At 38.5% G+C, this 54,955-nt stretch overlaps 1 protein-coding gene across 2 annotated transcripts; it reads right to left on the bottom strand.

Annotated features, from left to right (window-relative positions):
* Positions 1-10,326: 10,326 nt before the first annotated feature.
* Positions 10,327-53,194, bottom strand: DSTYK (dual serine/threonine and tyrosine protein kinase). Of its 2 annotated transcripts, XM_087929422.1 has the most exons (14): positions 52,743-52,874; positions 52,056-52,189; positions 38,943-39,328; positions 33,117-33,780; positions 28,452-28,687; positions 26,896-26,979; positions 26,421-26,597; positions 25,284-25,413; positions 24,059-24,215; positions 19,409-19,541; positions 18,475-18,588; positions 16,808-16,922; positions 15,524-15,658; positions 10,327-14,086 (listed from the first exon to the last, which is right to left on the bottom strand). In XM_087929422.1, exons 2-14 carry the CDS (start codon positions 52,090-52,092, stop codon positions 13,899-13,901), a joined length of 2,556 nt encoding a protein of 851 aa, XP_087785548.1. In that variant the 5' UTR covers positions 52,093-52,189; positions 52,743-52,874; the 3' UTR covers positions 10,327-13,898. The 2 variants fall into 2 exon arrangements, with proteins under 2 accessions (XP_087785548.1, XP_026571451.1); XM_026715666.2 differs by lacking the exon at positions 52,056-52,189 and having other exon boundaries at positions 52,743-53,194.
* Positions 53,195-54,955: the final 1,761 nt, after the last annotated feature.

Here is a 54,955-nt window from a genome sequence, read left to right as displayed (position 1 = left end):
ACAGACCGGCGTCCACAAAATCCAATAATATAAACCGGGCTGAAACAAAGTGAGGAGAGAGGAGTTCCGATTATACAGATTCGCAGGAGGCGGAGGGAATGTTCGTTTGCAAGTAAATTTCTGTACACTATTAGAAATCTTAGTTTGTGCAGAACAGTGTTGAGTATGCTTTGGTTAAACGTGGGGTTGTGCCACTTTTGTGGTTTACTGCCCAAACGGGCCAAAAATGTAGACTTAGCAGGGAATGCTACATATGACACTGCTACAGACAATGCTGAAAACCTAGTCTATTGTTTAATATTTTAATTAATGAAAAGAGCTATAAGGAAGCTTCACTGAACAAGGTCTTAATGAGCAGTGGTAGCCAGTATTTATGGACCTACTTTCCTTAAAATACTAGAAGCATAAGTAACACATGAATAATAAATTAAATCATAGCTACTGCCTACCATAGGTACCTCAAAATTTACAAAACGGGAAGGACTACAACAGATCTAAATGACAGTTGCCCGATTTTGTAGAATGAAGTTAAATATATGCAGGGAAAGAAGATGTAGGCTTTAATTCTGTAAGATGGAGCAGTGTATAAATTTGATAAATACAAATAAATAATTGTGAAAGAACAACACTGAATAGGTGTTGTTATGGAAGCTTATGATTGCTGATAATTGTGTATTATGCTGTTGTAAAAGTAAGTCGAATTTGGTGTGAATGGAATATATAAGTTGTGTGGTAGACCAGGGTGATATTGGCTCAAGAATGAATGTGTGGGGAATAAAAATGCAGTAGTCTGAGTTGGGTCAAGATATGAGTCGTTGTAGCCATGTCCTCTTAGCTAGATCTAGGTAATGCCATAATTGTGAATCAGTGGTGGGATTCAATTTTTTTTACTATCGATTCTGTGGGCGTGGCTTGGTGGGTGGGGTGTGGCTTGGTGGGCATGGCTTAGTGGGCGTGGCAGGGCAAGGATAAAGTAAAATCTCCATTCCCTCCCCACTCCTGGGGGAAGGTGACTGTAAAACCCCATTCTTTCCCCATCCCACTAACCCGCTTTCCAGCTCCCTCCTGTGCTGGGCCACAAAAGAAGACCCAACCGATTAGTTGGGACTCGGGAAGCAGAGAATAGATGGGACCAGGGCCAGTCAGAGGTGGTATTTGCCAGTTCTCCAAACTCCTCAAAATTTCTGCTACTGGTTCTCCAGAACTGGTCAGAACCTGCTGAATACCACCTCTGTTGTGTACTAGCCAAAGCTGGTCAAAGGCCCTTTTCTTTATGATTTCCACCTATGACCAAACAGGAACTATGTCCAAGAGGACTTGCTGCCTAGAAACTCAGGCAATTGTGTTTGGTGTAGAACTGATAAAACCTAATCCCTAAATTTGAGAAATTAATCTTGTAAAATGTTTTTTCTGTCCTTATCAACAGCACAAATCACAAATAATTCAGTCAAAGCAAAAAAGCATTTAAACAGAATCTTTATTTATATTTCACATTTTGGAATAACCATATTTTGAAATAATACGTGCATTTGGTATATGTGATGTGGCAGAAAGCAACAAATCAAACAATAGAAGACACTGAATATGAGTTAGACAATAGAAACCATTGATCTTAGATAATATTCACAAGTGGAAACTTTATGGGTTACGGTATATATGGGAAAGGTTACCCTTTCCCAACCAAGTTTGTATTTTTCTTAATACTTGCAAATGTATTCAAGAACTTCCATAATATGCTCACTGTTGTTTAGTTTATAGGCTAGTTTTTGCATGTAAAAAATGACTTTGGCTAAAAAGCAAACATAGTTTTCTGAACTTCAAAAGGAGGCATGGGTGCCATGTTAAATATATCTTTATTAAAAAGCTAGTGATGAAGCTTGAAATTCCAAATAACAGTCCCACAAATTGTACATCTGTTCTGTCTGGAGCCAACAAAGCAAACAGAACAACTTGTTTTAGGATTTAAGTCTATTCTCTTTTAATGATACACTCACTGCTTCCAAACCCTGGGAAAACTCAACAATCCCACTTGAGTACAGAGAGTCCTCAGATGAGTACAGATAGTCCTCATTTAGTAACCACAATACCAGCAACTTAGTTGTTAAGTGAAGTGGTTACTAAGCAAAACCATGATTTTGCTTATGATCATACTTCAGCTTTCCTTTGCATTACAGATCTTTGAATGCTGAAAACACGAAATACTTCATCATCATTGTAACTATGAACATGAGACAGTTGCTAAATAAGGACTACCTGTATGAGTATGGTAGAAGCATGGTACAGTGAGGTAAAACTTGCAGTTCAAAAATCTAAACTGACTATTTGTGCTATAGGACCTCAAATCAGTACTGCTGAAAGCTCATTGAAAATGTACCAACCTATTTTGTTTTGGTTGTTCGAAGACTTTCTGAACAAATGACTGTTTTGATGAGGATTTTGAGGCAGGCAGGAATAGAAGCAATTGTCAGCAAGTCACAGATATAGAGCTTTTATTCAGAAAAACAGCAAGATTCTGAACCACTGTATTAGTTGTATCCATGGCAGACCATTTGGTAAGCAATGGATAAGATATTGCTAAGCTGACCTCTAAATAAGATAAGAGTTGTTAGCCTCCTTGATGTCTAGAGGAACAAAATCAAATATTGCTAAATTTAGTGGGAAAGATATTTGTTATTGCTTAAGCTTTCATGGGTAACAATTCAAGTATTTGTAATGAGATCTTTTATACAGAATTCATTAACTTTTTTCCCAACAGTATTCCTTAAGTGCTGTAATTTTCAGGGTCAAGTAGATGTACTGGAAGCAGGAGAATGATATTGGGGTGAGGGGATGCCATTTTAAAAAAAAAAACTCATGTTGCTTAGTCCATTGGGAGACTTCAACAGATTAGAGATGGAGAGAGATAGAAAAAATCTATAAGGTCACTAGGAGTCAAAAACAATTTGGTAACAGAAATAAATAAAAACATACAATACTCCCTTTTATAAAGTTGTGTAATTCCTTTATTTTAGATTTACACTGATCTCCTCAGTGTTAAAAATAGGTATCTTTTCCAGTTCTGTGTAGTTTAAGAATCAGGACTAGTAACTTTTGTATGAAAATCTGTATATTGTAAGCAAATGCTCCCAGCTCAAATTCCATGTTACACTTCTTTGGAAACAGTTCAATTAGCTCTTCAATTTAATATGCTTAATCTGGCTCTCAAAAAAGTTATCCTTTCCAAAAATTGGATTATATGCTTAAGGTAGTCTAAGGGAAGTGTTTTATGGGACTTTAGGCTTGTGCCATTTTCCCTCAATTCCTCAGGAGAGTCCGGGAACATAGAATCCCAAGGCTGGAAGAGACCTGAGAGGTCTTCAAGTCAAACACCCTGCTAAAGGAAGGAGATATTATACCATCCTAGTCAAATGGTTATCCAATCTATTAACAAAAGTCCACCTCACCCCCCACCCCCATATTTCCTCCACTATGTTCTTGATGTTTAACCTTTGTCATTAATTTTAATGCTTTTATATTTGTTTTTATGCCTTTGTAAGCTGCCCAGAATCTCTCTGGATAGTGAGATATAGTGAAGCCTCCTCCTCTTCCTCTAACCTATAGTACTTCTTGCCACCTTGCTGGTGGGGGGGGGGGACACGATGGCAACCAAAAATACACCACTGCATAACCATTTTCCATTCCATTATGTCCCCAAGGGCCCCTGCCTCCAGGGAGGAAGAGAGCTCATGTGTTATTGCCACCCTCTGGTCAGCCATCCACGTTGCTCCTTTGTCTTTCTTCATTCCATATGATTCCATATGTTCCTCATTCCATATATAGGCTTGTACTCTTTCCCTTCCCCTCATAATTCTCCAGAGCAGCATCAGTGAAGCCACCTCATCCTCTTCTGCTTAGTCTTCCAGGGAACTGCTTGCCGCTTTACTGGGGGGAGGGGAAACAAATGGAGGAAAAGCTGCACACCCACTTCCCATTCCCATGTGTCCACAAGGAAGAGGGCTCACCTGTCAACCACCAGCCTCCCACCTGCCCTGGTTATCTCTAGTTTGCCAGCAGGCATCCAAGTCATTTAGTCATTCTTCTCTCACTTAACTGCCATCGCTGTTAAGAAATTTCAATTTTGTATCTTGGTTGCAAAGCAATTAATGGCCACTCATCTGTTGGGCCTTGCTGCCATCCAACTGTGCACAGGGAACTGACAGAAGGAAGCAGAAATGAGGATGGACAGATTTTGGATACATTCTGTAAATTATGGGGTATGTTGATGCAAAAATTGTTTCTCTAATGCACCATTTCACCCATTTGAAGGTTACAAAGTATCAAACAGACATAACAGTTTTAGTAGCACCTTGAATTCCATTCAGATAGTGCCTCCCAAGCCTAGCCCCTTAAAGGCTGATCAGGAGGATACCAAGGTTACCACAGTCAATGATATTGAAAACCTCTGAGAGATCCAGGGAGATAGGTAAGATGGTTGTACCATCTCCACCCCAAGCCTTCCAGAAGTTACTGGCAAAGCACAGCCAATACTGGATCTGGCTTGAATGAGATGGGGCGTTGTTTCTTACCTGATACGCTTCTTTTCGTAGAGCTGTGGAGAGTGTCCAGGTTGGGAGGAGCTCCAGTCTCGGCTCTCACAGGCTGAGCTTGAAATTGAGGAACGCCTCCCACCATCACGTGGTCCTCTGGGTGCTCCCCAGTTTTGCGAAGACGAGAAGGAAGGCCCTATTCTCATCTTACTAAGAAAAATATTAGTTTGCTCGGTCGAACAGCAAGGTTCCCCACCAGACGGCCTATGGGTGGGGCTGGACACTCTCCACAGCTCTATGAAAAGAAGCGTATCAGGTAAGAACCAACGCCCCTTTTCCATAGAGCTGTTTCGAGTGTCCAGGTTGGGACATACCAAAGCTTGGCTAGTCCTGCGGGCGGGCTCCCGTCTGGGATGGAACCTCTCCTGGAACCCCGAGGACCCGCTGGAGGACCCGCCTGTCAGAAGAACCCCTCGGCGGGTGCAAAGCCTCAACTGAGAAGGCCAAATGAAGGACATAGGGCTGTCCAGATGGTAACCCTGCAGGTGACGCCGATAGAGGCTTACTGGAGCCCTGGGACAAGGAGGCCGCACTTCTAGCGGTGTAGACTATGGTACCCATGGAGAGGGCCTGGGCCTGGTAGACTTTGGCAGAGGCGGCCCCAATCCAGTAGCCCACGGATGTGGGCACCACAATGAGACCGAGAGATGCAGATCAGAGGGCACAATGAGCCCCTGCCCACGGAGGAGGCTAGGGAGCTTAGGATGAGAAATGCAAGAGCCTTTCTAAGGAAAGACTGCCACTCTGAGTTCGAGCGGATGAGATGGCCACGAGGAAGACCCGGTCGGAGGGAGAGGCCCTGTAAAGGAACCGCCCTAGCGAGTCCCGGGGGAGGCTAGGTAAGAGCGGCCAGAGCCCTGTTAAGGACCCGGGTCGAAAGGTGCCTGGGCGGGGGTGAGGGTGGGAAGCTCCCCTGAGGGAGACCCAGACGGGGTTGAGGGGATGAACCCTCAATGACCGGAGAACCACCGTTGCGAGGATAGTGATCTGACGCCTTAGGGATTTGCGAGACAGACCCTTGTTAAGGACCCCCCTGAGAGAACTCCAGAATAAGAGCGATGGAAGGGGAGACATGGAGGAGCTCTAGGATCCAAGGGTCGGGGGTCATGGGATTCCCCGCTCCTTGGGGGGGGTTTGGGGGAGAACCCAGGGATGGGCGCTGAGAAGGGTGCGCAGGGATACGCCGTGGGGAACCCGACAATGGGCCACCTCCTGGCATGGGAGGGGAGGAAGGGGCCCCTCTGCTAGGATCAGGATGGGCCTAGTGAGCCAAATTGCATAGGTGCACGGTGTTCCCGAACTGTGGCCTGTCCTGGTGGAGGCCAGGTTCAGTTCCGCCCAACAGCAAGGCGATCGGGCTCGTACGAGAGCCTTGCTGGCAGGGGGCCGCCTTGGCTGGGGTATGAGTTGTAAGGAGGACCAGAGTGAGAGGTCCGCGTACCTGGATTATGAAGCTGTGAAGGCCGGGAACGCAGCGAGAATCCCCAGCTAGCATGGGATGGGGATAGATGGGTTGCCGACCAGTTGCCCTGGGGCAAGATGAGGAGGGTGAAAGTGCCCCAGCCGAGAAACCTGTAGCCGTGGTGCCGTATGGCCTACCAGAAACCTTGAGATAGAGAGGTAATGCAGATATGAGGACTAGGCTTCCCCAACAGTTTGGGCAAGGCTGAAGAGGAGAATGGCTTTGCAGGGGTTGAGTATAAGAGTAGTGACTGACTAGGCGAAAACCTAAAGAGGATTTGGCTTTCTCCTTCCTTTTTTTTTTTTTTTGGGCAGCCACCTGGGGGCGACTGCATTATCGGGAACGATGGAACGGACCGCTCCCGGATCCCCGGGAGAGCTTCCTGGAAGAGGTACCTCTGGACCTGTCTGGCTCCGACCGGTCGGGAGGCCTGTAGGGAGAGGATTGGTAGTACCTGGGGGGGAAGGAGGAGGAACGGGAAGAGCCTTGGCGAAAAGAGGGAGAGGAACCTCTGAAGTCAGACCTCCGAGAAAGAGAGGGGAGATACTTGCGTTTGTTCCGGGTCTCGGCCAGGAATGGATCGAGAACCGGTCCAAATAGTTTCCCCCCAGAGATGGCGGCTGAAGCTAGCTTGGCCTTGTTTTTTACGTCCGCTTGCCAGTGGCGGAGCCAAAGCAGGCGACGGGCGGTAACCTGGGACGAGATGGCCCTGGTAGAGAATTTTGCAGCCTGAAAGGTGGCGTCCGCCGAAAACTCGGCCACGGCCGTGATCTTAGCAATGTCCTGCTGCGCTCTGAGGTTAGTTGCAGGAACATGCTGTTTGAGCTGCTGGAGCCACTTGATGGAAGATCTAATGAAAAAGGACGCGGCAGTGGAAGCCCTGACTGCCCAGGCGTCAGAGAGGTGAGCGCGGCGCAGGGCCAGCTCGGCTCGTTTGTCCTTGGGCTGGAGTGCCTCGAGTGACTCGCTGGGAGTTGAGCGGGAAGCTAGACCTACTACGGGCTCGTCCACAGGAGGGGGATCGAGCAAGGTAGAGAACTGCAGTTCAAGGTTGAAAAACCTCTTGTCTTGGGCGTTGGGGGGGGAGGGGGCCCCGAGGAGGCTAGCTGCCTTGAGACCATGTCAGAGAAGATGGGTGGAACAGGAATCACCTCGGATTCCACCACGGGCTGGGAAAAGATAGAGTCGGGAGGTTCCCCCGATGCCGCTGGCTTGGGTGGAGTGGGAGGGGTCAGGCCAGAGGTATTCCTGGCCTTGAACAGGAGAGACCTAAACAGGTGAGGTTTAAACAGCCCCAAAAACGCGGGCTGGTCTGGAGTGAGGCCCTCGTCCTCCGACATGTCCCCCTCCAGGGGGCCTGCTCCCGAGAGGAGCTCACTGTCTATGATAGACCCCATTTCGAGGTCTTCCTCGTCCCCAAAGAGGGTAGGGCCTCCGGGTTCCTGGGTCTCCATCTCCTCCATCCCCAAGGGCAAGGTCAAATCCCCGTGGAATGCTACCTGACCATGCGAGGGCGCTGCTCCTTGAGCCTCAGGGGCCGCAGGCCGAGGGGCCAGACCGGCCAGCTGCTGAATCTCTTGCGCTATCCCTTGCCCGGATGGCCAGCTCCATCCATTGTTTCAGGTGTTCAGGGATCTCCACCGTGGGGGGTGGGTGAGGCTCCTCTGGGCGCAGTCCTGCAGCAGTGGGGGTAAAGGTGGCCTCAGGGGCCTGTCCAGGCTGTGAGGAAGAGGAAGAAGCAGGGGAGGAGGGGAGAGGAGGATGGGTGGAGGTTGAGGGAGTGGGATTGGAAGGATCCAGGGGCACAGAGCTTGACTCTTTGGAGCGCCTGTCAATCTCCTTCTCAAGGGCCCTGTGTCGCCTAAGGGCATCCCTTTGGGAGGCTTTGGATACCTCCTGTGCCTGTTTGCGCAGGTGATGAGATTTAGACTTGGCCTTCAAGGAAGTGACACGAGATGTATTGTCATCTGCCATCTGGAGAAGAAAAATAGGAAAATTTTTGATTAATGCGAGACGGATGGCACCTCTGGATACGGCCTACGCAGAGGCCGGGGGTCCCAGCGCTCGTTTCGCACCCCCCTGATCAAGGAAAAATTTTTTAGAAAGTTGTTGAGAAGTAGGGCCTAGCCCAGAAGCCAATCAGCCGGAAATGAGCGCCAAGCAGCTGCCCCTGCCGGGCGGACCGGGGGAGGGGAATGGCAGAGCTGCTACCTCGCGTTGCTGGGGAGAGGCTGCGGAGCCAACGGACCCTTATGTCTAGAGGAGTACCAAAGCAGGGTTTTCAAGGTGCAAGCAAGGATTTGGACAGTCCAAGGATCTGCCCAGTAAATCAAAAACAGCGCAGCCTGCAGGTAGGCCTCTAACAATGGCGAACGGCCATGCGGCCACAAGCAAGATGGATTTGGAAGTAATGCAAGACGGTTGGCACGTCTGGATGCGGCCTACATAGAGGCCGGGGATGCCAGAGCACGTTTCGCACCCCCCTTTTGATCAATTTTTTTTTGTTTAAAATAGAAGTTTGGTACGAGCAGGGCCTAGCCCAGAAGCCAATCAGCCAGGAGGTGAACGCCAGGCAGCTACACCTGCCGGGCGGACCGGGGAAGGGGGATGGCAGAGCTGCTACCTCGCCTGCTGGGGGAAGGACTGCGGAGCCAACGGACCCTTATTTCTGTAGGATAGCCTGACAGGAAGAATGAAGAGCAGGCTGAGATATAGGCAGTCCCAAGCTGCCTAGTTATCAAATTACAGGCGCAGCCTGTAAAAGGGCCTCTGGCAATGGCGGACGGCCATGCGGCCACTCGCAAGATGACGGCTGCTCCTGGGCACACCCAAGATGGCGGACGCCACAGGGAGCCCAAAATGGAGGCCGCGAGTAACGGAGGCAACCCCAGCGGCGGCAAACTCCCAGTCTAGGAAAAAACACTTTGGGAGGAACAGGAAAGCGTTTCCCTGGACTAAAGGGCGTTCGCGGGGGGGAAAACGGCGGCTAAAGCGAAAGGCAGGAAGGAACGAAAGCGGCTTCGCACGGAGCGATTAGGCGGCAAACAAAGGGGGGGGGGCAGCGCTCGAAGCGCTCGGTTTTCCCCTTAATAAAACGGTCTAAACGGTTCCTCCTTATAATAGAAGCACTCCCTAGGGAGTTCCAACCTCAGTTGCTGCGCTGACTGCTGGAAGGGTCCACTTTGAAGCGACAAAGAAAACTCTAGGGTGCTGAACGACCGGAGCAAGAGAAAAACAGCCTGACTGCCACGAGGCTGAGCTAAAAACTGGGGAGCGCCCAGACGACCACGTGATGGTGGGAGGCGTTCCTCAATTTCAAGCTCAGCCTGTGAGAGCCGAGACTGGAGCTCCTCCCAACCTGGACACTCGAAACAGCTCTATGGAAAATGAAAAGGATCCAGATAATCTGCTTCATCCAGAACTCTCTGCAGCTGAGCACCAATGTCATCTCCACTTTCCCCAAAAAGAAAGGATGAAGACAGGATGAAAATTGTCTGAAACAGTTCACCCAATGGCATCTTAAGAAGGGATCACATCACCTTGTCCTTCCGAGTGAGTGGAATCATTTCCTCCTGCAAATAGGCAGTAACCACTTCTTGAACCCATCCAAACCCCCTCCCAGGAAGCCTCAATTCTTAAGTGGGGGTCCAGAAAACAGTTGGCCAAACTACAGCCACAAGGATCTTGTCCATTTCCATGCAACCAGCTAATTCAAAGTCCTCACAGATAACAGGACTTAAACATGTCTCGGTCATTTCCAAAGAATTTGCCCAGCTGGAATCCAACTCTGAGAAAAGTTGAGCTACTTTGTCTAGTAGAAGCTGAAAATATTCCTCACAGCTTCCTGTAAGTATCTCAGGAGGGATCTTGGTCTCCTATCTGCAGGTGCAATAAGGGTGGAGAAATAAGTGCACTTTACCCCTCTACTGCCACAAGGTAAGTCCTAATGAAGGCTCTTATCTTTGCTAAGTTGACTTCACTCTGTCTTCCTGGAAGACATCATGGAAAGAAGCTTACCATAAAAAGGTGGAAAGAATATAAAGTAGGATGGATTGATTGATTTAGGGTAGCTACTTTGTTAGTTACAGTCATAGAAACAAGATATGTCAATACCAGCAGTCAAATAGAAAAATGCTATTAATGAAAGCAACAAAGCTTAAGCAAATAAAATGTCAAATTAGTCATCAGTGTTACTGCAGTTTGTCTCTCTCACCACCAGTTGATGTCACAGATAAAACTATAACAATTATTGAAAGAATAAACCATACCAGTCAGATAAAATGTTAATGAAATCTTTATTATATAACAGCACTTCAGTGCATTCTATCACCTATTAAAACACAGCTCCATTATGGCATTAAATGAAGACTTAACCAATTCTCACATTGTTTTAAAATACATGTTATGAAGAGGGGCAGCAGTGGAAAAGTAATTAGTATTACACAATACAAGGAAAATACTCGTCCTTAAAATTTGAATTTCCATATTATTGCACTTTTCCTATATAATTGGTAAGTTTGTTATCTTGCCTTTAACACTATAATACATCAGTTTTTAAAATTTAAAAATAAAAATAGTACAAAATCTGCGGGCATTACACTTGAACTATACAACTCTGTCATATTTCATCTGCTCCCGATCAAATGTAACAGTTGACCATCAATTTAACAGACCAAAATGAAATGCAGTGCTATTTAAGCCCCTGAGGGAGTTTCATATGCAAATATGCTCTTATTCTCTCCCTGGAGAAAAATAAACCAATGATATATTTAAAAGGATAACTTCTAAGAGATAGTGGATATAGACAAAGCATTATAAACATCTCTAAAAATGAAAGGAGCTTAGCATAAAAACATTAAATAAAGAAGCAGTGCTGATGTTCGTCTCGTTAAGTCTATGACTCTGGAAATAAAAAGAAGAAAATGATGATTCAAGTATCTCTCCTGACTTTCCAAATCCTGACAACAGGAGGGGAAGGAACAGAAAAAAGAACTAACAAAAAGGAAGTGCTTATAAAAACTGTTAAGTGGTAGAGCTTGTTTTTTTTATTAGAAAAGCTAGAACAATGTGCATTGTACAATCAAGCCATAAGCAATATATGATTGAGGTGATAAAAGAAATGTCAGTCGCCACAATCCATTTAAATAGAATGTGACTGGTAGGAGTAATGCACCAGCAAGCTAAGGCTAGGTGTCTTCAGCACTACAACAATGCAGTCTTACTCTGAATTCAAGCCTTGCTTTATAAAACTACAATGCAGCTCATGTAACTCCTATGTAGTGTTTGTCCAGAACTTATATGGCCAGTTCCCAAAGAAGCAATGAAACAACTTCAGATAGTTTCACCTATGACGCATCAATTACTAGCACCAATGTGAATAATTTGATCCTGCCAGCTGTAATTTTTGCAGATATATATGTTTTGTAAACTAGCTGGATTTCATTTGATCTGCATACATAGCAACCTAATCTTCTGGAGCACCTGCTTTAGCCATTCAGTTGCTAGTAACATGTAAACCTTGCGTAGTACCGTTCAATAAATAAAGCCTCATTCTGAGTATGGAATAATTGGGATAAAATTAATCAAGTTTTAATGGAAGCAGGGAGAGTAGTTATAGGCAATCATAATTGGAAGATTTTAGAGAGATCTGATGGGATACTTTTGTCAAATCTGACTCTTGGTTTGACAGCTGGTATCATCCATCCATCGCAATATTATGAATAATACCACATTCTGTTCCTATAACTTCACCTTTGAAAAGATTTAGTGTTTACAATATATGCTGCATTTCTCATGCTACAGTAGTAGTAGTAGTAACACTAGGAAAACTCACAAACTTTCTAATAAGAAATGGAATGTATCGTTTAAATCCAAACCTAATGTATTTTACTAGTAGCATCTTTAGGAACAAAAACATTCATCTGTTTTTTGCAGATATGGCATCTGTTTGTGAGGACTGATAACAGTACAAATAAAAATATATTCCCAGCAGAAAAGTGCATGCATGTTTTATATGGAGAAGTGATACAGCCAATTTTATGTCAATGGGGGAAGACAGCCCCAAAAGAGCGTGGTTTGACTATTATTATTTTTTAAAGGCACAAGATAAACAGTGAAAAAGTAGCGGATTGGTAAAAGCTATACACAATGTGTTCAAAAACAGCTTCATTTTATATTACATAAACGATTTCTATACTTCCAAAAATACTGACCGAGATGCTCCTAATTCTAAACAAGGTCACTAGCCACCATAACACAAACAAAAGATATAAAATAATACTGTCAAGTGACTGGAATGGTCATCCAAAAATACATCTGTGGCAATATTAGAACTTCTTATGTGAGAAAAGGTGCTTTTGTGTAAAGTTCACAGCTATGGCTGCCTATTTTGATAAATTTGCCAAATACTACAATTTTTAGACAGAAGTGCCGAAACAACTTTAGACTGCAACAGAACAACAAATGCAATTAAGTAAGAAGCAGTCATTTTAAAAGCATGGTATCTGATTTTATTGCACACACACAAACTTTATTTTGCTACTGAGAACACTGTGGGGCTACTTTTGTTTTTAGTGATTTACATATGTAGGGAAGAGGCCCCATTTCTGCTTTGTACAAGACAAGGTGCCTCCCAGAAAAAATGATGATTAGGTCTGCACAGCATACAGGTTATCCTATGTCAATGGGATCAGCATGCGTCTCTTGGTATACAGATGAAGGAAAATGGTATATTTCATTCTCCAAACAGCTGAAGTAACAGTGGTCCCATTCTACATCTGTGCCAGTTACACTGCATTTCAGCCTACATGTTAAAATATTGTGCTATGAAACTAAATTGTGTATAAACAAATGAAAAGGAATCTTTGTATTGGGGTATGTAAATTACATGGGAAATATTAAATGATAAAACCCAAAGAAAATGATGGTCAGACACATCCATAGAAAAATGACAGGTTTCTCTTAAATAGTTTTCAAAGGAATGACTTAAAAATACAAAGCTGACAAAATGTTTTAAAATAGCCAGTTGACATTAAGAGTTTAAAACAGTCGTTGCTTTTCTTTAGATTCAAAGGGAAAAAAGAAAAGCAAAATCTGCCATGATTAAAAACATTTGGTTGTCCATTGGGTACAGACAGTAGTTGTTACTTGTCTTTTTATTTCAATATATCAACAACTTTTGGGTGAAGAATTGTCTTAAAGTTTGTAAAGTAATGGTGATAATAAAATAAGGCCATTGTCACCTATTTGTCAATTTCCCCAAAAGCAATTTGGTTCATAAATGACAGTGAGCTTATACTTTGGGATATTCTTGCAGTGAGACTTTCCCATTATGAACTTTGATCCCATTGTGCAAACAATATCAGATATTATCAGAAGTCCAAATTAGTTCACAGCTCTCTGCACTGCAAAAATTAGAGGATTACCCTCCCTTTGGAAGGGACACTATCTTATTTCTTTCAATCATCCACATTCATATGTGTAACATTCAGAAAGGTTGATGTACATGCATCTAGTTATGCAGGAACTATAGCTTAAGATGCAGCTGTGTTGACTGCCAGAGTTCCAAACTTAACAGTGCTTTCTGCCTTGACCTGAATGGAGAGGTAAAACCCCTTGTAGACTGGGGTCTAAGTCTCCTAATTTATTTTTAAGAAAGAAGGAAGCGCTGTCAAGCTACATTAGTAGTGTGTATTGAAAACAGAAGTCTCTGGCTATTATATAAAGGTGGAATTTCAATCATCTCACCTGAACCCTCAATTTTTGGCTGGCTTGTTCCAGACAACCACTGAGTTGTCAGTGGCAAAGTGGGAACCCGGGTTCTCACATAACTGAACAAATTCACAATGCCTTCAAGTGGAATCATCAAGTCCTTTGTTTAACTGCTCAGAGTACAATTTGCAAAGTCTATCCATTATTCCCTGCAACATAGGTTGAACTATGCCCAAGAGAGGGCGCTGAGAAGAGTCCCCATCCCAACAGGCTTCCATCAACTGCCAACATTCCTCATCAAAAATGGGAAGACGTTCAGGGCGAACACCTAAAAGAGAATAAAGAATCTGGTAATTTAATGAAGGTTCAAAGTTCATCTTTTGATCTATATCAAGTTTCATTATAACGGTAAAAAATTACAGCCATTTTGTTCTGTTATTTCTGAAAATAAATTTCATCCAAAGTTTTATAACGAATAAAACGTTTTGAGATAACACATTATTTAGGATCCGTGGAAATCTGGATGGGGAATAAAAGACTGAGGTTCAAAGCTAACTGTTAGGAATATAAGTCACCTAACAGGTATTTGGGTTAGAAATATATAAACCAGGACAGACATTTTAATACTGTCTCTTTAAGAGCATGCTAAAAACTGCAATTGGGTGTGGTTACTCAAACGGCCATAAGATGGAGCCAGAAACTTGGGTTGTTTTAGTCTTAGTCTGAGTCTCAGAAGAGAGTGTGAATGTATCTCTGTTTCCTTCTGTTGGAAAGTATTGCAGTTGCTCCATTTCTTCTAATTGACTGATATTACTGGATTTAACATAAGTCTGTTACTGAACTGTTTTTTGACACTGGACTTTGATATTTGGATTATCCCTGGATTGAAAACTGACTGATTTTACCTGTGAATGACTTTGGATTGCTTACTTTGCTTAAACTGTCTGGAAGTAAAAAACCTACATTTACTGTACAGTGTATCTGTGTACTGTGTGTGTATTATTCAAACACTTCTCTCAAATACATCTCTCTGTATGCGCTCATTCTCCTAATGGGGAATTACCTCAACACTAACAAAACTGAGTGGTTGTGGATTTGGGAGCTACTGTGTTCACGAGAGCTTCCATTATTAATCCTGGACTGGACTGGGTTGCACTTCCCAGACAACTCGTGCAGAATGTCAAAGTCCTACTATTGTACTCCTGCTCTGAGAGCAAGTGGCAGCCATGGTTAGTAGGGCCTTTGCACAAATTCATTTTATGTACTAACTGTGCCAATTTCCAGATTGGGAGGCTGATTTCCAGTCAGTCACTAATGTCTCAATCACCTCTCACCTGGCCTATGACAATGTGGTCTACATGGGTTTGGCGTTGAAGACCTCTAGGAAGCTTCAACTAGCCAAAAATACAGCAATACAAGTTGTTAAATATACTATAAACACATCAAGACACTAAATGACATATACACTATTATATATTGAAAATTGCCACCATATAAAAATGAGTGCTATGGAGCCTTCTATTCCATTCTTTGTTTGTTAAAATAAGCTTCCATTAAGATAACTTCAGCAAAAGTTGATGTAGGAAAAGAGATCCAATACATAAAATACTTACCCACTAATCATTTTCTGGTTTGCACTTCATTCACATTCTAAAACACTTAAAAGGACAGAATCTAGCCAGCAGACCTCTACTTTAGGAAATTCTGTGTATTCACCATCATTTCACAATTTAATATAATCTATTTGTGTTGCAGCTATGCCTACCTCTTCTTACATTGTTCCAAAGATGATCCTTGCTTGCACATCTCTCAAAAGCCTCTGGTAATTTCACATGCCCTGAACAGATGTACCAGAATAGGATGCCAAATGCATACACATCCACAGAGTTATCATATTTCCCTGTGAAACATGAACAAGGAATATTGGTTGAAATCTACTTATATGTATTCATCCTCCATTAGATACTCTAGTAGGACGAGAGCAGCACTGACTTCACTGATCATGTGATTTCATGGATTTGTATACCAAGAATCTACATACCATATTCAAAGATATAAGGCTTATAATATTCTGGCTATAAAGTAGGAAACATTTCCCTCAAAAAACGTTCAGTTGAACCAGAAACCAGGAAATGTTACACTGAAATGCAAATTGGCTTATTTATAGTGCTGGAAGCAAAGACAATCCTAAAGAGATATGGAGCTACAGACCATATTTATAGACTTTTTCAAATTAGAATTTATATGGGTTTGGATTTGGCAACCAGTTATTTCACTGAATATAACCAATTATGTGCTCAGTAAAGTCAGGAAGGCTGTTAGGGTGTAACTATGAGGTATGGGAGAAGACTACAAAGATGGAGGTCAGCAATAGCCTGAAAGAACAAACAGACATATTTTGTGAAAGTTTATTTCTAAGGAGTTACTTTGCTTTCCTAGCATTCTGTATTCCTTAGCCTTCTAAATGGTGTCTGACTAAGCAGTGTAGTTTTCCTAAGAAGGTGTTTTTATAATGAGATAGTTGCCTAATTTGACGCCGGTTAACTGAGTGAGTGTTTTCCCTGGGAGAACTGCATTTGGGTTAAGAGCCCCCCCCCCCAATCTCCTTATAGCCAGAGTATTTACAAGCAGCTACTCAGAATATAATGGTGAAAATTAGATCAACAATACTATTCAGGGATTATATTTTCATATTCTGAAACACTGCTAACATTAAACTAAATTGTTTCATATTTGTACCAAGGATTACCCCAAGTTCTTTCAATTATTTCATTTGCTTGGTAGTTTTAGAGAACAAAGGAGAATCTCTCTAGTGGCCCCAAATTATGAAAATTTATTGAAATTAATTTCTTTTTTTAAATTTTGCAAGACTGAGATCAATGTAACACAGAGTTCAACATGTTTTACTAACTCCTTATTATAAACACATGAAATTTCCCAAAATAATCAGTACGCTTTCAGTTTTCTTGGAACACAGACTATTTTACTGAGATTTTACTTCAGAATTCTTCATCACTAACAATCAGTAAGATTTTCAAGGTAAGTTCACCTGTGAAGAGTTCAGGAGCCATATGTATAGGTGTCCCAACAATACTTCCAGACATCATTGCTTCAGGTTTACAAAATCCCAGGTCAGTGATTTTAGCTCTGTTGTTTTTATCAAGCTATAAGAATATAAAATGTAATATACAATGATTGTACAACATACAATACAATGATTATCAAAAACATCCTGCTATCAAATCTCTTTAGTAAGCAGTACCTTCTGCAAACAATCAAGTTTTCAAAAGTGTCTTTGCTGAACAGCAAATGAAGTTTGCTTAATGAAGTTTCATACTTTGTCCAGTGGCATCACATACATGGTCCTAGAAATAATTAGCTAAGATATAATTAGCTAGGATATTTTTAAAAAGTAGCCGTAATTGTTGTTCCTATTATAACTCCAGATCAGATCAGATCGGATACTGGAGCTTTTGCTTTTATTAATTACATAGATTCTTATATTTCATTAAGTTCTTCAAAAAAAAATCAACACAAGGTGATAATACAGTTGTAATCTTAACCATTGACTAGACAGAATTTTCTTATGAAGCAAAACAAATATTTCAAATCCATTCTATTTTACTACTAGTACAACCCAAAAGATAAAGTGCTTTAGATATTGGAGATCCATGAATACCATTTAAATCTACACTAGGCCATAGAAATTTATTCAGTGACATTAGCCTAGTCATTGTATACTCAATCTACCAGAGTGCTACTGTTGGGAGGAAAAATGAAGGCAGGAGCCCTGGAGATCTTCCGTGGGACAAAAGGGAGAATATAAATAACAAAGTAATAAATAAAAGCAGCAGGTAAATTTGGTATAATTGTTTTTATTTTGCATGAAAGGGATTATGGGCTGTTACTCTTCCTGAGGAAACTGGATATAGTGATAGTTTATTCATCACTTAATTATATCACATATTGGTTATTGCAACATGCTGTACATAGCTTACTCTTAATGATTATATTACAAATTATAATTGCAGCTAGCCACTGCAAAATACAGATTATCACAAATCTGAAAAAGTTACCAGTTGCTTATTGGTCACAAAATGTATTAACCTTTAAAAAAAATTAGGATCTCTCTCTCTATCTACAGAATCTGTCTGTCTGTCTGTCTGTCTGTCTGTCTGTCATCTATGTATCTAAAAATCTTGTATCTCCAGTTATGACCTTGTCTAGGAATTAAGATCTGTAGGAAAAGTCCACCATCATTCTCAGGAAGTTCTCTTATCTGGATAGAGTAGAGGGCGTTTCTGTTATGGAATGCATTTCCTTAGAAACTATATTTAGCTCTCAGTCTCTCAGCTTTTACAAAATCTGTAAAAGCTCATCTCTTCCACCAGATTTTAACGTTAATCATTTTCATATCACATTCAATTAATAAATATTGCATGGTTTTAATCACTTGAAAACTAGAGGTTTTCTGTTTAGTATGTGGGTCAACAGTGTTAGGAAATTATGCCTCGTTTAATTTTCTATATATAGAAAACTTATGTTTTTTGCTTCAGCAGAACAAGATGACTTTCTTCCATTTTACAGTCACAATCATTTCTATTTGTGTGTTTGTAAAAGCAGAGGCACCTTTTTAGATAATGACTTAAATAAAACCCTTATGTTTAATTTCACTTGAGCAAAGAATATAAAATTACAGCCACAGTTATCCCTTACCAGTACATTTTTAAGTTTGATGTCTCTATGAACGAGCCCCTGGCTATGAAGAAAACGAATCCCTTCAACTACATCCAGTGCAATCTGTAATCTTGTCTCCAGTGTCAAACCAGCCTAAATGAAAAGAAAACTCTTTTATCAATCTTTTAATGGGATTAGTAGTTCCAACTATTAAGAAGTGATTCTTATATATGTCGAGAGGTTACCTTAGGAGAAATGGTTCCCCTCAGAAGATTATTTGAAAAGGTCATGGCATAGTTCTGCTTGTTCAATTCTATTTCATTCTGCTAGGCTGAATATGAGAATGCTAACTGGAATACACACACACACATAAACACATACAGGAAAGCCTATATTTGCAATAAAAGGAGGAAGGAAAAGATTTCAAAGGCAGCCCAATGAGAACTCAGCATTCTCAACACCATCTGAAGCAAATGAATATTGGGTGTGGCAACTGAATAAGTTAGTTAATTGGGTTTGGGGGGGTTTTTTGAATCCCTGAAGCAACAGTGTGGGAAAAATTATGGTCTCCTCCTTGCACTTAGTAGAAGATTCCAGAGATAAGAAAGAATGGCATTTTTTTTCTCTGTACCATTTCCCAATATAATAATAATATCTATTTATTTAGCAAAATGGGATGGGGAAATACAGGAAATAGCAAATAAAAATGCTGCTTTTTACTCCTCACATGAGACTGAAATAGCCTTATTAAATGGCCATCTTCTTGTTGGCTGGGACATAAACAGGAAACATGGAGATACTAGTCTAATGTGATTTACTCTAATCTAAATTAAACCAAATCATACCATCAAATTCACACTTTTGAGTGGAAAGTGGAAGGGGTTATGAAGAGCTACCACACAGGCCCACTAGTCATATAGGCTTTTCATTTTCTTTAAAACAATTTTCCTGTTTTAAAACAGTTTCTCCTTACCTTTAATCCAGTATAGAGGTCTCTGTGTAACTGTTCCATTATCAGTAAAACAGCAATGCTGGAACCTCCTCCATAACTATAATCTATCACTGATCCATGAAGGTCTACCAACCGTTCATGCTTTGGGAGTGACCTAGATGGTGTGTCAAAAGTAAGACCCAAGTGTCATTCTGCCTATTCGATTTCTTAGGAAAAGACAATTACTATCAAAAGAAGCAAAGCAGTTTTCTAACCTAGAACGTTTCAAGATTTTTCTTTAACCTATACTTCCAGAAATATGCATTTGGTTTAAAATATTGTTTTTAATTAGTGTTAAGATGATAAATATTCTAACTATGAAAGCATGTAAACTACAACAAATCTGCTAAAAGATGTGATGCCTCTTTTTGCTAAATTCTATTGATTTCATATAAATAATCCTCGAGATGCGACCATAATGGGGCTTGTCCATTACAGTCACATGTCACAAGAGACGTCAAATGAGCTTGCTTAATGACCCTCACTCCCTGCTCTTCTTGATGTGGCCATTAAATGAACTGGGTCATTAAATGGAGCATAGGGTGGGTTAGGGAGGTTTTTGTAGGCCTATTGCAGGCCCCGATCCACCTATCCCAGGCCTCCCAAAGTCTTCCCCATCCTCCTGAGACACCTTGTACTCCCCTTCCCAGATATTGTGTCCCCACAGGCCTTTTCTCACTCCCCCTGGGACCCCACAGGCCTTAAACCTACTTCCTACCCTTCAAGGATAAACACTCTCCTCATCACTTACCTTTAGAAGACCTCTGAGGCCTTTCAGAGACTGGAATGGATTCCTTATTGTGCAGCCAAGTGGCATGATTCTAGAAGCAGCGACAACATTTACAGCTACCAAAATGTAATTCGGCTACTGGAAATATGGTGGCCACCTCCTGAATCATGCAGCGGAGGAACAAAATGACCTTCGCTAATGTGTTCTGCTTTTTGGAAACCTCTGGGGCGTTCTGATATCGCTGTCACTTACAAAATCTGGGACTGGAACAACTAGTAACCAACAATACTAGACTTAACAACTGCCTAAATCTCATCTTCTGCAATAGTTTGAATTCAATTTACAGAGTACAAATTATAGAACCCTTTTCCAACAGTGACCAAAACATGATTGACTTTTGTCTCAACATACGTCCACACAAAAATCACCACAACAACGGAATTAATCCCCAATTATAACTTCAAAAAAGGCAACTACGATCTTATAGACAACAATCTCTCATCCTTTAACTGGCAATTTCTATTCACTGGATGCAATACTGTTGAAGACCATTACAACGTATGTTTACTTGAAGTCAAAAGAGTCATCAAAATATATGTACCAATAACAACTCCCCAAACCAGAAAAAACAGATTACCCATAACAATAAGGAAGCTTCAATCCAAAAAGAAATCACTTTGGCGGAAAAACAAATCTGGTGACGTTGCCAACTTCAAAAGCCTATACAAAAATTTACACCACCAGATAAAGCCTGAATGCACCAATTATCACATTAAACAAGAGGAAAATCTTCTATGCACCAATTCCACCCTCGCTTTCTACAATTTTGTAAATAACAAATTAAAAGACTCAAGGTCCATCCCACCCCTGAAAGGACCTAATGACTGCAACAATGACACCATTTAAAGCCAACCTCTTTAATACATTCTTTGGCTCAGTATTAGTAAACTGCAATGGATCATGCCCAGTATTTCCTAGTTGAACCACAGACAACTACAATAAATATCGATTTTACAGAAAACAATGTTGAAAAAGCACTACGCAATCTAAAACCATCTCTATCTATTGGACCAGACAGAATATGTGCCTACGTCTTAAAAAAGCTATCCACTGCCATAGCTGAAACCTCTAAGCATAATCTTTGAAAAATCTTTCAGGACCAACTCCTTGCCAAACCTATGGTCACAAGCCACGGGTCATCCCTGTTAGGAATATGAGTCACCTAACAGCTATTTGGGTTAGAAATATATAAACCAGGATAAACATTTTAAAACTGTATCTTTAAGAAAATGCAAAACTGTAGTTGGGTGTGGTTTCTCAAATGGCCATAAGATGGAGCCAGAAACCTGGGTTGTCTTAGTCTTAGTCTCAGAAGAGAGCGTGTCTGAGTGAGTATCTCTGTTTCCTTCTGTTGGAAAGTATTGCTGTTGCTCCATTTCTTCTAATTGACTGATATTACTGGATTTAATGTAAGTCTGATACTGAACTGTTTTTTGACACTGGACTATGATATTTGGATTATTATCCCTGGATTGAAAAACTGACTGATTTACCTGTGAATGACTTTTGGACTGCTTATTTTGGACTTTGCTTAAACTGTCTGGAAGTAAAAACCTACATTTACTGTACAGTGTATCTGTGTACTGTGTGTGTATTATTCAAACACTACTCTCAGATACGTCTCCCTGTATGCGCTCATTCTCCTAACGGGGAATTACCTCAACACTGGTTATGGGCCCAGGCCATACCAGGCACAGATAACTGAGAGTTAGTGTGAATGCACAGTACTGTATACAGATAGCTGTTTACTGTTTAATTGTGGTTTACTATCCTGGTAAAGATGGCACAAATCACTTCAACATGTCTATCACCGATAACCCGGTTGGATGGAACAAACTATGTTTCCTGGTCTATGAAATGCAGTCTACTTCTGCGTAAAGAAGGTTTATGGAATGTAGTTCAAGACCCACCGGATGTAGATGCTTGGGATCCAGCAAATGAGGATGATGCCAAGAAGCTTGCTGACTTTAAACAGAACAACGAACGAGCTCTTTGTATAATTGAACTAACACTGAGTGACCAGCAGCTAGTCCATATTCGTGGAGAAGAGTCTGCTGCTAGGTGATGGGAGAATTTGAAGAGGATTTATGTTCGTGACGGTGTAGGTGCACACATACATCTTACACGTAAACTGTTTAGAGCACGTCTTCTGAAAGGTGGAGATATGTTAGCTCATTTAAACTTCATGAAAAGAACTTTTCAAGGGCTACAGGAAAAAGAACTGATATTTTCAGAGCTTCATCAAGTTTATATCATTCTTTCCTCATTGGATGAAAGTTATGATGATTATGTATCTTCAATGGAAATCCTGCCCAGAGATAAACTGACATTGACTGACATAACTGGAAGATTGTTAGAAGAAGTAAGAAGACGGCTGGATAGGGACCAACTGAGTAAGGAACAACCACAAGAAGAGAATTTGTCTTCAACTGCCTATACTGTTAGGAAATGTTTTTCTTGTGGGGCTAGGGGACATATAACTAAATTCTGTATGAAGAGAAAACAACAACACCAGAAGGCTAAGAAGAATGTTAGTTTAGCTATGTCTAGCGATTCAACTGTAAACCATGATTTGTGGGTTGCTGATAGTGGAGCATCGCAATGCATTACTAAAGATAGAAAAAGGTTTGTAAAGATGTCCATGAGTAAACGACATGTATCATTGGCAAATGGATGGAAGATGAACGCATCAGGTGAAGGTACTGCATATTGTTCTTGTATAAACGAACATTTAACTATGTTATATGTACCTAAACTGAAATTTAATTTATTATCAGTAAGAACACTACTCTCAAATACGTCTTCCTGTATGCGCTCATTCTCCTAACGGGGAATTACCTCAACAATCCCCATTTTCAAAAAGGGAGACCCCAGCCTAGTTGAAAATTACAGACCAATCTCCTTATGCTGCGTCACCTGTAAAGTCATGGAATCAATTATTAACCAATCCATTAACTTCCACTTAGAAACAAACAATCTACTCTCTAATAAACAATTTGGTTTCAGAAAAAAACTATCTTGTAATCTGCAACTCCTACACTGCAAAAACACATGGACTACACCACTCGATCAGGGCAAAACAATAGACGCAATCTACATAGACTTCTATAAAGCCTTTGATTTAGTGGTACACGACAAACTACTATTAAAACTAAAATCTTATGGTATCTCTGGACACCTGCATAACTGGATAGAAGCATTCCTGTCAAACAGACAACGAACAGTCAAAATTGGAAACATCCTATCAAATTCAGGAAATACGACTTCAGCAACAGAGTGGTCAATGTCTGGAATACTCTACCTGACTCTGTGGTTTCTTCCCCAAACCCCCAAAACTTTAACCTTAGACTGTCTATTATTGACCTCACCCCTTTCCTAAGAGGTCTGTAGGGGGCATGCGTTAGTGCACCAATGTGCCTACCATCCCATCCTATTGTTTCTTTTATTTCTCTTATATGTATCCATGTATTCATAACTATGTTTATACTTATACCTATTATCTTGTAAGCAATTGACAAATCAAATAACAAAAAAAAGAATCGCAGTATGTGGCCAATGGATAAACTGCTCTATTTTGCTGCCTTAACACACAGAGTCTGTACAGTTGGGATGGGGAGGAGAGAGGAAGAGGGTTACTGCAGCATACCTGCAATCAATTGTAAGGACGAATTAGCCCAGGGCACTGCAGTGGCCATAACTTCAAAACTAGGTTGTATGTAGGGGGTCTGTCATAACTTCAAATAGCCATTAAGTCACCTTTTGTATCTGGAGGACTACCTGTAGTTTGTCAGGCTTCTCTTGCTATTTCCTGTTCTTTAACAACAACATGTAATTGTACTCACCTCATATAGTGAAATTCTAGTGCAAGATCATTCCAATGCTTCTCATCTGGTGGAACGACAGATTTGAGTGCACATGGGAAGTGTCCCCCCCAGGCATTACATAGGTACACCACTCCATATTGCCCTCGCCCCAATTCACGGCCTAGTTTTGGTTTGCCTGAAACAAATAACAACTTTATCAGAGTAAAGTATTTTCTATGGTCCTTTCTGATGTATTTTTCAAAATGTATTAACTCTATTAATTTTAATGTTATGACTATGCTACTAATTAACTGTGTAAGTTCAATAATACAATGAACGTTGTATAATGTATACAATTTATAATACGATACTGAATCAGATTTAGCCAAATATTATATTGATATAATGTAAAGATATCTGCTTCCTGGCAGCTGCGTTATTATTTGGTTTGGTTTGGATTGGATTTTAAATGTATTCTGTTATCTCATGTTTTATCAAGTAATGCTGTATTTTTAGATTTATTACATTTTCAGTAACTGCTCTGAAACTTAATAAAACTATATCAAGCTATATGTACAATATTTCAGCTCTTTTTCTACTTCGCTTTCACTATTATTTTCAGGTCTTAGGACAGTAAAGCATTAGTATTAAGTCTAGAGTTATCCTTTTACAAACTAAAGTGATCTTTTGGTTGCACAATGCAGCCTATTAAAAAAGAGGGAATTCTGATTTCTCCCAGTAGTCTTGCAACTATGCAAGCCACGGGCTCAACTTAGATCACAATTTGGGATGTGGTTTATTTAAAATATATGATTACTAATTGCACGAATGCTATTATCATGAGCAGTGATGGTGCAGTGGTTAGAATGCACTGCACCACCGTGGCTCATGATAATAGCATTCATGAAGATTACTTCTGCTAACTGCCGGCTGCCAACAGTTCGGCAGTTCGATTCTCACTGGCACAAAGTTGACTCAGACTTCCATCCCTCTGAGGTTGGTAAAATGAGGACCCAGACTGGTGGGGGCAATATGCTGACTCTGTAAACTGCTTATCAGTCTAAGTGCTATTGCTGTTATTGTCTAGAGTTAGAATTAAAACATAAGCCTTCTAAATTATGATGATCTCTAACTTTTCCAATCAGTCCAGTCACTGTGTATACATAATAGAAATAAAGCACCATCGACTTGTAAAATTGAAAATTGCAGAAAAAAATGAAGCCGAGTCATTAATAAATAAGAAAAGAGACATGGCAATGCTCACCATATAACAAAACATCTTGCAAGGACCTGCTTTCCAGTGACAGACGGGCAAGGCGAGGGGCATGGTCTTTCCGCACCTTCAACCAAAGATCTTCTGTTTTTTCAAGCCTACCTGAATGGCCAGCCTCTAGCTAATACAAAGTTAATCAAATATAAGTACATCTGTGCCATTTTTTGGATAATATCTAGATAGATTACTCACACAATATTCTACTTCCTTCCATATTAAAAAAATTAAATAGGATCAGTCATTAATCCTTTTATTCAATGCCATTGTAACTTCAGTCACTGAAAGAACGTTTGTAACTCAGGGACTATCTTTAATTATCCCTTGAGCATCTGCTGTTTTCTGTTTGATTTCCAGCTTCTGCCCATGTTTAACAGTGGTAGCTATTTCATCTACTCCTTTAATGTAGCTCTAGATCAGGGGACGGTAGGCCAGATCCAGCCCACGGGTTGCTTATATCTGGTCCACGAGGCCGCCCTGGAAACAACAAAGGACTGACTTGTGGTTCCTCTGCCAGTGAAAATAGAGCTCGCAAGGCATGGCCCTCCCGAGCTCCATTTCACTGGCAGAGGATTGCAGGAGGCCATTCCAGCCAAAAACAGAGCTTGCAAGGGTAGTGCGCGCCCCCAAGCTCCGTTTTCACTGGCAGATGGTTACAGGAGGCCATCACAATGGAAAATGGAGCTCGGGAGGCTGTTTTTGCTCGCAGAGCGCTCAGGTCACCACAGGTACCCCCTGAAACAAGTGATGTCATGCTGACCACGCCCACCCCGATGACCCTCAATCCATAATATCAAACGCAACAAATGTTTATTCCCTAGTAATTTTTAAGAGTTGGCAAATGATCACTACGGTATCATTACTTCCACTTCTCCTGTTTTAATGGCTAGAATAGCTGTAACAGTGTAACAATGCAGTCCTACATTTAAATGGAATTAGCACAGTTGTGTTTTTCCAGCTATCTCCAATTGTTAAAAGGATCATAGGAGATAAAATGGTATTCAAATGTTCTTTATGTTGCCAAAGAATAGAGAGATGAGCAGTAGATATCCTTCATATTATTTGAAAATTTGAAATTAAATTAAATTTTCTAATTTATGTTCTTTGCAGTTCCTTTTACATCAAACTGACCTGTCGCAAAGAAGCAGCAAAAGCTTCATGAGAGCTATTTAGCCTTGTTCGGAACTGGCTGCAGATGCTCTTTGCCAATCTGGATGCGCTAAGACTCTCAATGGCATCCTGAGCAATCTTCCTTTTCCACTCCCTGGTGATAGCGGGTGGGCTCACCCAAGAGATCCGTTGTATTATCTAAAGAAGAAAAAATACATGTATCTTATTGTTGGAACTCAAGTATTAAAGTGCTGCTTTCATCTTAGCCAACATTAACTTTGGATCTGGCAAGCACAAATAAATTAGGATAATGGATGAGACTAAATAAATGTTGTTGTTGTTATATGTTGTTATATTCAACACACTTGCCATATTTTATCTCTTCATTTTTAATGCATAATAGAAGTACATTATGCAGATGGTGATATGAATAGAAGATAATGTACTTACAATAAATTTCATTACAATGAATCAGTGTTGTTAAAATATTTAATACCTGCTTGATCTGTTCCCACAGCATCCGTGATACTGTTGAACCAGAGTGAAAAGTAACCTCTACGTGGTAGGCTGCATTCAATATCTGCAAACAGAAAATAGATTGATTATATATCTGCAAATGGAAATAACTGTCCACTATATCTAAAGAACTGAGTACCTTGGAAAGAGCTTCATAAATAAATGCACTCTTTGTGCCAAAAAGCAAACTGCTTTGGTCTGTGTATGAATTCAGTCCATTCCCAATTTACCCAAGAGGAAGAAGAGCCTGAATTTAAGGCAACCCCTTTTCCCAGGGGACATACAGATCAAAACAATATACATACACAATCTTGTGCATTGCCCAACTTCCTCAATATATCAATTAGAATTGCCAACTCCAATTGAAATCAATTCTGCAGATTAACTGCTCACCCAACCATATTCTGCTGCAAATATAGCACGCATACAAATACGATGGCAAGAGGCCACACTTTAAAAAATCAGTAAGATTGATTTTAATCAATATTACCTAATTGCTCATAAAATATGACATCCCGTATGTAAAATTTGTCATAACCCCCCCACACATGCATAATTCTCTCATACACAAATGTTCTTTGATCATCTATACATATGTACTCTGGGTTAGATTCCATTAAGTCTAGTGGCTCATATCCCCAGGTAAGTATGCATAGACTGCTGTTATGCTGATAGAATGATTTGTATCACTCAGCTTATTTCACATACAACGGGGTGAAAATTAAGGAAAAATACTTACAATATGGACGTCCCCTCCCCTTCTTTTTTTACTAAGAGATAATAAATCGATACAGGCATTTGCACTGGATTTCAAGCACAAGGAAACCTGTGCATATTTAATGTATATTAAGTTTTGTTTATTTTAATGGTTGCTACTCCTAAGTAAATACATGTTGGGCTTCATTCCTGCTCAATCACTGTCATTCCATTCCAGATGCTGAGGCCAAGTATCTGTACTGGGAAATCTCTCTTATCTATGGAGGTTATCTGCAGAGTGAGGATCCTATTATCAAGAGTCCTTATTGTTTCACAAACAGAGGAGACTTTCTATGGCAAACAGGTGCCTCACAGGAAAAACAATCAAGGCAGTTCCAAGGTAGCCTCTTTTTCCCTTGAAGGGAAAACTCATCCCCTTATCATCCTTCTGCCATTTACTCATTTTCAACAGCTTAATGCTCTAATAGCATTTTCTCAGCAAACACAGGGTGACGTCTCCCAATAGGTGGTTATTATGAGAAAAACTCTAATTTTCTTTGTGTGTGCACTTTCTTTGTTTACTAAACTTATGTTCCATTTTTTCTCTAAGTGATCAAAGAGACTCTTTTTTTTTTGACACATGTACTTTTACTCTCTCAACAAACTTGTGAGGCAAATATTGGGATAGTGGTTGACCCACAGTCATACCCAAAGGATTGTGGTTCAATCCAAGTTTCCCTTATCCAAATCAAATTGTTTTTGCATCACACTGCCTCTTGATCAGCTAATATCCTAGAACAGTTCTGTAAAATGATCTCATTACTTTGTTTTAAACATTACCTGTTTTAAATAATTGCTTGTAATATGTACTGAAATATCCTGCTGAGATTTTTCCAGACTCTTCAGACATCTTTCCAGAGTGCCTACAAAGCTCTCTCGCAAATAGTCCACAGAACTTATGAGTTTATTAGCTACTGCTTGGTTTAACCTTGAGATTATCAATTCCTGGATTTGCTTCATACAGCACTTAATGTCTTTAGAACTTATAAGCTCCCCATTCTCAGGAATAATTATATCTAGGAGAGAAATAGAGAAAAAAATCAATATTAAAAGAAGTATAAGCAGCTACTCAAAACAAATGTAAAGTTACATTTTATGCTTAAAGGTAAAGGTTCCCATTGCACATATATGCTAGTTGTTTCTGACTCAAGGGGCTGGTGCTCATCTTTGTTACAAAGCTGAAGAGCCAGCGCTGTCCGAAGATGTCTCCAAGGTCATGTGGCTGGCATGACTAAACGCTGAAGGTGCACGGAACGCTGTTACCTTCCAACCAAAGTGGTCCCTATTTTTCTACTTGCATTTTTACATGTTTTCAAACTGCTAGGTTGGCAGAAGCTGGGACAAATAACAGGAGCTCACTATGTTACTCAGCGCTAGGGATTCAAACTGCAGAACTTTCTGATCGACAAGCTCAGCATCTCAGCCACTGAGCCACCACATCCCTCATTTTGTGCTTTAGTACTATTAACTATAAATGCTAGCTAAATTGGATTTTAGTAACCTATTCTTCTATCTAAGTTCCCCAACAATCTCACAAATTAAGCATTTTGTCTCTTGAAGTTAGGAGAGTTAAGCATTTATTTAACTCTCTTAATGAAGGTAGGACTAGTTTAGATACTGTAAAATCAAACTCACCTAAAAATAAGCACTATTAAGCTTTCTTATGGAGTAGAAATTTTCAAATCTGCACTAAACACGAACTCCTTTTTCAGTTGTTTGTAATTTTTTGTTTGTTTCTATAGCCACACATAATTTCATAATGCCTATGAGTTTAATCATAAGATTTATACATTTCCCTCAACTGCAGCTGTTTTTAAAACATCTTAATATCCACCTAACCAGGTAGATTTTAGGCAGATATAAAAGTGTAACTAATAAATAATGTGATATTGTTCTCTACTCTGTTGTTATGCAACATTTACATAACATTTAATGTGATTGATGGTGAATAAATAAAATACATAAAAATTAGTTACATCCCAAAAATGCACGCTAAACTGTTCAGATTAATTGGATAGTTTCACTAGATTATTCCAATACTACATAGTGAAACTTCAATTTAGCAACCCTGAACTTTGTATGCAACAAACAAGAAACAAGATTTCCATCAAGATATCTCTCAAAAACTATGTTCATTATATTCAAAGCTAATGTGATAAATTTAAAACATACATGTGCACACTTATTTGTGGTGGTATTCATCATTTGTATGATAATGTTATCCAGTACATCATTGCAATGATATACTTTATGATTTAACACGCATTCAGGAAAAATGAACTCCCCTTCCCTCAAATGGTTCATAATATTAGGCTTTAAAAGTTGTTTGTTACTTACAAAACTAATGTATTATTCAGTGAGGTTTACCACATCTAAACATATATACTTTTTTACAATATGCTAATGAATTTAAATTTTAGTATATTTGCTGCTAATATATTTGAATAAAGCTGGCTGGTGGTATGTATGTATATATTCTTAGTTGTTAAAAGGAAATTGCAGTTAATGAATTTAAGATCAACTATTATTGATTCCATTTTTATCCCTGAAATTTGCTTTTTCAATAAATAAAAAATATGTAATCATTGCAGAGTCCCTTCAAGTGATAAATTACTTCAGACTGGAGTCCCATCAAAAAGTGCTTTGTTCTGAATTAAGCATTAAATATTAGAATCATTCTGCAAATTGTTTTTACAAGTTAACTTTTGTAATTAAGTTTAAAGAAGTTAACACGTAACCGTATTACTATATTTATACATTTTCGATTTTTAAAAGCCAGTTAATTTTTTACTGCTATTCTCACGGCTCCTGAAAACAAAGACAGCTTTATCTTTGAATTTTTCAAAACTAAAAACAGACCACATTTAATTTGCAGCTTTATTGTTAAGCAATTGTATTCTGCATAGATTATTTCAATCACTGCATGAAAATATAACTTCTGTCTATGGCGTGGTGATTTTCATATAGTTAAAAATATATTTATCTAAAAGAACCTTGTAATGGAGTTTAAGAAGAGCAGATAAACATATATCTGGCTCTTAAGTAATTGTTATCCGTCCCCTATCCCAAATAGCAAGTTTGAAAAATGAACAGAATATAATTCCTGAGGAAAAATCGTCCACCATCTTTTGGATCTTCTAAATTCTTGCGTATTTTGCTACTCAATGTTATTAAAACTTCCTATTGATCTTATCAATATAGGAAAGGAGTCTGACCACACTGAATTATTGTCATTATTTCATAACATCATCAAATATGTGCTGTGCCCTTAGATAATGCCCCTGATTAAATTGATCTTTTATTGCAATAACTTCAACTAAATGTTTTCTAGAAGTGAAAACAATCTCTCATATATCGGTATAAGAATTGACCCACTCCTCCTTTGTAAACTGCTTCAGCTTAGTAAACAATTGAGGCTTTTCTAGTATGAACTAGAAAAACTTATCATGGGGCTGGGATATTTGAGGGATCGTGTCTCCTGAATCATATCTACTCATCCCATCAGTTTTGGTAAAGAAATAAATATTACCAGGGGTGGAATCTGACAGGGTTAACTACCGGTTCGGTGATTTACGAGGTTCGGTGATTTATGATGTACTTCCCTGCACGCTGCATGCGCACCTGTAAATCGTCATTAGTATGCTACGAGTGGAGAAGCAGCCTTTGAAAAAGCACTTTTTGCCAGCTTTTTAAAGTACAGCTGTGCCTTGCACGGCAGCTGAAGTTGAAAAAACAGGAAATAAAGGTCAGGTAAAAGCCCTGGCGGGTGGGTGGGCAAAAACATCAGCAGACATAGAACCGGTTCTATGTCTGCTGCTCTTTAGAGCTACCGGTTCTATAGAGGTGGACAGAACCAGTGGAAACCCACCCCTGAATATTACAGGTCTCATCCGCAAAGGAATTTCATGTAACGGGCCAAAGAAGAAAGTCTCTGGACCATTTTCCCAAGAACAGATTGGTCCTGACCTTGCTGGCCTTCCAGAAGGGCCTAAAAACGTAGCTTTGCCATCTGGCTTGGGCATCCTGTAATGTCGGTATGGAACCTGCAAAGTGCAAATTAAGTGGATTCCCTTGCAGATTCTGTTTTTAATAGTCTTTACTGATTTTTGATTACATTTGTTATGGTTTCGGTTATGTTGTAGTATCATTTTTGTATTTTTGACTTTATGTGAGACGAACAGCTGTATAAATTTATCAGATAAGTAAATATTAAATAAACTAATCATTTCAGGTCCTACCACATTTCCTTGGGCTTTAGACTAAACTTTGACTTGGCCATATCAAAACTAGATTTATTGTTCATCCATTATCTCATAAACCTGCTTGTATGTTTATTACTGTTTTTGTTACATAACTCACAACTTCAGCTGACAGACAGCTGGCCTGATATTCTCTGGTTTAATTCTGAAACAAAGCAGAATTCATTCAACCTTCAAAGATGGCATGTCATCAAATCCTGAGGGCATTCCTGCTACTGCCCACTCTAAAAGGGTCTGCTGTGTCATCTAGATACTTTTAGGCAAACTTGAGATAACTATTGATGTTCTTCTTAATGGCTACAATTATGCTGTTTTCCTCTGAATCCAGACTTTTACCCTATATTTTCTGATGATAAAATTATGATTTTTTGCCATGTCTAAAGCCTATAGATCCCAGAAAGCTGTTCTGAGATTCCTTGAGACTTGTGGCTTGAAATGATTTCACTGGAACAACCGTTCAATATTACCACAAATCTTTTCCATTTCATGACTGTTGCTCTGATTATGGATCAGTAGAAAGCCTCAAGGCTTTGGAAAAATTTCAAAATCAGTTTCTTGGTTGAGGCACATCAATTCCTTCTTTTATAATGGTTTCAAGAAATATATTCTGAAAAGGATATAACTTGCCTCTACTCTCTTGGAGAGAGCCAAAGTTTATGAGATTTATATAAGTTAAGACTGGTCCTAATTATGTTTTAATTTAATTCATTGTTCTAGGAGGGTAGTTACTTGCGCGCACACACGTACATGAAAGAAGGACCCTTATGACGTTCAGTAAAGAAATGTACAAAATTTCATAAAATACTTTTACAGAAAGCTTAGTTAGAAAGCTGTATCTCTTTCAGTCAGACAGCCATCACATTAGTCATTCCCCAATGTGAGCACACTTCAGGCATGTAGGTTTCAGATCCCAAAAATATCTATACTACCTAGAGAGTATCCAGCTGCAGAAAACTAAATAAATTACTCATACTGATCCACTGTACATGAAATTTCCACCAATTGTGTTTCAATCCTGATGGCATATTCACGTGACTTGTAAGCATTTAAAAGCAAAACATATGAACATTTTTACATGGACCAACATGGGAATCTGTAAGTAGGAGGCTTTTCAGAAGCAATATAAAATACAAAATAGAATTTTCTTTGCAGGTCATTACCATACTTATGGTATGAATTGCTTTACCTTTGAATTCCATATTAGCAGCATCTTCCAGCAGCTCTTCTTTCATGTTATTGAGAGTTTCAATTATCATATCTTTCATTTCTTCTTGTTTGCGGTTGGCTATATTCATCAGAGATTCATACAGCTCATTCTCTTTCTTCCGCGTATACTCTAAACGCTTTGGAGTGATTTGCAGGTCTCGTTGCATGTCAAAGGCTTGGTTGATAAAAATGTCTAAGCAACGGTAGTGTACAATGTTCAAAATGGTGGCAGCGTCTACCAAGCGCTGTTGTAGCACTTGTTTGGAGAAAGTGCTAAGCAGACGAATCTTATCAAACTGTTCTACCAGCATGCTTTGGGCTTTGGCATCAGTGCTAGGAGCTCCACAACTGCAATGGTTGCTACTAAGATAATCTAAATCTAGCAGTTGCCGAAAAAGGGATGACTTTTCAGTTTCCGCATTTTGAGGAGATATTAGTTCAGATCCTAAATTTAATACTTTGAAAAAGAAGATGGGTAAAGCGAACTTCTCTTTAATCTCTTGCAACTCGTTCATGTCCAGGGTTGAAAGTTCAGCCTCACTGATGGCAAAAGTGATGACTGGAAGAACGCTGTTGATGTATTCTCCCAAAGTGTCTTCAGCTGACTGGAATCCCCGACATGGAGCTATCACAATATCCATTTCCTGAAGATAGCAAAGCATTAAAAATTTAACATTAAGGTTTGATTTGAGCTTTGCATCCAGCACTCCCTCCCTTCCACATCCACAGCAAGAAATGTATCTCTCCTGCTTTCAAGGGGAATCTGAGAAAGTTAAACATAATAACAATCTTTAAGTGCAATGAAGTCCTAATTTTGTGTAAGTAAAGACAGTCACTCAATTTTTCCTGTAACTCTCCCGAATATTAAAAAAAACTTATATTAATGACACTAATCCTTCCTCATTTAGATACAGAACATGTTCTAACAGTATGACAGAAGAGATGGCTTCCAAAAATTATAGATAATCCAGTGCAACTCTTCAGTGCAAAGCAGATAAATTTATTTAGCTTTCAGTGAAGTGGCTAGCTTAAATATATAGTATACTTTATAAAACATGATGGTACATTACTCCTATGTTTTTCACAAAGGCTATAATTATTTTGTAGGTGTTTGAGATAAATTGCCTTGTCTTTGTGACAGATTATCCATGCTCTTCATAAAGCCTTATAATTGCTGCATGCCAAGTAATTGCACTACAGCTACTGAACTGACTTAGGTTAGCTTGTAATAACTTTATATGTGTGTGATAAATTATATTGGCTGTAAGAACTTTTGTTTTTAAAAATTTATACAGTATTTATGTAAAATTTCAGAAGCACTATATCTCTATATATTTATGGCCACTGCATGTTTTGAAATCTATTCTGATATGCGTGCTTAATTCAGCACATTGCTCGATGTTGCTTTGATATATTTTAAGTTTACAAATATGAATAGCAGAATTGTAATAATTCCAGCAAACACTCCCTGAACTGATATAATTTGCTTGCTTTTCACAGAAACAATTTATGATACATTTTAATCACATTTTCAGCAATCAGAACCATGCCAAATATTATATTACATTAAATGTAATTCCACCCTCCCCCAATGCAAATGCGTTATGAAAAATGAAATAAAGAGCCAGGTTTAAGAGAATTTCAAGACTCAATAGTATCAATAGTATTCGTTAATTCAGATTCATATTACTCTTAAAACATTATATAAGCTTAGAATAATATGAAAAAGATCAAAGTAAATTTAAGAAAGGTGTTTGTCTTTGAACAAACATCAACAAATATTCACATGCTGTCTGAGACGCACACTTTTTTCAAACATTTCAACTGTCCCCACCCTGAACGAACCAAAGTTGAGCATAACAGACATGATAAACCTATAAAGCTATTACTAAACAATTAAATGTAGCAAATTTTAGCCACTTCAATACATCACTAAGGTTTTCCAAAATTCTTTTCCTGCAACCCTCAAAATAAACTGTTAATTGCCGTTTGCCTGACTGTCATGGGACTTCAGAGCATAGAATAAAAAAAACTGATGTTGCTAGGCAAAAGTGAAAGTTAAGATAAAGATGCATGTGCAAATCAACACTGCGATAGAGATGACTCACATTGATCACAATAAACAAAGTCAATGAAGTGGAAAGAGTTAGACATCTCAATATGACAACTAATCTTATTTGATGAACAGAAGCTAAAGTGAATATTCTTGCAAACTCTTAGCAGTGGTTTTCTTTTAGCTTTTGCCTCTTCTCATACAGGATAACAGAACTGCTAAGCATAAGGCATTCCACAGCATTCCACAGTGGAACTTATTTCTGCAACTGGATTTAATGCCTGGAAATTAAATTTATAGAGCTTAAAACATTTTCAACCAAATTAACTTTGGAAAAAATTTGTAAATGATGTGTTAACAACTTCAGGAGATCCACTAATTGCTGGAGCTGAATAAAATAATTTGGTAGAAAAGAATTGTCCTAATTAAATGAACCAGATGTTAGATCTATAAATGAAGATCTATAAATAAATACCACCTTAAAATAGTAGTTTTCTATTACAAGAGGGGACATTGTTAACACAATTAATACATTTTAATCATTAGCTGAAACCCTACTCACATCTTTTTCTAATAACCAGTTTTGCTTTTTGGTATGCAGTCTTTTAAAAAATATATCCATAATATGATAAAAAGCAACCGGAATACAATTACCTACAAATAAGAATCAGCAATATTTGTAGTTAACAGGAAGAGATAAACTTATATTTTATCCATTCCATCCTGAGAGAACCTACTGGTGTTCTCCCAACTGCACCTTTCTTTTAAAATGTGCCAGAACTGACAAGTACTGTTCTCACTTTATTAAGTAATTCTGCATATGGTTAGTAACCCTATCATTATTTATTCTAAAAGGAATAAATATAGTTAGGTAGCTATAGAAAGAGAGTACAAAAGATTGTAAAAAAAAAAAAAACCTGAGAAGGACAATACAGCATTATGACAGGCAAGGCATGAGTAAGCTAGAAGTGAGCATGTCACTAAGAAATATAGGATAAGAAAAAGAAAGTAAGTATATAGATAGTCCTCTATCTACAACCATAACTAAGCCCAATATTTCTGTTGTTAAGCAAGGCAGAGTGAGTTTTGCCCCATTTTACACCTTTTTTTGCCACACTTGTTAAGCAAATTGTTGCAGTTGTTAAGTGAATCATGCAGTCGTTAAGTGAATCTGGATTTCCCAATTGACTTTGCTTGTTGGAAGCCAGCTGGGAAGGTTACAAAAGGTGATCAAATGACCCAGGGACAATGCAACTGCCATAAATATATTGCCAGCTGCCAAGTGTCTGAATTTTGATCACGTGATCATCGGGGTGCAACAAAAATCATAGGTATAAAATCCAGTCATAAATCATTTGGTCACTAAACAAATGGCTGTAAGTCGAGGACTACCTGTACGCTAAGATGAATAGTTTTGAATTATTGAATGTTTTTGTGAATATGGAATTGAAGTTTGATTGAAAGAGTATGATAAACATGTCTGAGTTTGTAAGTTCAGGTACTATTACTGGGACTGAGAACTGTAAAAAAATGTTTTTGTTGCACCCCGATGATCACATACATAGAAAACTGCTTCAAAGCATGGATTCTTGTTGCACCAGGACATACTCTCCCCAAAATGTACGCAGAACTTTAGACAACATGCTGCAAAAATCATAATGTATATCTTCAATCAGGAAGGAAGATCAGAAAACTACCTATTATAGCATTGGCTAATTAAACAATTTGAAGAAAGAGACACAGCCAGACTGCAAAATGGTATTTCCTATAAACCTACAATAATATATCACACCTGGCTGCAGAGAAAGATTTCCATATAAAGCAAACAAAACTTTAAGCAAAAGTTTGAATAAAAGTAGCAACAAAGTAGAAATTGCAACACAGGCTACAGACAATGAAAAGTTTTAATAACAAATAATGTACAATAATGTTTGGCACAGATAAAGAAAAACAAATTTGCAATAAATTTGAACACTTTATTGGAAAGTAATATAGGATCAAATTATATTCTGGGACACTATGAAATGAGTTAAAATATTCAGTATTACTGCTTGGAAATTTATTATGAATTTTGTGATAAGCTCCTTAATTATAGAAGAATATTTTTTAAGAGTTGAATAATGTAAGTAGTATTATGTATTTAATTTACCAAAATTTAATTAAGAATTTAATTAAGTAAAATCCAATTTGAATTCCAACCTCATTTTTCCCAAGTTATACCACAGTAAACATCTTTTCTACTGTTTTTTTCTACTGTTCAATTTTTCATTTTGCCCTAAAAATGTGAATTACAACTTCCAGAATTTATAGGCTTGTAAGAATTAAAATCTAATGGAAGAAAAGTCTGGAACACTGTATCACTCAGTTAAACAGTCCCAATCTACTTCTCCACATCTTCTCCACCTCTGTCAAATGTCCCAAACTACTTCTCCACCTCTGTCAAATGTCACTATATGATTATATAAATGTTCAACTCTTAATAGAGGTTAAGAACAGCGTAATTCAGAACTTTCTTGCACCTAATCTCAATTTGTATACAAAGAACTAATATCACAAGAATCTATTTTTAAAAAAGAAAAGCTTAGCAACGTATTTTTCAAAATGTTTGAATAAAAAGTAATGATTTAGTCAGAAATACATAGGGCATAAAAACTACATAGTAAGTAAGAACTGTCTTCAACTCTTTGAATTCTATTAACAATATCTCTAGCAGTTGAAAACGAACAATTTTATTCAAGCCAAACATTTAAAAATCTGATTAAATAACTCTATATTTTACAATACTACATCTTCTGTTGCTTGACATTTTTCTGATAGCATTCTGTACAAAAATGACAAACTTGGCACTAGCTATTTCCACCTACTTTCTTTAATTGGTATTTCAATTAATTTCTTTTATTTAAAATTCCATAAATGGGAAATCTAACAATGGTCCTTTGGGGGAAGGGGGTTGAATTAAAAAAAAAAAAAACCTCTCAATTTACTATTCCTAATGATACAAATGCTGAATTTGTCCTAAGTATACACCCTGAATTTAACTAAGGTACATTTTTCATTGATTCAAGAAGTTTACAGAACAGTTGTCTTTCATAAATTAAGCTACATAAATAAAACTAGACTGACATATTGAACTACATTAAAAGCAAGGATTCTTTGCCCTCACATTCTAATTCATTCCATATTATCAACATTCCAATATAAAGATATACTAAAAAAAAATAAACCTGCAGGCAAACTTTCTAAAGCTAGTTGTAATCCAACATGATTCTCATGAAAAAGATAGGCAGCTCAAATCAGAAGAAACTATACTTCACATTATCTATAATGCACTAATATTCAATTAAGGGATACAGTATTTAAATACAATAAAGGATATGGAAAACAACATTTAAATTTTATAAATGTAAATTCATAATCTTAATTGGGGATAAGCCAAGGGTAGGCCAAGTATGCCAATCGGGAAAATTTAAACATTTCCTTTCCAATCAAAGATTCTTTACTTCAAACTGCATCCTCCTTACTTTGCATTAAATTCAGAGACGTGTTGAAATTAAACTTAGGGGTGAACTAAGTCAATAGAGATCAAACTCTTATATTTTTAAAAGTTGTTATTTGTTCTATCTGTAGAATTTCTTAACCATGTTCAAAATAAAAAGTAAAATTAATTAAAAGTTTCATGACAAAACTACTTTCCTATATAAACCTGTTTAAACATGAAATGGTGTGTACAAAGATATTTGTTTTGATTAGTACCTGTAATAAGGAATGATTCAGTGTAACCTCCAACTCTGCAATCTGATGTGCCAGATCTTCATCGTCATCATGGATTTCTAAGTCCTCCTCAGGTATTGTTTCCCAACTACTTTGATGAGCTGCCAAATTATGAACCAATTCATACTGTCCTGGTAGAGCTAAACTGATCCGTGTCTGTCTTCCGTGTGTAAAACGAATTCGACGCCTCTTACAATGCTCCTCGCTAATTTTTGTGGTAGGTAGCAGTCTCTTTCCCAAAAGCATGTTGAGTAATTGGCATTTGGCATTACAGTTTTGACCAAATATTAATAAGCATGGGTGACAGCTTACTGTCAGCTGGAGGTATTCTTCCTCATGTCGGGGAAAAGCAATTGAATTTAGCTGTCCTAAAAAAAAAAGCATATACATTTTATTAGGAATTTTATCCTGCAAGCTTCTTGGCACAGATTTCCCCAAGATTAATCTTCCCATCCAAGCACCTCCTATATGTGTTCAGACTGCAAATCCCAGTATTATCCAGCAAGCGCAGTCCCTGTACCTTATATTCCCAATACATCTGGACAATGCCCATATTGATGCACATAACTATCCTGGGCACATCAATTCTAAAGTAAGAATAAGACATTCTTATGACATTTCAAAGTTTTTTCTTGATTACAGTGTAAGCATTCATGGATCACTGTCCACTTTGTCAAGTGTATTATAGCCCTCGGAGGACTGGATATGGCTTAGGAGCTCCCACATATCCAGTCCGTTCTTCCTTCCCAATGCCAGCAAGTACACATTTTAGACAGTAAGGAGGACAAAAAGCAGCAATCCAGAATCTTGTGCTTTTAATTGAATAAGCATCTTGTCCACAGGTCCCTTCAAGTTTTATTACTATACTAAAACTTGAATTTATCTTAACATTTTCAGTTGATGAGAGGCAGCAGCAAGGCTCCATCCATAATGATACTGTCCCCCGACTCCCCTTCTATTCCCAGAAGCTGTTATCTCCAAGGTTGCTGGTCCATCCACTCCACTGTGTGCAGGCTGCCTGCCTCCATGTCCTATTAAATTATAGCCTGAGACGCAAAACAATAAACCTTCAAGCCATTCTATCTAAAGACAGTTAATCTGGAAAAGGAGTTATGTGTTGAATAATTTCTTTCCCCAAAAGTGTTTATGTTGTACCACATTATCATAATACATAGGCTACTAATAAATTCAGAAATATAAATCATAAGTACACGATACATAATTTTACACAGGATATAAAATGTAAACAAGATAAAACAAAAGTTATTTTGCTTGACCATATTGTCAGTTTTTAAGAGGGGCGTCCCACTCTTTGAACACTCCTATATTCAAACCATAATTGTGCAACTTATTTCTTCCTTCATAAGATTTCCCAGTTTTCCAAATAAAATTATCCTTAACCCCCAAATCTAAGCAACGGCAGACCTTTTTAACAGTTGGACAGGAATTAATTAGGAAATCCCAAGATTACTGATAAGACTGGGAAACTGAAAAAACATCCATGAGGAAGGCCATAGCAAACTACGTCTTTATGGCTGCCCAAAGAATTACAGCTCCCTGTAGTTAACAGGGGCAAACTGAAGCAAAGAGAGTCTTTAACAGTAAAAGCATTAGACAAAAATAGACTCAGCTTAAAAGGTTTGTCATATGTCTTCAACACAGAAATATTAAGTGCAATTCTATATATTAAATGTAAGTTATACATTTGTCCCATTGATTGTAGTGGGATGGTATGAAACTTTGGTTGACACAAGATGCACATAAATCAATAGGAGCCAATGTATCCGTATAGTACATGGTTGCAGTCTTAATGTTGCTCTAAACCAGGGGTGTCAAACTCAAGGCCCAGGGGCCAGATCTGGCCCATGAAGCGCTTAGATCTGGCCTGTGGGTCCTCCCTGGAAGCGAAGCACCAGCCTGCGGTGCTACTGTCAACAAAAATGATGGCCTCCTGCAACACTCTGCCAGCGAAAACAGAGCTCGGTTTTCACTGGCAGAGTGTTCAGGCCACCACAGGTGCCTCTGACATGAGTGACGTCGAGCTAACTATGACCACCCTGGCCACGACCACCTCCCTCCCCCAACAAGGTCAAACACAACCTTGATGCGGCCCTCAGAGAAATCGAGTTTGACATCCCTGCTCTAAACTCTTACAGGCCATATGAATAATAAGTATTATTCAAAGTTGTAGTAGTAATTTATTATTTATACACTAGACCAATGCTTAGTTCCACTGACAATTAGAAAAATACGCACATTAATGTTCACATTTGTCATTGAAGCATAGTACTTTCGGTTATGTAAAAATGTAATTTTATAGAAAACAGAACTCTATTCTACTTATCAAATATAAATGCTAAAATGCAGTAGTATTTTGTACACAGATTAATACAATAGAAAGCACATAAAAGCATAAAGTGTTCTGCTGAAATTAAAATGGGACTGCTATAACACCCACACTAAAAGGAGAAAGCTCTTGTCTGCAAAACCTGAAAACCAACATTCAAATTGAAGATGGAAGGTATGTTGAAATGTAACTTTAAGCCCACTATATGCTGAATAGGTTTGTGAGTATACTTTTCCTTAGGCAGTTCATCTCTAAAACCACTTCGTTGACTTAATTTTTTTTCACCAATCTAAGATTGTGAGCTAAGTGACCAGGTGTTGCCAACTTCTATTGTTTTGGTAATAAAGTAGCATTTCAAATATTTTCTGTAGCCAAAACTGTAACCGCAGAAAGATTTTCTTATTTTTAACTATTGTGGGACATGATACCAAGTATTATTGTCCCTAGGCCCAGAAGAAATTTGGAAATCATGATTATACAATTGGAAGTGAATTAATCAGTGAAGGTCAAATTAGTAGGTTCCTTTAAAAAAAAACATAGTTTTTTTGTTTTACAAGTCACGTGTCATTTAAAAAAAATCATGCTAAAAGTTTTTGAAAAAGAACTAGGCAATGATTTGCTTTTATTTATTAAAATCCATTGTAATCAGATTATTTTTAAGATTATCATGACTGTTCCTTTTCTAATACAAATACAGGTTGTCCTTCAGTTATGACAGCAATTGTTGTTGCTAAGTGATAATCCCAGCAGTCCTAGTACCCTTGTAACTCCAAGATATGTGAGTCTTTAAGCAGGACGTGGTGGGAGTCTCAGGAAAAGAACATGGGGATGTACCCCCTTAGGGGAGGGGGGTTGGCGCAGGCTGTGTGGTTGAGGGAGGCTGAGGGAAAGTTTAGGAAGCCTAGTGAAGGCCGTGGGTGACTGCAAGAAAAGAAAAGCAAGGATATGAGCACAAGATGGCTGTAGGCAGGATGACCCAGTGGGGCATGAGCTCAGGAATGCGGGAGGGGGACTGACCTCTCAGAGAGACTTGCAACCTTCCCTGCTCGCTTCCCCATTGATTTTCCTTGTGAGAAGCCAGCAGGGAAGACCACAAATAGTGGTCATGTAACCGCAGGACACCACAACCATAAGTCCAAATACCTTAATCATGATCATGTGAGTGCAGAGGCACTGTGACAGCTAAAACATCGAGGACCAGCTGTTAAGTACCATAGGAGCCAGCTTTGTCTATGGTTAAGGCACCAGGCTAATAAGCTAGAGACTGTGAGTTCAAGTCCTGTCTTAGCCATGAAAGCCAGTTTGGTGACTTGGGCCTGTCACTCCCTCTCTGCCCAATTCATCTCACAGGGTTGCTGTTGTAGGGAAAATAGGAAGAGGAAGGTGTGTTGGATATGTTCACCACCTGGAGTTATTTGTAAAATAAAGGTGAGAGATTAGATAGACAAAGGGTCTTCAAACTTGGCAAATTTAAGACTTGTGGACTTCAACTCCTAGAATTCCTGAGCTAACATGACTGGAGGAGGAATTCTGGGAGTTGAAGTCCACAAGTCTTAAAGCTGTCAAGTTTGAAGACCCCAGAGATAGCTAGACAGACAGAGACAGACAGACAAGACAGACATAATAAAGCTTTCCCCTGTCCAGTCATACTAAGACTCTAGGAGAAGGTGCTCATCTTTGTTTTTTTGCACAAGGAGCCAGCATTGTCTGAGGACATTTCCATGGTCATATGGCAAGCATGACTATATGCTGAGGCATATGGAACTTTGTTACCATCCACCCAAAGTGGTACCTATTTATCTACTTACATTTGCATGCTTTCGTACTGCTAGGAGTTTGTGTGTATATACATACAAAAATACATATTACAGGACCACTGTAAGTGCATATTATATATTATTCAGCACCACACCAACTTCAAATTATTGCTGAACAAGTGGTCAGTAAGCAAGGACTACCTGCATACTGGATAAATATTTGACTGCCCAATTCTAATCACAATTCTTACTGTTGAAGCAACTTGCTATGCCAGTATCATATAACTCAGGAGACAAAGGGTTCACAGGTTTTGGTTGAAATTGTCTAAGTGTGTAGAGACAGCAAAGCAGCAAGAAGCAATCCAGTGATTAAATTTGCCTGTATAGTACTGGGCAACCATCTTTGCTTTGAATAGATTTATAAAGAGAGAGAGAAAGAGAGAGAGAGAGAGAGCACTGTCTTTAGGTCTCTAAATAGGTCTCTAGGCAGGTGGTTCATTGCAATTAATTAATAACCTTCATGAATATTTTAACTTCCTATCACATATCCGTTGCCTCATGAAGAAGGCTATTAAGGCTATTATTTGCAGAAAATACTTTACAGTGCAATCAATATGTTTGCAGATATAATTGCTTTTCTTTCTCACTTACATTTTAGCGGGTTAAAGAGGTACAAAATAACTGAATTGAAGAGCTGCAACCAGGAAAAGAATCACTGATGTATAAAACAAGAATAATTAGTAATAATTAGACTAAACCAATTCAATGGTAAATCATTTTATAGCAAGTATTATCAGAACTTCCATCTAGAAAAGTTACTAATGTTTCTCCTTAAGAACAAGCTTACACTTTTTATAAATGCTTTTATAAAGCATTCCTAAAATGCTATTTTATCAATATGCTTTGATAATTACACATATCTAATAATTGTTTGAATGGGTCCCTTATTTAAAATACAGTTATACTCTAGTTCATAGACAGACAACATGGTGTTTTCAAGATTTTTTTGAATTACAATACCAATAAACCCTATCCAATTGAGCCAATAGTCAGTAAGTATGAATGCTGCTATAGAAAATATTTTGAAGGCTCTAGACTAGCCATCCTTGCTTTAGGGATAAAGAACACAGGCAGACATTTAAGCTATATTTCTTTGCAAAGCTCAACATGATTAAACACACAGAACCTGAAATTTACAACTGAGTGGAAGTGACTACATTTATTTGAAGCCCTTTAACTTCGCTTCAAATCCATATTAACTGTGCAACAAATCTCCAATTAGATATCATCTAGCTAACCAAACAATATTGCTTGAAGAAAATATTGCTTGAAGAAAGCTATTACTAAAGAAACTCTAGAGCAGGCTTGTCCAACCCGCGGCCCATGGGCCGCATGCGGCCCAGGTCGCCTCGTAATGCGGCCCAGTGCCCACCCCAACCTTCATGCCAGAGCCAGCGAGGAGGAGGAGAGGCAGGCGCGAGGCGGGGCGAGGCAAGCGCCAGGCCAAGCAGCAAGAGAAAAGGCAGGCGCCGTCAGAGCGCCACCTCCTGCTGTTACCCCTGCCGCCACCGCTTCTGCCCCCGCTGTCACTGCCGATGCTGCCGCCGCCGATGCTGCCCCCGCCCCGCCTCTGCTTCTGCCCCCCGCCGCCGCTTCTGCCCCCGCCGCCTCCCCCGCCGCCTCCCCCGCCGCCACTGCCACCCCCGCCGCCGCTTCTTCCCCGCCACCGCTGCTGCTTCTGCTCCGCTACCCCGCAGCGGGAGCAGTAGCGGTGGTGGTGGCGGGAAGAAGCGGCGGCGGGGGTGGCGGCGGGGGCAGCAGCGGGGGTGGGGAAGAAGCGGCGGCGGGGGAAGGCTTCTGCCCTCACCGCTGCTGCTGCTTCTGCCTTCCAGTCCTGCCTCATCCAGCCGGGCCATTTGCAGGAGGAGAGGTAGGCGCGAGGCGGGTGAGCTTTCTCCCTGCCCCCCCCCAAAAAAAATTTGGCCGGAAAATAAACCATGATTAAAAAACTGTGATAAAAAAACCATGATAAAAAATAAATAATTTTTAATTAATAATTAATAATAAATAATAAAAACATCTCACTAACTTCATTTCAAAATAAATTTAATATGTTAACTATGTTTTCTATGGTTTTTTTGGATGATCAGGTATCGTTACTGTTATTTTATTTTATGTGCGGCCCAAACCAAATTTTCATCTTCTAATGTGGCCCAGGGAAGGTGAAAGGTTGGACACCCCTGCTCTAGAGTATGCAAGATTTCTTATTGTTAAATAAACTGTTCAGCCCTCTGAAATTAATTGTGATAATAGTAATATAAGATTTAATTCAACATGCTTAGTTGCAAATTTCATCTCCATCCCCAATTTATAATTACATCAGTATATTTTCCAGTAAGCTTGGTGACTTTGAGCCAATTACTCTTTCAACCCAATCCACTTCACTTTTTTTATTTGTTTCTATTGTGAGGAAAATAGGAAGCCAAATCATTATATATGTCACCTTGAGTGAAAGGTGGGATATGATGATTATGATGACGTTGTTGTTGATGATGATGTTAAAAAAAAGTATAGGGCAAGCTATCTTCAATTAATAATTTTCCAATTTTTGGTACTTCTCTCTTATGTAAAGCATTTATGAAAGCATATGAATCAAGGACGCGGTGGCTCAGTTGCTAAGACGCTGAGCTTGTTGATCAGAAAGGTCAGCAGTTTGGCGGTTCAAAGCCCTAGCACTGCGTAATGGAGTGAGCTCCCGTTACTTGTCCCAGGTTCTGCCAATCTAGCAGTTTGAGAAGATGTAAAAATGCAAGTAGAAAAATAGGAACCACTTTGGTGGGAAGGTAACAGCGCGCAATGCGCCTTCGGCGTTTAGTCATGTCGGCCACATGACCATGGTGATGTCTTTGGATAGTGCTGGCTCTTCGGCTTTGTAATGGAGATGAGCATCGCCCCTTAGAGCCAGAAACGACTAGCACGCATGTGCGAGGGGAACCTTTACCTTTACCTATGAATCAAAGCAATGTCAATTTAATGGAAGTGGAAAGGGGATAAAATTATTCAGAATAAAAACTGGAAAACCAGGTAAGGAAATTTAGAAAACATAGAAACTAACTTTATTTTTAATTGAGTCATTTCATTTATATACTAAGATAGGTTTTCACAGATTAACTATTGTCCTAATCTCCCTCTGTTCACAAGTATACTTTTCACCAAAGAAGCATTTTGTAAAGTTTAGTTAAAACTTTGTTTTTGTTTAGTTATATCAGTTTCCATTTCAAATTGGGATTCCCAATGTAATATTACTTGTTTTCTTTGACATCAAATGTAATTTTGCCAATTGTATATACCATTAAATGCTGTCACCAAGCCATCATACAGAAGACTAACAAGATTTTTAAAGATTTATAAGGCAATTGCTATCAGAAGTTGAATGCTGTCCTTGTAAAGACTTAGAAAACAACTGCAAGAAATCATCTTGAAGAGAGCAGATATTGTGCTATGAAATATTTTGCTTTGGAACAAGCTCTGATTCTCTTTTATAAATAAAATAAATTAAGCCAGTGTGGGAGAAACTATTTTGAGTAATATACAGGTTAGTTTTAATCTATTGAGAAACGAAACCTTTTTAGATTTCTTTAAATCACAGTATTAGTATACTGTATACATAGCAATATTCATATGCATGCTATAGCATTATTTGAATACTGATAAGATTTCTTTCAAGCAGTCACCAATGTCTCTACGACACCAACTATAACTAATGCATATCTTATATTAAATGTGGAAAATAAACTGTTGTACTCCAATTCGTATTTGTCCTAGTCAGAACTAATGGAAGAGACTGATGGGATTGACGGGAGACTGAATTTCAATTATAGGTGATATGCAATGTATAATCAAATTCTACTCTAAACTTACTGATTTTCAGTTTATGAACTTCACGGCATAGGGCTTAGCTATTTGAAGGAGCACCTGTCATTCATGATTACAGCTCAGCAAAATTGGTGAACTCATATATTAAACAGCTCTACCTATTGATAACCAGGAAAGATTCTTTTTCATTGCATGCCTATCCTTTGAAATAGCAACTCCAGAAATTTGTGTGGCTCCATGTTTAAAATTTTGCCCTTCCAGGCTCTAGAATAGGGTATCTATTGAGTTTCTGTGAAGTATGATTTTTGCAGTTCTTAGAATTTGTGTCTGCACATGTAGTTATTATTGTGTTTCATATTTTCTTATGTAAACTGCTGTTAGCCTTCAGAGGTGAACCACACAGGAAACACAATCAGATGAGCTAATTCTACTTTACTGTAAGGCTACATTAGCAGAATTTTGCAAGCTTGAAAGTACAAATCTCCTGCCATCTCTTCATAGCCTGAGAACTTGGGAGAGGGGATCCCTTCTGAGCCTCTTTCTCTTTCCATCTTTTATTCAACCATTACTATCTCTTCCTGCCATCTCCCAAGATCATTCCTACATACCATGACATTATCCCACAGTCAGGTGCCCTTAAAACTAATAAATAAATCAACAAAATCAATATTAAATAAGTGTAAAGCTACTGGAATAGTTTTTATATTTTGAGCTATTCAAAACCAATGTTAAATTCAGCAAGATTTTGTTCTACTACCAGGTAAAGATCTGAAAATTTATGTTCTTCTGAAGAAAAACTGAATGATGCAAAAAAAAGAAAAAAACACCTTAGTTTCATTACTTATTTGTTGATATACAAGCAATTCTGAAATAACAAATTATTCTTTCCACCAGTCTCTTTGAAACTTCTTAGCAATAAAAGTGCACTGATAATTAAAATATGAAAGGATGAATTAGCAGATCTTAAAATTAATAAGCAGAAAACAAAGTTAATACACACACACATTTATATGAAAATACAACAACAAAAAGAATTGATGAATAAAATCGATTTCAAGGTCAAAAAGAAGGTTAAATATTTGGGTATCACTATGACAAATATGACTTGTATGTTATCTCAAAATAATTAAATGAAGACATGGAATGTAGCTCAGAAAATGTTAAGATGGGACAAAGTACAGCTTCATTATTGGGCAGAAATTATGTGATTAAGATGAATGCTTTGCGTAGAATTTTATTTTTGTTTCAAACAATACCTGCTTTAACTATTGATGCACTACATAAGCAATTGCTAAATCTGTATGGTAAGGGGAAAACACAAGTTAAATATAAGGTATTGAAAGATGCAAAGAAAAAGAAGAGAATTGGATCTATCAAATTTGAAAGTATACTTTGCAGCTCATTGTTTAGTCTGGATTAAAGAGCGGGTATCACTAAGGAACAAGTTATTGTATAGGAATTAGAAGGATACAATCTGAGATTTGGGTGAAATGGACACGACAAAGCTAAGGCTAATATTGATTTTGAAAATAATTATCTCAACTGTGCCATTCTGAAAATATGTAATAAATACAAACTTAGGTTGTGCCTGAAAACATCTTTGTGGCTCTCAACACAAGGATCATTTATGGATGAAAATTTAAATGATTTATATTTATGAAACTAAATGAAACTAATCATATTAGATTTTTTTTTAAAGGGAATGTAAAAAAAAATCAAGAGAAGATCTAATAACCAAAAGATATATTGAAATTAATGACAAAAAACTGGGAAAAAGTCATGGAACTTTATTTTTATATATCTGTAATATTATTGTATGCTCAAAAATGGAAATGACTCCCCCGATTAAAGAAAAGGTAATATATGGGAAAATTATTGATTTTTTGCATAAAAAAGAAAAAATGAACTTATGATTTGTGGTTTGATGTTAGGCAAAAAACTAGATAATAGAAAAAAGAGAGCTTTTTAGAGCAATAGAGCAAGAGTTAACTTCGTAATTATACTTATATTTGCTGCAAATAAAATTGGAAATTTCTATTTTCTTTTTCTATAGTTTTTTTTTTGGTGGGGGGACTTCTTTCTTTCTTCCCTTATTTCTTTAAGTTCTATTAATTTTTGTTAGGTTATACTTCCTTTTTAAAACTTTTGATATAAAATTATATTAAAAATAATGCAATACGCTTAATCAAATATATCTGTGGTAAAATCCTTTGTCTGCAATTATGACTTTCTTACCACATGGCTTAATTTCAAAATGTGTAGACGATTTATAAATATCATGCACATCTTTTACTCTGTATTCATGCCAAAGATTGTACTACATGAAACAGCTCTCAAACCATGGGTATTGCACACTTTTCTTCCTTTTGCATGCGACAAGCCAATTTGCCAATACATCTATTATAACCACTGAGGATTTCATAGCATGCAATGAAGGAAGCAAGCTAGCTCAAAATTCATCCACATGTCAATATCAAATCTGTGCTGCTTACTAAAGGACAACCCCCACCCACCAATAAGAAAGTTATCAATTTAGTTGATCAATTTAGACTAGCTATCAAGTCACTCTTAACAATATTTATTAAGGACACAAAGGATTGGGATATAAAATTCAGCTAAACCATAGAAAATTACTATAACTTTGAATATGCAAAAAAAAAAAAAGCTGTGGGACTTCAGAAACGTATTTTTCAATATTTTCCATCCAAATTACAATATATTGTACAGAAATCATCCTAAAAATCAGGTAGTGAAAAACTATAGTTTCTTTCATTAGTTGAATTGAAGGCACTCAGAACCATACTTGCAAACAAGTAAGTATAAATTGTAAAATGTTTTGTTACTATTTTATCATATTGACTATATTAGTCTAATAAGGTTTTGAGGAAAAAGAAAACTTTTGGGATGTTTTCAAGTCAGGAAACATCCAATTTAAAAAAAAAACTATTGTTTTTAATAGATTTGTTTTTAGAAAGATACTAAAGACTATTTTTCCACATTTTTTCCGAGATATTCATAACATGAAATTTTAAGCCACATGCCTTATACTACTAAATTTAAATACAATATAACTTGAATAAAAAATAGCTAAAGTTATTCATTGTACAAAAGAAAGACATAAATGAATAAAATTTAACTAGTGATTTATTTCATCATTTCACTGAAAGAACAACATATGAACCATTAAAGGTGAACTCTGCAGGAAAAAGTGAAATTAACTTAAATTACCTTTTACAGAAATACTCCATTGATCTCCAGAGTGACATATTTTGAAATAAACTTTTTTTCATATGGTAATATCAGGTTGCTTATTCTCTGCTTCATGCACTCACAATCATAACAAAAAGGTAGAGTATGAACTAAAGCCATTCCGTACTCCAGATATGAAGGTAAATGGTGTTTCAGAAGGGGGGGGGGAGAGAATGTAGATTTGGAACACTTTACACCAACTGCACCTTTTCCTGCGATCACAGGGCACAAGTTGTGCATGGTCTTAGTATGAACCAGAGTTTATCCAAATGCTGCAAATGCACAAGAAACATCTCATCTTAGAAGCAGTATTACATGTGTAAACTTACCCAAGTGTTTGGATACAAATGGTACCAAAGCACCTTGACTTCCATTACCCTTTGAGTATTACATCAGTTACCAAACATAATTTGGCCATTAAAGTATGCTGGGTATACAGTCTGTTTCTATTTTTGTTTACTCCATCTAGTAATACCCATGGGACAAGGGAAGCAGGAGAGAAACATCTACATTAACTGTTTAAATTATTAGGTTTAATTTTTAAACAGTTAATAAATTATTAACTGTCTATTTTCCCATAATGGATGTCTGCACACCAGGGAAAAACTATACCGGCTTCAATAATTTCTCCAATTACAGATTTTCGGAGTATATTTTGGTATGAGGCATGAAGTATGAGCCATAGAAGTGTCTAAATTAGGGATGTCAAACTGGTGGCCCATGGGCCAAATGCGTCACATTCAGGCCACACCCACCACAGCTCCATGAAGGAAAAAAACATTGTGGTACATCACATGGTAGCAACATGATGCAGCGAGTTTGACACCTGTACCCTAATTAAACAAGTTATGAGATAAGAACGTTTTCTCCGAGATGACATTTCTGTCTTTGACAGAGAAAACATTCTACTGACCCTAAAATAACTATCAGATCAATATTCTAGCCTTGTTATAGCATTCATATTAATAAGACAATATAATGGCTCTCAACAAATAATGCAATACTTAATGTACCCTTGAAATGTAAGTTACAAGACACAGGCAAACAGCCCAAGACTTATATGAAGCTTTTTCTATTATCAGAAGACACATATTTTGACTACTTACTTACTAACCATAAATTCATCACATTTTTCAAAGATACAGGTCATATATTCAACTAATACTTCAGAATCTTGTTCCAATTTGTGCAAAGAAACATTATTCTATTAAGTTCTACATAGTGCCCCTAGGCTTTAGATATATCCAGTTATTCACACAGTTGTTCAAAAATATTTATGACTTCATTAATAGCTCAAGAAATTCTACTCTTTCCAATATTAACAAATGGATGCTCTGTTTACCAAGGCATCCAAAATAAGCCAGATTCACATATTTTGGGGGATCAAAGGAAAAAAAAGGAAGTGAAAAACAAGTAGTTCACCCTACACCCTATTCCACTGTGATATTTATAGTTATCTTCTAATCTCTACTTAAGAGAGGAGTACAGCATTCAAGTTTCCTGCCTATAGATCATTAGTACATTTGCTTCAAAAGGATGGTGGCATCTTTCATCTTTTTTTGCAAACATTTAAAATGTTCATGTATTTCTGATTTGGTCAATCTTTTTCCCTTATAAACCATACTTTGAATGTTTAAAATTTGCTTTGCTGCATAATATATGATAAATATAGAAGTCATTCTTTCCTTGAATTTGATCAAACATCTGTTAATGAATAAACGTCATTAATTTGACCACTGCCGCACATTATCCAACTTTAAGTTCCCAGACTTTTGTTTTGCTGGAGTAGAGAATGATGGTTTACACAAAGTTTGACTAAAGACATTATTGAAAACAGATCTACAATCCAGCATGTAATGAAGTTACCTAGTTTGGGTAATGCAAGAAAACGACTGCCCTTCATTTCCACTTGGAGCTACAAATCTTCTCTTTTATTAATTAATCCAAGATTTAAAGGAAGGACATACACAAAGAATCAGGAACCAGGTGAAATCTCCAAGCTAAAAAACAAAAATTTAAAATATACACCTTGTTCAGAATCACGCTTGCCCACAGTAAAAATTAGCCCACGGACCAACCCCAGAAGCTCTTCTCTGGGGTCAGATGCCCTAACACAGCTGTCGTTTGTGCATCCACAGCAGGCCCTCCGCTTAGAGGGGGGGAGGACAGGGCTTCATTAAGCACAGAGTTGTCCAACGTGCTTTCCTGCTGCTTTCAAGGGTTTTCGTCAGTTTCCATCAACTCCGCCGTTGCCTTCACGTCTCCCACCTGCCTTTTCTCTCAACCGCTGCTCAAATCTCGGCTTTTCTCAAAGCCGCCCAGTTCAGCCCACCGATCCCTTTGCCCCATACACAGGAGTTCCGTAAAGCGCGGCCCTTTCCCCCGCTTCAGTGACGGCCAGCAAGAGCCACGGTTGCCTCGGTTTCTTTTCCAGACGCCCCGCCTGATGGGGTGCCGGGAACTGCACTCCCCCCACCCCACCCCAACAACAGAGGAGCCCGAATGCAGGCCTTTCTCCCACGCCGTCGGCTCTGTTCCGCCCCTCACACTTACCGGTGAGCAGGGAGGCACCCCCACCAGCAGGGGCGCTATCAACGGCCGAGGGGGCGGGGTGTTGTTCAGGAGGCTCCTCCCCGACAGGCCCAGCATTAGCAACGGGGAAAACAGTGGGCCCTTGGGAGTATTTGAGGTCGCGGAAGAACTTCTTCGTTTCGCGCAGGTTGTGCTGCAATCGCGTTAGGTGCCGGTTGTAGTGGCCGAACGTGCGGCATAGCTCGCGGTTTAATCCTCCCCCTCCGGTGGGGCCTCCCCATCCTTCCGACATTTCCTCCGCCGGGGCTTCAACTCCAGAGTCCTCTTCCCACCACGGTGGGGAGTCGGACGATGCCAGGCTGTCGCTGCCGCCTTTTCCCCAGGCTTTACCTCCTGCTCCCCTGTCAGCAGCGACGCATCCAGTCGCACTGCGCACGGAACGGAACCTTTATCCGGGCGCTCTGCCGGGGAGAGGGAGGTGGCCAGGGGCGGACCTCAGACGGATATTTTTGGTCGCCTTGAACTATGGGGGATGTAGTCGTATTTGGGAAAACTTCCCTATTATAGAAGTTCATTTCTTTATTAGGAGCCTGCCTCTGAAAGCAGGCGTTTTTTCCGAATCATGTATCCTGGATTTTGTAGTTTTCAAGTTAAACACTGAAATGTTTTCCGTTCTCTGCAAGGGCTAACTTGCTGAAATTCGGTAGCAGGTTACGAGAGGCTTTAGACTAAGTATAAATGGGGGAAAATGGAAAAAGCAGCGAATGGGAAGTTTGAAAGAATATAAAACCTTCAAGTGTAAGAGTATGAACGGTAGAAGATTATGCAGTTGACTCGCTTTTGTGAATTTCATTTCAAAGTTATTTCCTTGGAAAATAAAAAAAAATGGTTCATTCTCTGAATCGAACTAAGAATGAAGCACTGGTAACCTGTATTGTTGCCAATAACGCAACATGTATGTGTTCAGATAGTCACAAAAAGCAAGCTTGGAAGAGATGTTGAGTGAAATGAATTTAAATGAAATGTTGGATGGATCAATTTTCAACATGATTTAAACTTTTCTCCAATTGCAAAAACTAGGAATGTATAGTATACCTTATGAATGTGTTATTTAATTAAATGAGTAATTAAAGCACATATGTCATCATACCAAAATAAATAAATCATAGCAAGCCCCACTGTTTTACTAAACAAATGCATATCCTTCTATAAAATTTTGAAAGATCATCCATCTAAAACTTAGTAAGACTCTAAAGGAATAAGATCAGGTGAGAGGCACTCTAAGAGAAAAATTACGTTCTTTTTGCATTCATTTCGTGACTGAAGAAAATTAACAGATCATTCAAACTACCTTGTAATAGAAAATTAATATTAGGAGAAGCAGAATAGTGGTTGCATAATGAAGATGTAAACAATAATAAAGGCAAGTTAAAAAAATAAAGAGTAATGAGATATGTTACTGTTTCTTACATTTGGGTTACATTGTCTCCTCAAAGCTGTCTAGATCTAGATTACCACGTAAAGCAGTAATCCTTTTAAACAGTTATACAAGTAATATTTTGAATAGTTGCTGCCAATGCAATGTTATCACATGATATTTTTAGGATCCAAAGGGTTGAGTTTTGATTTCCATGGAGATACATACAGAATAACTTAATTATAACAACAAAGTTATTTGCCTGAATGCATACCCATCCTCCTGCTGGCAGATGTAACTCTGCATAATTCCCATAAAATAAAATAAAAAAGGAATCCTTTATTCCTACTTGATTTTGAATGACCTTCAGTACCCCTTGGCCACTATGAAAGGATTATTTGTGCAAAAAGTGTTGTACCATAATATTCCATTTTGTGGATCATTCAGTTTTCTTTTTTACAAAAGAAAATGCTATTAGAATATAATAGAATTATTTATTGTCAAGTGTGATTAGACACACAAGGAATTTGTCTTGGTGCAAATGCTCTCAGTATACATAAAAGAAAAGATACATTCCTCAAGAGTCAAGAATCATCAGGTACAACACTTAATAATAGTCATAGGATACAATAAGCAATCTATTCATAGTAGGAAACAGTTAATACAGATTTTAAGGATACCAGCGACAAAGTTATAGGCATACAGTCACAACTGGGAGGGGATGAGTAATAAGGAGTGATGGGAAGGTTAATAGTAATAGTAGTGCAGACTTTGTAAATAGTTGGACAGTGTCGAAGGGATTATTTGTTTAGCAGAG

This window comes from Pseudonaja textilis, chromosome 3 (assembly GCF_049901715.1).
Source record: "Pseudonaja textilis isolate UNSWEBS1 chromosome 3, rPseTex1.2, whole genome shotgun sequence".
Lineage (NCBI taxonomy): Eukaryota > Metazoa > Chordata > Lepidosauria > Squamata > Elapidae > Pseudonaja > Pseudonaja textilis.
Note: the sequence above shows the minus strand (reverse complement) of the source record. Positions and strands in the feature narration are given on the sequence as shown.

What these genes read in the sequence shown, in the direction of transcription:
- DSTYK (XM_026715666.2), bottom strand. Translation starts at nt 53,013, where the DNA reads ATGTCGGAAGGATGGGGAGGCCCCACCGGAGGGGGAGGATTAAACCGC. An exon ending in TGAATCATTCCTTATTACAG is followed by an intron (nt 33,781 to 38,942) that starts GTACTAATCAAA and finishes TGCTATCTTCAG; the next exon opens with GAAATGGATATTGTGATAGC. An exon ending in TCAAACTTAAAAATGTACTG is followed by an intron (nt 16,923 to 18,474) that starts GTAAGGGATAAC and finishes ATATTCTTATAG; the next exon opens with CTTGATAAAAACAACAGAGC.